The 71,911-nt window shown below is 43.2% G+C and overlaps 5 protein-coding genes across 9 annotated transcripts; 2 read left to right on the top strand and 3 right to left on the bottom strand.

Moving 5' to 3' along the window:
* Positions 1–3,993: 3,993 nt before the first annotated feature.
* On the top strand, positions 3,994–15,173 carry LOC311120662 (excitatory amino acid transporter 5-like; the record flags this gene model as incomplete). The annotated part of the gene is made up of 9 exons (XM_084195246.1): positions 3,994–4,128; positions 5,539–5,618; positions 5,887–6,102; positions 11,266–11,519; positions 11,671–11,770; positions 12,159–12,587; positions 12,733–12,867; positions 12,985–13,099; positions 15,012–15,173. The coding sequence occupies 9 exons, from the start codon at positions 3,994–3,996 to the stop codon at positions 15,171–15,173; spliced, it is 1,626 nt and encodes a 541-aa protein (XP_084051372.1).
* A 3,504-nt stretch (positions 15,174–18,677) lies between these two features.
* Positions 18,678–25,468, bottom strand: LOC311120677 (ELAV-like protein 1). 4 transcript variants are annotated; one of them, XM_084195251.1, is made up of 7 exons: positions 25,356–25,468; positions 24,265–24,474; positions 22,719–22,935; positions 21,894–21,997; positions 20,801–20,954; positions 20,484–20,709; positions 18,678–20,373 (listed from the first exon to the last, which is right to left on the bottom strand). In XM_084195251.1, the coding sequence occupies exons 2-7, from the start codon at positions 24,298–24,300 to the stop codon at positions 20,049–20,051; spliced, it is 1,062 nt and encodes a 353-aa protein (XP_084051377.1). In that variant the 5' UTR covers positions 24,301–24,474; positions 25,356–25,468; the 3' UTR covers positions 18,678–20,048. The 4 variants fall into 4 exon arrangements, with proteins under 4 accessions (XP_084051377.1, XP_084051379.1, XP_084051380.1 ...); XM_084195253.1 differs by having other exon boundaries at positions 22,752–22,935; positions 25,356–25,465; XM_084195254.1 differs by having other exon boundaries at positions 22,752–22,935; positions 24,265–24,324; positions 25,356–25,463.
* A 4,166-nt stretch (positions 25,469–29,634) lies between these two features.
* LOC311120680 (tetraspanin-3-like) lies at positions 29,635–32,359 on the bottom strand. Of its 2 annotated transcripts, XM_084195256.1 has the most exons (7): positions 32,199–32,359; positions 31,236–31,427; positions 31,043–31,117; positions 30,460–30,558; positions 30,233–30,385; positions 29,999–30,082; positions 29,635–29,802 (listed from the first exon to the last, which is right to left on the bottom strand). In XM_084195256.1, the coding sequence occupies exons 1-7, from the start codon at positions 32,259–32,261 to the stop codon at positions 29,719–29,721; spliced, it is 750 nt and encodes a 249-aa protein (XP_084051382.1). In that variant the 5' UTR covers positions 32,262–32,359; the 3' UTR covers positions 29,635–29,718. The 2 variants fall into 2 exon arrangements, with proteins under 2 accessions (XP_084051382.1, XP_084051383.1); XM_084195257.1 differs by lacking the exon at positions 30,233–30,385.
* Positions 32,360–36,160: 3,801 nt separating this feature from the next.
* Positions 36,161–58,297, bottom strand: LOC311120679 (phospholipase D1-like). The gene is made up of 26 exons (XM_084195255.1): positions 58,135–58,297; positions 50,133–50,345; positions 48,976–49,145; positions 48,754–48,896; positions 48,443–48,551; positions 48,249–48,314; positions 47,039–47,097; positions 46,830–46,922; positions 44,933–45,085; positions 44,686–44,835; positions 42,749–42,832; positions 42,079–42,160; positions 41,688–41,798; positions 41,424–41,615; positions 41,077–41,299; positions 40,817–40,945; positions 40,090–40,208; positions 39,892–40,005; positions 39,713–39,823; positions 38,978–39,066; positions 38,747–38,860; positions 38,616–38,665; positions 38,369–38,506; positions 37,925–38,078; positions 37,666–37,783; positions 36,161–37,550 (listed from the first exon to the last, which is right to left on the bottom strand). The coding sequence occupies exons 2-26, from the start codon at positions 50,311–50,313 to the stop codon at positions 37,326–37,328; spliced, it is 3,177 nt and encodes a 1,058-aa protein (XP_084051381.1). The 5' UTR covers positions 50,314–50,345; positions 58,135–58,297; the 3' UTR covers positions 36,161–37,325.
* A 4,869-nt stretch (positions 58,298–63,166) lies between these two features.
* LOC311120682 (growth hormone secretagogue receptor type 1-like) lies at positions 63,167–64,806 on the top strand (the record flags this gene model as incomplete). The annotated part of the gene is made up of 2 exons (XM_084195259.1): positions 63,167–64,016; positions 64,493–64,806. 2 exons carry the CDS (start codon positions 63,167–63,169, stop codon positions 64,804–64,806), a joined length of 1,164 nt encoding a protein of 387 aa, XP_084051385.1.
* Positions 64,807–71,911: the final 7,105 nt, after the last annotated feature.

Consider the following 71,911-nt stretch of genomic DNA (forward strand, 5'->3'; position numbering starts at 1 on the left):
TTCCAGCATGACAATGACCCAAAACACACGGCCAAGGCAACAAAGGAGTGGCTCAAGAAGAAGCACATTAAGGTCCTGGAGTGGCCTAGCCAGTCTCCAGACCTTAATCCCATAGAAAATCTGTGGAGGGAGCTGAAGGTTCGAGTTGCCAAACGTCAGCCTCGAAACCTTAATGACTTGGAGAAGATCTGCAAAGAGGAGTGGGACAAAATCCCTCCTGAGATGTGTGCAAACCTGGTGGCCAACTACAAGAAACGTCTGACCTCTGTGATTGCCAACAAGGGTTTTGCTACCAAGTACTAAGTCATGTTTTGCAGAGGGGTCAAATACTTATTCCCTCATTAAAATGCAAATCAATTTATAACATTTTTTACATGCGTTTTTCTGGATGTTTTTGTTGTTATTCTGTCTCTCACTGTTGAAATAAACATACCATTAAAATTATAGACTGATCATTTCTTTGTCAGTGGGCAAACGTACAAAATCAGCAGGGGATCTAATACTTTTTTCCCTCACTGTATGTATAGTCACTTTAATACCTACCTACATGCACATATTACCTCAATTACCTTGACTAACCGGTGCCCCCGCACATTGACTCGGTACCGGTACCCCCTGTATATAGCCTCGCTATTGTTATTTTACTGCTGCTCTTTAATTATTTGTTACTTTTATTTCTTATTTTTTTAGGTATTCTTTCTTAAAACTACATTGTTGGTTAAGACCTTGTAAGTAAGCATTTCACTGTAAGGTCAACACCTGTTGTATTCGGCGCATGTGACAAATACAATTTGATTTAATTTGATTTGAGCTACATTATGGGACACTCAGATAAGGCTTCACCACCTAAAGCATTTTTTATTGTCATGTGACCCTCTAGATGAGCAAAACAATGTCTCTGAATCAGGAAAATGTCCTGGTTCTAAACCACTGTCTGTAAAGGAAACACTAGGCAGTCATCAAGGTCCTTGGAGAGTTTGTGTTAACAGATGCCTAGGAACTTTTAAAGCTGCACCATCGAGAGCATCCTGACTGGTTGTATCACCGTCTGGTATGGCAACTGCACCGCCCTCGACCAGAAGGCCCTATAGAGGGTGGTGCGGATGCCCCAGCGCATCACTGGGGGTGACCTCAGCCATCCAGGACCTACATGGCAAGTTGTGTCTGAGAAAGGCCTGATAAATTGCAGAGACATGGACTGTTCTCCACGCTCCAGTCCGGCAGGCAGTACCAGTGCATCAAGGCTCAGACAAACTCCTAAACAGCTTCTTTCCCCTGGCCATAAATGTCTGACAACTACTTCTGCTCCCCCTCACACCTACGCTGCTTCTCAAATTATTATTAATTTAATTACTTTATTTATTACTACCAGTACTTTTTATTTATTTAACTAGACAAGTCAGTTAAGAACAAATTCTTATTTACAATGACGGCCTATCCCGGCCAAACCCAGACGACGCTTGGCCAATTGTGCGCCGCCCTATGGGACTCCCAACCACAGCCTGTAGTGACGCCTCAAGCACTGAGATGCAGTGCCTTAGACCGCTGCGCCACTCGGGAGCCCCGAGTACACTGCTATTAATTGATTATTGATTGCCATTACCATTACCATTTATTTATTTATCCTGCTACTGGTCAATATTACTCCTGTTCATTTGTATATATTACCACTAGTATATTACCATCAGTATTTATATATTCCTGCTCACTTTTCAGCTCTGTTTACATGTACATCCACCTATCACGCCTATACTGACACTTGCACACACACACACACACACACACACACACACACACACACACACACACACACACACACAGCTTCCTCTCTGTGGTACTGACACTGACCCTGTATATAGCTTCCTCTCTGTGGTACTGGTACTGACCCTGTATATAGCTTCCTCTCTGTGGTACTGGTACTGACCCTGTATATAGCTTCCTCTCTGTGGTACTGGTACTGACCCTGTATATAGCTTCCTCTCTGTGGTACTGGTACTGACCCTGTATATAGCTTCCTCTCTGTGGTACTGGTACTGACCCTGTATATAGCTTCCTCTCTGTGGTACTGGCACTGACCCTGTATATAGCTTCCTCTCTGTGGTACTGGTACTGACCCTGTATATAGCTTCCTCTCTGTGGTACTGAACACTGACCCTGTATATAGCTTCCTCTCTGTGGTACTGACACTGACCCTGTATATAGCTTCCTCTCTGTGGTACTGGTACTGACCCTGTATATACAGTAACTTCTTCTCTTATTTCTTATTTTTAATTAGTCTTATTACTATATTGATATTGAATACTACAATGTTGGGTAGCAAGTGTACCTGTGCATGTGACAAACTAACAAAAATGTATTTGCAAATACTGTAACTAATGGAACATTCTGAACCATATAAATGTCTCAATGTAATTAAATAAATGTAGAGATAGGAGTAAGATGGAAGTTCAAAAAGCAATACTCTGGTTAATTAACTGAGTCTCTGCTCTGTGCTGAGTCCTGATTTGAGCTCTATGAATACTCTATACCAGTCAGACTAGAGCCAGTGTATCAATGCAGTTTCCTCCTGAATGAAAACATGCTGCTTCCTGTTCAGTATGGTCTTTCTAGTAGTACCCTGTAGTACAGTAACTCAGTTCTCTGGGAAACTCATACTTAGCGTGCTAGCAGCCAGCAGCCAATCCCTTTAAGTCCTGACATGACTGCTGGGAGAAGCACATGTGGGCCCTGAATAGACCAACAGGGATAAATAATCACTAAGCTTAGGCAACAACACACAACAAAGGAACATCCTTCACCAATGGTAGGGGAAGGGGGGAGCAATTAAAAAGCCCCCACCAGTGGATGTAGACCTGTTGTTTTTTCCAGTGTAGGGTTAAAGATTCCTGTAGAGATCCAACTGAGGAGCCCAATAAGGATCAGTGTTTGGTTGCTTTTCTTGATTGGCAGTCTTGATTTAGCATGCAAAGTGTTCCAATGTGTTGTTTGATTGTTTTCTCTGTAGTGGATGTCACTTTAATCCTCAACAAACCATTCATAAGGCCTATATACCATTCATGTGGTCCTCTGTAGCTCAGCTGGTAGAGCATGGCACTTGTAATGCCAGGGTAGTGGGTTCGATCCCTGGGACCACCCATACACAAAATGAATGCACGCGTGACTGTAAGTTGCTTTGGATAAAAGTGTCTGCTAAGTGGCATATTATTATTACTATATACATGCTTGATTTTCATATTAACATACTTCACTGTTAATTAGTCTGTGTTGTCATTCAGGGCTTTGACAACTGTTATTTTGAGGCGGGGTCAACTTTTTAAATAATTATTGAAATTAACTGACTTAAGCAGTCGTAAGTCCTTAGTCTTTCTGAATAAAGGAAGTTCCTAGTCAGTCAGTGGTAACAAGCCATAATGGGTTATTATTGGGAGTGAGTGTCAGGGACCGGTACTGACCTAAAACCTGGTAATCACATGGGGATGTTGTGTGTGCCTGAGACTCTAGGAAGCATTACTTTCAAGGGCTTAATCTCCTGAAGGAGGTTTACAGAGACTTACCCTGTCCACCTCCTCTCTGACCAACCGTTTAGATCAGCTAGTGTGTGGCTGACTGACTCTCTGGCTGGACGCACCGATAGCTAGTCCTGCTGCAACGTCAGCTATCCTTTAGTTTCTGCAATGGCCAGGATCGTTCCTTAGTGATTTCACCACATGAATTACAGCAGGGATCCACCTAAAGCTTTTGGAGTTTTCTTGTGAACCATCAAGAGGAAGTAGAGACATATTTCAAGCCAGGACAGGGTATTGAACAGGGACCTAAAGGGAATCAGGTGGGACCCACCAGTGGCTCTCGACCCACCAGTTTGGGAATCATTTGTTGACTGGATGTAAGGCAGGACCTTGGGCCTGCAGTCCTATCTCTTCTCTCGTCTCTTTCTTTTAGCCCGTGGAGTAACTCGGCCTCAGGATGGAGTGCATAAAGCACATTATAAAGAGCATGGTCTCTGTGAAGGTGTGGGCGTACATCAAGGACTACTGTAAACGCAACGGGCTGCTGACGCTCTCGGTCATCGCCGTGGTTTCTGGCTGTGTGCTCGGCTTCTCCCTCCGCAGTTTAAACCTCTCCACGCAGGTACGGAGGCGCACACACACACACACACACACACACACACACACACACACACACACACACACACACACACACACACAGCTACTGAGCCATGCAACAAGGTTTTGGTTCCAGTGGGCCTAAGGTCTGTAGCACTCAGGCATCCTAGAGAGAGATGTGTTAACACAGAGGGCATTGGGTCTTAGACAGGGGGATAGTGTTAACACAGAGGGCTTTGGGTCTTAGACAGGGGGATAGTGTTAACACAGAAGGCTTTGGGTCTTAGACAGGGTGATAGTGTTGACACAGAGGGCTTTGGGTCTTAGACAGGGGGATAGTGTAAACACAGAGGGCTTTGAGTCCATTGGGTCACCTTTACAAATGTCTCTGGTGCAATGGGCTTTAAATCAGAAGTACAGTAAACCACTGAGGGGTTGGTTGAGAGGTCTTACACTGGGATAGTGCAGACAGAGACCAAAGAGAGAGTGACCAGCAAGATACTTTGACACCACATAAAACCCCGACTCACAAAGCTTTTACCATATTGTTGACATGGGAAACTACTCTGACTGCAGATCGATAACTGCTGTATTGAATTCAGAACAGATGCAATGCATCAATATCAACTGAACCATTACCTCCCAAGTGGCGCAGTGGTCTAAGGCACTGCATCGCAGTGCTAGCTGTGCCACTAGAGATCCTGGTTCGAATCCAGGCTCTGCTGTAGCCGGCCGCAACCAGGAGACCAATGGGGTGGCGCACAATTTGTCTAGGGGAGGGAATGGGTAGAGCATTGCGTTTGCAACGCCAGGGTTGTGCGTTCGATTCCCACAGGGGGCCAGTATGAAGATTTTAAAAAATGATATTTGCTTGATAACTGTAAGTTGCTCTGGATAAGAGCGTCTGCTAAATGATGTAAATGTAAATAACCTGCACATCCCAGTTATGCAGTACTGATACACTTAGCTACAGAGGGGTTGGACTGCTCTACCTGGGTCAAGAGTAGCCATGGTAATCCAACCCTTGACATCTACTATTTTAATAGTGGATTAATGGGTCAGCAGCTTCTAATTTTCTGAAGCACTGTTGTAATCTGCATCAGCGCTAACTTCAACCTGTCAACAAATACACAGCATCAAGCTTAGCCCAATGGGAAAGCATGTCACTTGAGAACGATTGATTGATTTAACTTTATTAGTCATGTAAAAACTTAACAAAATGGACAACAAAAATATACATTGTAAAACATACTAGGTACCTTGAAGTGGACTTGTCTAAGCTGACCTGGTACAATGGAACCAATGGTGTAGTCCCTGAAGTGCAAATGTTGCCCACCTCATGTAATTGTAAGCATTTTACCTACTGTACGTATTTGCCCCAGGTCTGCCATGTACAACATGTCCCCTGACCCAGAGTGTTGTCTCCCCTCTCCAGGCTAAGATCTACTTCTCATTCCCTGGAGAACTGCTGATGAGGATGTTGAAGATGCTGATCCTGCCTCTCATCACATCCAGGTAACACATCATCACTACTGTCTGTTCCCCATGTCCCTACTGCTCTTCTCTCTGGTCTACACCAGAACCCATGCTACTTCAATAGAACGCTCTATACATTCTAATGGAATGAGATGCTAACCAAATACTTTATGAATTCTAATGGAATACAACACTAAATGAATACTCTAGGAATTCTAATGAAATAGAACACTAAATGACTTCTCTAGGAGTTCTAATGAAAGAGAATGCTAACCGAATGCTCTATGAATCCTAACTCCCTGGCCAGTCTGATGTCGGGGCTGTCAGCCATGGACACTAAGGCCAGTGGACGGCTGGGGGTCCTTACCATCACCTACTACCTGTGGACCACCTTCATCGCCGTCATCGTTGGCATCATCCTGGTGCTGGTCATCCACCCTGGTACGGGCACAGAGAAGGACGGGCACAGAGGAGGGTCAGGGCCCGTCATGACTTCTGCTGACGCTCTGCTGGACCTCATCAGGTACATATACAGTGCACACAAGCAAGCATTCCTACGCACACACACACGGACGCACGCAAACACGCACGCACAGACAAACGCGCACGTATGCACATACACATGGTGAAGTATCTTGACGGCCATATTTGAATAGCATGGCCAACAGACACATTGCCTGTATCAGGAGTTGACTGTAGCAGATTCCCAAGTTTCCTGTCTTTAGTCAGTCTAAGATATTTAGCACCCACCTGTTCATCCTTAACATCTCTCATGGGACGAGATTAAAGATTTCCACAAGACTCAGACAAAAGATTCGGACTGCTCTGCTAATACAGACGTTTGAAATAATACAATATTTTCTATCTGTATCTTCCTGTCGCGGTCTGTGTGGATTAACCCATCAATAGACCAGTCAACCAGTAAACCAGTAAACTCAGTGAACTCCAGTTTACCTCAGCTAAGTATAAACCATAAAGGTTGTGTTGGGCCGGGATTCAACAAAAGGCGCGTTGTGTACAAGCGCATTGCATTATGGACAATGCGCCATGTAAAGGCAATGTTCCTGACGTTGGTGGAGATCGCATTCTTGGTAAACGCTGTGGATGTCGGCTCAAGTGTAAATTACCTTTAAAATTCAAGAGCAATGGGCTTAACCACAATGCGCCTTTGATTGAATCCCCAACCTGGATTCAGAGCATTTCGTATTATTTTGTACGTACATCCGGGACACTCCATTTAATATGATATGTTACGTTTCGTATGGTATGTATTAATTTGTGAACGTATGATATGTTAGGAATTCTAGCTAGGTGCCTAATTTTTGCTAGCTGGGTAACGATAGCTAGGCTAGGGGTTAGGGGTTAAGGTTAGGGTTAAGATTAGGAGCTAGGTTAAAGGGTTAAGGTTAGGGTTAGGGTTAGGGTTAGGAGAAGGGTTAGCCTAAAGGGTTAAGGTTAGGGGAACGGTTAGCTAAATAGGTTAAGATTAGGAGAAGGATTAGCTAACATGCTAAGTAGTTGCAAAGTAGCTAAAAAGTAGTAAGTAATAAAAAGTAGCTAATTAGCTAAAGTTGTCCGTGATGAGATTTGAACTCGCAAACTTTGAGTTGGTAGACGGTCGTGTAATACCCACCCATCCACCCATTTCAACCACCCTACTTTCGTTTTTGCCGTAAATAACCATCTGTCTTATGTAACCATACCAAACATAACATATCATACTAATTTGAGTGTCCCGGATTTACATTTACTATGTTACGTCTAGTCTATGAGACCAGGCTGGAATGTCGGCCTAGGACCAGAAGGAAGGTAAAAGCAGGTATGTCACAAATCTGTTTACAAGACAACATTCAGGGAGGTTCCTATGATTAGAACCATTTAGCAAAGACCCTGCTAGCTAAATAGCCTGCTAATACTGACTCTTCAAGGAATCCAATCTTTTCTTGTTTGTTTTCTCTTCTGGATCATTAGCAGTGTTGTGGTTCTGTGTGGATTTACTCACCATTTTAAACCAGTAAACTAGTACAGAACCAGTGAACTCCAGTCCACCCCAATCCACCTAGTACAGCTAAATACAGCTACCTGGAAGCGTGTATTAAGTAGGGGTCTTTAGGTTGTAAATAGCATTTAAAACAACAACACCAGTACAAGGTCATTTAGCTCACGTGGCTTGAGGAATTTGTACCTTTGGGACGATTCTATTGGTTATATTGTTCATAAGCACCTCTGAAACAAGTCAACACCCCAGCGGACCATGTTAGTAATAGGCCTCATTAGGGGAGAGTGGGGTAATTTGAGCCATTTTTACATTCAGTATCACTTAGTCTAGGGAAATACAGTATTATTTCTAACAAAGAGATATATTTCAGGATGTATCCCTGGAAAAACATAGCTTTTCCCAAAATAAGTGGTCTCTTGGCACAACTTACCCCAGGTACAGTGCATTCGGAAAGTATTCAGACCCCTTCCGTTTTTCCACATTTTGTTACGTTGCAACCTTATTCTAAAATGGATTAAATTATTTTTTTCCCTCATCAATCTACACACAATACCCCATAATGACAAAGCGAAAACAGGTTTTTAGAAATGTACATAAGTATTCTGACCATTTGCTATGTGACTCGAAATTGAGCTCAGGTGCATCCTGTTTCCATTGATCATCCTTGAGATGTTTCTACAACTTGATTGGAGTCCACCTGTGGTAAATTCATTTGATTGGACATAATTTGGAAAGGCACACACATGTCTATATAAGGTCTCACAGTTGACAGTGTATGTCAGAGCAAAAACCAACCCATGAGGTCAAAGGAATTGTCCGTAGAGCTCCGAGACAGGATTGTGTCGAGGCACAGATCTAGGTAAGGGTACCAAAACATTTCTGCAGCATTGAAGGTCCCAAGAACACAGTGGCCTTCATCATTCTTAAATGGAAGAAGTTTGGAACCACCAAGACTCTCCCTAGAGCTGGCCTCCCGGCCAAACTGAGCAATCGGGGGTGAAGGGCCTTGGTCAGGGAGGTGACCAAGAATCCGATGGTCACTCTGGTAGAGCTCCAGAGTTCCTCTGTGGAGATGGGAGAACCTTCCAGAATGACAACCATCTCAGCAGCACACCACCAATCAGGCCTTTATGGTAGAGTGGCCAAACGGCAGCAACTCCTCAGTAAAAGACACATGACAACCCGCTTGGAGTTTGCCAAAAGACACCTAAAGGACCTCTGGTCTGATGAAACCAAGATTGAACTCTTTGGCCTGAACGCCAAGCGTCACATCTGGAGGAAACCTGGCACCATCCCTACGGCGAAGCATGGTGGTGGCAGCATCATGCTGTGGGGATGTTTTTCAGCGGCAGGGACTGGGAGACTAGACAGGATCGAAGGAAAGATGAACGGAACAAAGTATAGCGATCCTTGATAAAAACGTACTCCAGAGCGCTCAGGACCTCAGACTGGGGTGAAGTTTCACCTGCCAACAGGACAACGACCATAAGCACACAGCCAAGACAACGCAGTGACGCTCCCCATCCAACCTGATGGAGCTTGAGAGGATCTGCAGAGAAAAATGGGAGAAACTCCCCAAATACAGGTGTGCCAAGCTTGTAGCGTCATACCCAAGAAGACTCGAGGCTGTAATCGCTGCCAAAGGTGCTTCAACAAAGTACTGAGTAAAGGATCTGAATACTTGAATAATGTGGTCCTCTGTAGCTCAATTGGTAAAGCATGGTGCTTGTGACGCCACGGTAGTGGGTTCGATCCCCGGGAACACCCATACGTAAAAATGTATGCACACATCACTGTAAATGTGATATTTCAGTTTTAAAAAAAATTGAAATGTGCAAAAAAAATCTAAACCTGTTTTTGCTTTGTTATTGTGTGTAGATTGATGAGGGGAAAAAAACAATTTTATCCATTTTAGAATAAAACTGTAACGTAGTAACATAACAAAATGTGGAAAACGTCAAGGGGTCTGAATACTTTCTGAATGCACTGTATGGGGTAAGTTGAGCCGTGGGTAAGTTAAGCTGCCTACAAATTTCTCTACTGAATGAAATATTACCACTACCTTTTTAAAACCATGTCTATCTTTATTTCCCAAAAACAATTGAACACAATCACTTTTTAGTATTTTAATCATTTTAAGCATATTTTAACATAGACCAGGCCCTGTTGTTCAATCATATCCCAGCAATAATGCCTTGCATTACACCTGGGACGACAACACTTCAATTTGCTCAACTTGCCATGGTTCAACCATTGGCTCGACATACCCCAAGGCAAACATTTTGACTATATTAGCCCACACAGCTACAAGGATGCACTTTCATGCTAGGTTTAGGACCTCATATTGAAGCTTCTAGAGACCCCAACTGATGTATAGAACAATCTTTAAATTATCTACTTTGGTTTAGATACAAGCATCATGAAACCTCTAACACAATAAATTGATTTGATTTGGTTATAATCTGTTTTTTGGACCTAACTTGCTTACCACTTTTTCCATGTGGTTTCTTCCATCACAGACTCCATAAAATGATGACCTCTTCCTAAATATTTGGTCAAATTATTAATTTTGAAACAAGGGTGGCTCATTTTACCCCTTTGGCAGAATTTACTCCAGTGACAGCTAAGTCTCTATCTTCTCAGAACACACCGTGTCCTAAATGCTTTACCCAGAACACACTGCAGGGCCGCCGAGGACCGGCAGTGGCTTAGGCCCTCCGTGTGAAGAATCCTCCAAAGCCCAGAGGATTATGGGTATTTTTAGTGAAAGCTGTGTACGGGCGGGCGGATGTAGGCTGTTTGACTGTCAGTGGTGCTTTAGATCATTTGTCACACGTCTGATAGGCTTACTGGCCCTGTGGCAGTGGCTGTAACATTATCCTTTATGAATACACCAGGACTCCTAATGATGAGGACTCTTAACCACCAACACAGGCAACCAGCCTGGTGATATTACCACATTGTGACATAATTCTTACAACTTTATTATTTCGACATGGCTTTTGTTATGAGGAAGACTGCAGAACAGCTGAAACATACTCACGGTGCAGGAGAATATGAGACCAACTATGAAGAGAAGTCTTTTGGTCAACAACGACCCTAGTCAGAGCAACGACTTTGGCTTTTGGGAAATTGAACCTTTTGGTTACCTTGTGTCTATCTACAGGTTTTGTGGTTTGGTTGACAGCTTAAAGGGATACTTCTGGATTTTGGCAATGATGCCCTTTATCTACTTCCCTAGAGTCAGATGAACTTGTGGATACCATTTTTATGTCTATGTGTGCAGTATGAAGGAAATTAGAGGTTGTTTCACAAGCCAATGCTAACTAGCGTTAGCGCAATGACTGGAAGTCTATGGGTATATGCCAGCATGCTCTCTGTCCAGGGTCTTGTTAAGTCTTTCTGAGACAGAGGACCTCTTGGCTTCTGGCCTGACCAGGAGAAATTGACCCTACTCAGGATAAGACTGAGACGATGACAGAAAGCAGATACCCCAACCTTCTGACATCTTACATACTCATAGAGATTTCGCCCAAAAAATCGGAACAAATCAGATCTGACAATATGACATGACACATCATATAAACTGTTTTATTATCACCCCATTACTCAGGGAATAACTCCAATCATACATCCAATAATGTTGTAGATTTATGGTTAACATGTTATTCTACCTCTCTTTGACAGGAACATGATTCCCTCCAATCTGATAGAGGCAACTTTTCAACAGTACCGTACAGACCTGGTGCCCATTGTGGCCTCCAGTGTGGTAGAGTCCCAGGCTAACTACGTCTACGTGATGCCCGACCACAACAACCCTCAGCTGGGCCACCCTGTCTTCCTGGAGATCACCCCAGCTCCAGACATCAAGTACAAGATTGTCCCTGGCCACAGCTCTGGCATGAACGTACTAGGGATTGTCATATTCTCTGCTACTATGGGTGAGACACACACACACACACACACACACACACACACACACATAGTATGCATGAATGAACACACACAAATGACACACTGGATACACAAGTACACACACACACACCCTTCCAATCACCCCTGTTTCTGACCCTGTGTGTTTTCTCTGTGCAGGCCTGCTCCTGGGGAAGATGGGAGAGAGAGGTGCTCCACTGGTCAATGTGTGTCAGTGTGTCAACGAGTGTGTTATGAAGATCATCACTGCTGCCATGTGGTGAGTTGGTGAGACACACACAGCAAAGTCACTTGTCTGAACTCTCCTTCACATGTAAATGTCTGGTAATCCTGATCTGGCTAGATTGAGATTCATTTAGATTTAGATTAGAAGTGGACCTCACCAACACACACACACATCTTCCCCCCTCCTCTCTTCCCCTAGACCTTAGTCATTAGCTCAGTATAAGTCTGCATTTCAGGAGTGGCAGGTTATCAAGGTGAGCCAGGTCGACCCAAAGCTGCTTTAGTTCTTAGAAAGCCCAAAACACAGGGGGCATGACAACGCCTAGTGGACAGAGACATGATCACAACAAGGGCCCAGTCCGCACATTGCTTGCTCGCCTAATTTATTTTCAGGTATTTATCATTTATTTATCTATTTCCAGGTATTTCCCATTCGGGATTGTGTTCCTGGTAGCGGGGAAGATCCTGGACATGCATGACCCCGCCCACCTGGGAGAGAAGCTGGGGATGTACTTCATCACAGTGTTAGCCGGCCTGTTTGTCCACGGACTCATCCTGCTGCCGCTCTTCTACTTTATAATCACACGCAAAAACCCCTTCACCTACATCAGAGGCCTGCTACAGGCTCTGGTCATCGCCCTGGCAACCTCCTCCAGTTCCGCCACCCTGCCCATCACCATGAAGTGTCTGTTGGAGAACTGTGGAGTGGACAGACAGATTGCCAGGTTTGTCCTTCCAGTGGGAGCCACCATCAACATGGACGGGACAGCCCTCTACGAGGCCGTGGCAGCCATTTTTATCGCGCAGGTCAACGAGTACGAACTAGACTTTGGTCAGCTGGTCACCATCAGGTGAGGACTGTCTACACAAGCACTCACTCTGTCTCTCACATACGCATACACACCCTTAGTTACTTTCTGTCACTGCAACCACACACACACACACACACACACACACACACACACACACACTCTGACCCTGCTCTTGTCTCTTCAGTATCACAGCAACAGCAGCCAGTATCGGGGCTGCTGGGATTCCGCAGGCAGGTCTGGTTACCATGGTGATCGTCTTGACCTCCGTGGGGCTGCCGCCCGCTGACATCACACTGATCGTGGCCATTGACTGGGTCCTGTAAGTGTCTGACCGTGAGAGTGTTTGTGGACTGAGTCCTGTGAGCATCTGACAGAAACGCACTATAGATACTTTAAACAGTAAATATAAGTTCCCTCTGTTGGTTGTGTCTGGCAGGGATCGTTTCCGTACCATGATCAATGTGTTGGGAGACGCCCTGGCTGCAGGCATCATGTGTCACCTCTGTAAGAAGGACTTTGAGAGGAGGGAGTCAACCTCTAACTCCGGCCGGGTAACAACGATATACCACCTTTACACTGACCCCCGCCCTAACCCCTCTACAATACAACTATATACCGCCTTTACACTGACCCCCGCCCTAACCCCTCTACAATACAACTATATACCGCCTTTACACTGACCCCCGCCCTAACCCCTCTACAATACAACTATATACCACCTTTACACTGACCCCCGCCCTAACCCCTCTACAATACAACTATATACCACCTTTACACTGACCCCCGCCCTAACCCCTCTACAATACAACTATATACCACCTTTACACTGACCCCCGCCCTAACCCCTCTACAATACAACTATATACCGCCTTTACACTGACCCCCGCCCTAACCCCTCTACAATACAACTATATACCACCTTTACTCTGACCCCAGCCCTAACCCCTCTACAATACAACTATATACCACCTTTACACTGACCCCAGCCCTAACCCCTCTACAATACAACTATATACCACCTTTACACTGAACCAAGCCCTAACCCCTCTACAATACAACTATATACCACCTTTACACTGACCCCAGCCCTAACCCCTCTACAATACAACTATATACCACCTTTACACTGACCCCCGCCCTAACCCCTCTACAATACAACTATATACCACCTTTACACTGACCCCAGCCCTAACCCCTCTACAATACAACTATATACCACCTTTACACTGACCCCCGCCCTAACCCCTCTACAATACAACTATATACCACCTTTACTCTGACCCCAGCCCTAACCCCTCTACAATACAACTATATACCACCTTTACACTGACCCCGGCCCTAACCCCTCTACAATACAACTATATACCACCTTTACACTGACCCCCGCCCTAACCCCTCTACAATACAACTATATACCGCCTTTACACTGACCCCCGCCCTAACCCCTCTACAATACAACTATATACCACCTTTACACTGACCCCCGCCCTAACCCCTCTACAATACAACTATATACCACCTTTACACTGACCCCCGCCCTAACCTCTCTACAATACAACTATATACCACCTTTACACTGACCCCAGCCCTAACCCCTCTACAATACAACTATATACCACCTTTACACTGACCCCCGCCCTAACCCCTCTACAATACAACTATATACCACCTTTACACTGACCCCCGCCCTAACCCCTCTACAATACAACTATATACCACCTTTACACTGACCCAAGCCCTAACCCCTCTACAATACAACTATATACCGCCTTTACATTGACCCCCGCCCTAACCCCTCTACAATACAACTATATACCACCTTTACACTGACCCCAGCCCTAACCCCTCTACAATACAACTATATACCACCTTTACACTGACCCCAGCCCTAATCCCTCTACAATACAACTATATACCACCTTTACACTGACCCCCGCCCTAACCCCTCTACAATACAACTATATACCACCTTTATACTGACCCCAGCCCTAACCCCTCTACAATACAACTATATACCACCTTTACACTGACCCCAGCCCTAATCTCTCTACAATACAACTATATACCACCTTTACACTGACCCAAGCCCTAACCCCTCTACAATACAACTATATACCGCCTTTACATTGACCCCCGCCCTAACCCCTCTACAATACAACTATATACCACCTTTACACTGACCCCAGCCCTAACCCCTCTACAATACAACTATATACCACCTTTACACTGACCCCAGCCCTAATCCCTCTACAATACAACTATATACCGCCTTTACACTGACCCCAGCCCTAACCCCTCTACAATACAACTATATACCGCCTTTACACTGACCCCAGCCCTAACCCCTCTACAATACAACTATATAATACCAGGTTTTCGTGTGTTTGAATCTGCTCTTTGGCTAACTGTGTGCTCTCTCTCTGTGTGTGTTATGTGTGTGTTTTGTGTATGTGTTTTGTGCAGAGGGACACACTGATCTCCTTCGGTGGCCAGAGTGTCCAGAGTTGTGCCCTGTCCGAGGCTCCTCTCATGGACTATGCCCATCGCTGTGACTATGTCTACGAGGTGGAAGGTGACTGTGTCACAGAGAGATCTGGCCCTACCTACAACCTGTGTCAGGTTTAGGAGAAACCTGTTCCCTGTTACAACCTGTGACCTGTGTTACAAAGAAACCGGTCCCCGGCTGCAACCTATATCTCAGAGAAACCGGTCCTCTTCTACATGCAGTGTCACAGACAAATCCGTCCCCTGCAACAACCTGCGTCACAGACAAACCTGGTGTTTGGTCTGAGACACTTTCACTAGACAGACAGCAGGGAGCACTGCCCGCCTTCAACACAGAGACCATTCTATTTATAGTAATATACATACAGTTGACTCCTGATATCAATGGCTATGGACTGGGGAATTACAATGGGACTGTGAAACAACCCTGCACTGAAACATAGTTTGCACTTTTCTAATGTGCATTTATCCAATGTTGTCTAGTGGATCAGTTGGTTGGAGCAGGATGTTCTCACACCACAAATGGTTTTGGGGTTGATTCCCACATGTGCAGTAAGTCGCTTTGGTTAGTGTCTGGTAAATGTTCAACTTTTTACTGTCTGATGATCACACCTGTGCCATGATGAGGAAGCAGGTTTTCCTAATCATTTTGTGACTGGATTTCTAGGCTACTGTAACCTACCAGGGACTTATATGTCCACCAAGGTGCATGTTATGTCAGTCAGTTTTCCATCTTTAGTTAAATTCCGCTCAGGACGCCATTTTGGTGTCGCAGTGTACTGCAGCACAGCGCACTTTTTAGGCAACCAGATGGCATTATGGACACCATTTTGGTTTTATGTACTAGTGACTGTAAAGATAGATGACAAGCACTTTCAGAGGTTTTTTAAACCTTGTTTGGTGTCAGAATGGTTGTGGATACCTTCATGAAGTTACGATATTCTAGGGCAAGGGTATTCAACTCTTACCCTATGGTCCGGAGCCAGCTGGTTTTCTGTTCTACCTGATAATTAATTGCACACACCAGTCCCTGATTAGAGGGGAACAATGAAAAAATGCAGTGGAACTGGCTTCCAGGTCCAGATTTGAGTTTGAGGGTTCTAGAGATATATAACAGTAGTTTAACACACAACTGTGAGTGTGAATATTGATTATTTAGTAATAGTTTAAAAAAAGATGGTTTAAACTTAAATGTTGTCAGTTTAAAGGAGTTGCCTTAAAATGTTCTCAATAACCGCTCACCGTTGCTGAGAATGTTGCAACCATGAAAGTGTTGAAATTGATGACTTTATACTGAAAATCAGTTTTAATATACAGTCAGTGACTAGGGGTAAACCCTCTCATCTCTACCTCTGTCAACTGAATTATAACAAATACAGAATGGATAACTGATATTTCAATGTCTTATTGGTAGATTTACAGTAGATTTCACTGCAATCTACATCTTTGAACACCTAGGATCTTGAAGAAACTCCTCAAAATGTTTTTTATACAAATGAAAATTATTTGTGTACATGCAAGATAGTTGTCTTGTACATTGTTATTTTCTAATAAAATTTGAAGTGTAATGATTTGAGCATAACTTTTTAACCCACCCTCTCTCACAGTACACACATTAAGCCAAAAAGATAATCCTGCTCAGCTTTATAAAGCTTTCAGATATTTTATTCAAGGTAATTGTGTGTTAGACAGGTTCTGAACAGCCTTCATTCAAAACCAAACAGAGGAAATCAAAATGAATCCATTAAAAAAGTCAAAAGGAACACTCCAACACGAAAAATTTACAAACATGTAAAACTACATACAACACATCAAATAAATTACATATTTGTGCCTCCACTGCTGTTGCCACATTCTCCCATCTCTCCCACATAAATTAAGGCTAAAAATAGAGGTTAATCATAATCATGTAGTTATTCCAGTAAACCCACTAGCATTTCAACATACTAGCACTCTGAGAAGCTAGTAAATCAAGGACTGTTTAGTACAACTCAATAGAAAATTAATATCAAAAGGATGAGAACAAAATAAGTGAACCACTCCCTCTAGTGCTGTTTCTGGTTCAGAATAACCACTCCCTTTAGTGCCGTTTCTGGGTCAGAATAATTCTCTAGTCCTGTTTCTGGTTCAGAATAACCACTCCCTCTAGTGCTGTTTCTGGTTCAGAATAACCACTCCCTCTAGTGCTGTTTCTGGTTCAGAATAACCCCTCCCTCTAGTGCCATTTCTGGTTCAAAATAACCACTCCCTCTAGTGCTGTTTCTGGTTCAGAATAACCACTCTCTCTTGTCCCGTTTCTGGTTCAGAATAACCACTCCCTCTAGTCCCGTTTCTAGTTCAGATTAACCACTCTCTTGCGCCGTTTATGGTTCAGAATAACCAATTCCTCTAGTACCGTTTCTGGTCCAGAATTTTAAAAAATACCTTCCACATATTGCACTCTGTTCAGGACTGCTCCATGAGAACAAACATCTAGATATTTCGATTTTCTTCTCCTTAAAATCACATTTTCAATAGTGACTAGCCTGAGGCCTAGAGAGGATATTCCTGTGACAGGAGCGGGTGGAAACTAGTAAGGCTTTGCAGATCAGATAGATAGAAGACAGATCACAATACATTTAGAAGAGATAATTAAAAAGTCTGGTTTCTAAGCTGTTTCCAGAACACAGATGAAACCTACCCCTGGACATAAGATCATGCTCAATGGAGAATCTCTAGTGAAAGTCCAGGAGACAAGCCCCTAATTTTCTAAAACAAGTGTCACCCATTATGGTATAGGTTAGGATTGTGTGAGGGTAAACTAATCCTAGATCTGCAGCAGCAGGAAACTATCTAGCGCCAGTTCTCTGATCCTGTGTTGTGGTCAGTTATTTTATCTCCAAACAGACTACAGTACTACACTCTCAAACCTACATAGAATAAAGGCCTTTGTGATGAAAAGTGCACAAACAAGTTATGTTAACAAAAACAGATGTAGGAATATTCTCGATGTCAAACCAACCGCCAGTCTTCTTCCCGATCAGAGTCAGAGTTCTCTGATTTTCAGTCTAAAAACGTCACTTAAGTACAACTGGGTTTAGCATATTTTATTTTTTTCAAGCTTTTAGGTTATTGCACATTTCTAAAATGGCAGACGGTTTCTCAGGATGACTGTGTTTGTTGGCTGCAAGGCAGACGTGATCAAAGGGTCATAAGTGACTCAAACTGCCTCCTGCAGTACCTGTATTAGAACAGACTATTCCTCATCAGTAACTCGTAGTTCCTATTAACATGAAACAAGACCATTTCAGTACCTTAACTGTAGGACTCCCATCTTTGAAACCCTGAAAGCCCTCTGCCTCATGTTTCACACAACCATTTGAATGAAAATAAGGCCAACGTCTGAGGTGTTTTACACTGGAGACTGCATCCTCCTGCCCTTCAGACTATCTTAGAGAGTCTAGCTAACCCTTAAGTTGACCATTCAAACATCCTGTAATATCGCCATGGGAGTGGGGTGTGTAGCGTCATACTGTAGTATCATCATATTAGCAGTCTGGTGTCTGTAGCTTCCCTCAGCTTCCACAATCCTAACAGAAAACCCCAAACCAAAGCTGAAGAAATAAAAGAAACAAACCAAAAACATTGAGTCAAACCTAAATAAAATTTAATGATTGCATATTCAAAGTAAAACAATCAAAACAAAGGACGAAAAACAAAACCAAAGCAACAAAAATATATACCAACAAAAATAAATCACAAAGGCCATCAATTCTTATTTAGCCCCGAGATGAGCGTTACAAAAAACGCTCTTCAACTCTCCGATCAGTAATCTACGCTTCGACAAAAATGTTTTGTTAGTTTCTCTCAGAAAGAAAATTCAAGAAAAACATCAAAGATATTAAAGAGAAAACCTTTTTTTTATACAAAAACAGCAAACTGGATGAGAGAGAGAGCAGTGTTGCGCCTCTGTGTTAGATTCAGCCTTAGTACCGGTTGTTCAGATGTCCAAACTATTACTGGTGGGGGAAAATAAGTCATAACGGTAAGCATCTGCCCACTCACTGTATAAATCAGGGTCCGTATTCACAAAGCCTCTCAGGGGACTGAATGCTGATCTAGGAGCAGCTCCTTCCTGTCCATATAAATCGTACTTATTAATGATCGATAAGACCAAACTGATCCTAGATCAGCATGTGAATATGGGCCCTGGGGCAGTTAGATCATATCCTTCCATTTCTTTGGTCCTTCTTAAAACACTTTCCTACTTTAAAATCTCCAGACCTTTTTACATGGCCTCTCAGAGAAACAACTTTTAAAAGACCCCCAAAACGGGACACACACGCTGCTATGTAAATGGTACCATCCAGTACCTAACTTACTGTGTATAAAACGGATTCTGCAAGGTGAACGAAGACCAATGTATGGTTTACGTCAAAACGGCTGACTATCGCTCTGACATTATATAATGAGGATTTAAAAAGTGCTTTTCTTTTAGAATGGTTGGAGACAGTGGATGGGTTGACAGGGTGTGCGGGTGGTAACTTAAGGCATCTATTTCTACACTGGAACCAGCTTCTAAGACACAGCATGCTTTCTTCTACAGTGGATCCTAGATGTATGAATGTAGTGCATCCTTCTCCAAGTCCCTACCGTGGTTCTACCACTCATATGGCACATAGTGACAATAGTTTAGTCTCACAGAAAAACAATCTACTCTTAAATTGTGAAATTGGTCACCATATCAGGATAGAGGCCCCACAAACATTTAGAACTACATTTGGAGCATCCCAAAGCATGAGTAAAAAAAACAAGAGAAATATCAAACTCAGCCTAGACTCTCTGTTAGACTAGTACAAAGATGCAGAGTGAGAATGGGCTTAGTGAGATAACGCTATAAAAACAAGTTTGTTTTGTCAAACTGAGGCAATTTACACCTCTACCCTCCATATTAGAAGCCTGGCGTGAGGTTTCTCGCCTCCCTCTCCCTCTATCCACCCCACTCTCTCTCTCTCTCTACTTGTGGCCTTTGCTGGTCTTGAACGACACCTGTAGGATCTTGTCCCCGAGGCGGTAACCGTTGAGGCTGCCGATCGCCATGGCGGCCTCCTCGTAGTTCGTCATGGTAACAAAGCCGAAGCCTTTGCACTTGTTGGTGTTGAAGTCGCGGATGACCTTGACGTTGGTGACGGCTCCGAAGGGGCCAAACATCTGCCACAGGATGCCCTCGTCAGCGTCCTGGCCCAGGTTGTAGATGAAGATGCACCAGCCAGAGGTGGCATTCCCTGGCACGCTCACCCCAGACATACCGCTCATATGGTCCACAGACATTGGAGAAAACCTGGGGGAAGACAGAGGGGGCTAGGGTTACCACTCTGTCTCTCTTCACTGATGTTGTCCACACTCATTTTAGAGAACCTGAGAGGGGACAAAGATTCCAGTGTGTGTTACCTGAATCTCTGAGCCTGGTGGTGAACTGGCCCTCCAAAGCGTCGTCCCTGGTTGTGGTAGAGCTGAGATATGAGCTGAGTGTTCTTGGCCTGGTTGGGGCTGGCAGCAAACTTCACTGTGATTGGCTCAGCGGATCCGGGGGGCTTCTGTCCGTTCAGGTCTTTGATGGCGTCCTCTGCCTCCGCTCGCTTGTCAAACCGAATGAACGCCACCCCACGAGACAGGCCTGGGAGAATAAATAAACAGGATAGGTTCAGCTGAGAGACAGACGAACACACTGAGGCCTGGTTCTAAAGTGTGTGTGTGTGTGTTCCTACCCGAGGCCTGGTCAACCAGCACACGGGAGTTGATGATGCGTCCGTAGCGAGCAAACATGTCCTCCACGTCTTTCTGGGTCATGGTCTTGGGCAGGCCACTTATGTACAGGTTGGCATCTTTAATGGTGTCAGAGCTCGGCCGCGCATACGAGACCTAACACCAGAGGGCAGCACAGAGCACATTAAACACCACTGACAATACCCGCAGTAGTACCCACTTATTACATACAACCCTGAATTATATCTTGCCAGAAATGAGAAATTACTTTCAAATAAAAAGTAGATGTTGGAAGGTTGTTTGAATTGAATTATGTTTGTGTATTATTATGCAATCCTGGTAAATTCATGTTTTGTAGTTGTCCTAGCTGTTCTATGGTTTGCTTTTGATAGAGCCTTCATGAGTAATATCTCCAAAACCAGAACATGAAATAGTGATAAGGTGCATTGAATGACCACTGTGGCTTTTACGTAGAAAAAACCATTCCCTGAGTGAGCTGTGATGGGCAATATAGAAGTAGTACCTCCCGAGTGTTCAAAATTAAGTAAACAACAATTATAGTAACAAAAATCAACGTAGGGAAAAACATGCTCAGGAGTGAAAAGAAATGTCATACCAAACCAAATAAAAAGTTCTAAACTTAAATGAACTTAAAAAATTCAAACTGAAGTAGTGGTGCTGAATAAATAAATAAAAATAAAGTTTAGTCTTCAATAAAGTTGAAAATACGGTTACATTTCTCTACTCCATCCGTCAGAAGCGGGGCCAGTGGGCTATCAGATGTTGTCTTGTCCTGTCTAATATAGACCCATAGTAACGCCGATTCCCAAATCCAACCCTTGGCACTACATGCCCATCTGAAACGACTGGGTTGGTATTAGCGAAAATGTCAAAGAGCCTATCAAAAGAGCAAAGAAAGGCTAACATAAGACCATATTGCTAACACCCACGCAATCCTTTCAGATCCATAGCAGGGCCTAGGAGGAAGTGTCTAGGGGTGGATTTGACGTGCCGCCTCAGTAGAGAAGGGCTAGTTTAATGACATGACATGGTTGGGTTGACACAGAACTGTAGGAACACCTTATTGCACGTTACCTTGATAGTTTTAGACTGTAGCCTTAGTCCATTCAGAGTATTGATAGCTCTTTCTGCATCGCTAGGGGTAAGATAGTTAACAAATCCGTACCCTAAACTGTGGCCTAGAGAAAAAAAAAGGAAAACAATAAAAGAAAATAAAAAAACGTTGTATAGTTTCAAAAAAATCGGCACACTGGTCAAATAAATGATTAAACAAAACAAATCTACACAATGCATGCTAGTCGTAAAACACGTGACAAAGAAATAGGCTTCGACCAAACTGGACTGTTTTCCTGGAATAAGGAAAGCCGAGCCCCTCACGGACAGACAGAGAGCATGGGTAAATATCTACACCAACAGCTTTATACAAAATACAACAACTATTTGGAAAACCTCAAAATGTCAAGTTTAGGAGGACAAATGTTCAAATTGCAGCGAGACATAGTCCTAGGCCTAAACAGAACATATTACATAAAGCTATTTGCATAGATACTACAAACATCTCACCACAAAGTTACTAGTGAGAATGTCAAAGCTGTGTCTCATCAGCAGTTCTCATACACCTACAAGAGGCAGACAGGGCAGGATACCAGTTAGTCTACACACTGACTGGCTGGCTAGGACAAACATTCTTATGGAGGTGTCCTTCGTAATATTTCAACACTTATGGGGGTCCCCACGGTTTGTTAAGGGTGTGTCTAGCACCCTGGGGTACACCTGAGTCATGTTCAGTAGGACGCAACATAGCAAAATGTTCACTGAACACACCCCTGTAAATGTGAGCCCTACACGCAGCAGACCAACTCCTCCATTCATTCTACTCCAAGGTCAGAGGTCACACACCTGTAGTGCATTGTGGGACAAGGTGTTCCGTACCTGCCACTTTGTCCCGTATGAGCTTGGCAGACTCCACCTCGCCAATGCTGCTGAAGAGGCTGCGTAGCTCATCCTGACTCATGCTCTGGGGAAGGTAGTTGACTATCAGGTTAGTCTTGGCATCCGTCACCTCATCTCCTCCTCCCATGTGATCCTCGTAGCCGTTGGACATGTCATACACCTCCTGGGGAAGGGGACACAGTTAAGGAAGAGAAAAACAGGCATTCGGAAGTAGGCCAGCATGGCTGAAACGTCAATGGTATGCAGACCAATCAGAAAAGGAACACAATAACATAACATTTTTACATGCAACATTGTAAACATTGCATCCTAATCTACAGAGCCTGATTATGTTTATTATTATTATTATCATCAACTTATTGGCTGGCAGCAGTGACTGTAGCACCTCTTACCCACAAGTTAATCACCTGCAGTACTTTCACAGCCAGACCCAACTCTCAGCTACTCTCTACATACTCGTCTGACCACGCATTATACCAAGACAACCCCCTGACACTGCTCTGGGATTAGAGGTTGAGACCACAAACGTCACAGAACATTGAGATTATTATGTTGTGTAGAATGGAGAAACTCCCCGTCAGCCCCTCCACATTTCATTTCTGCAGCGTTCTAAACACTTCATCCCACTGACCAAGCCTTGTTGCTGTGGTCTGACAGAGGTCTAAACAAGGGGTAACCAACCATTCCTCCTGGAGAGCTACTGGGTGTGCAGGCTTTTGCTCAAGCCCTGCTCTGAGGCTTTGATTAGTAGAATCAGCCATCATGGGTGTTAGAACAAGCCTTGTGGGCAAATGCCTGCTTACCCAGCAGGGGTCACGCTAACGCAAAATTCTGTGTTTTTCACGCAGAAAATAAAAAAACATAAGAATATCTTACCGCGTTTTGTAAAAGCAAATCTAAAATGCTTATTGTAATTTCTGCTTCCGTTGCACTTCAATGTAAAACTCATAGTAGGACATAGTAGGATTTTTTTATGGTCTGCGTTTTGAAAATGCAGATTTCTGAACCCTGTCCAGTGGGAAGAGGGTTAGCTAGCAGCTACCACTGTTCTGAACATTGCATCCCCTTGACCAGGCCTCCGTGCTGTGTTCTGACAGAGCTCCATTCATTTAGATGGGCTATCTGATTGGGTATTCCTGTGGGGTAAGACGGTTAGCCACCCAGCAGGCCTTTGGATGAATGAAACTCCTGTATTTCACTAGTAAACATGATGACCAATACCGATGGTCTGACTATGAGGATCATTTCAATGTCTTTTTCTCTGTTTCAGAACACTAATAAATATTTATACCAGTATGTTAATAAGCGTAGGTACTCAAACACTTCCTCTTATGATGCTTGTGTATAGAGTGATATTGAAAGCCCAGTGTTGTTTATCAATACATTCGAAAACCATGGGCCAACGCATAACATATTAATACACTCCGATTAAATAGCTAGCTAGCAATTACTTTAGGACTGATCTTCCTCTAATGGGAAAAGTCATACTCACTTTTAGGTACCTGATGTGGCCTCTTCGAACAGCCATGAAGACCCCTCACTGCTCCCAAAGCTGGAGGAGGTATCACAAACAAAATAATGTATTTGGGGCAAACAAAAAAATAATAGGGGTGAGGAGGGGGCAGGGTTTGTTTTCAAACAAAATGAATAATGAGTTTAACAAAAACGAAACGGTAAATTGAGCCTCCCCCTTCTGACGCACCTGTGAAGAAGAGCAGAGCATTATTTTGTTAGCCCCCGAGTAGCTAGCTATCTTACGACCACTAAGCTATTACGACTGTTGCATGTTTAACTAGCAACCAGCGTTTCAGTTGACTGGAACATTCAAACCAGTACTGTATACAGTAGCTAGCTAGCAAGTTAGCGAACTAACTTATTAACCAAATTTAGCTATCTGTACTGTAGCTAGATTTGGCCTGTTTGTTGTAGCTAACGTTACGCCTCATCGAACACTACTGTAGACAAACAATAGTTAAACTTAAAACCATAACGTTAGTTACTAGTTTGTGTGAGCTAGCCAGTATCTAGCGAGCTATATAACGTTAAATACCTAGTGGCTAGTTATCTAGCACTTTGGTGTAAACACTTTGGTTGCTTACTAGCTGGCTAGTTACGATCTTTACCGCGCAGTAATACTAGTTAGTAGCAGCTAGTTTTCTAACTGCAAAAGGAAGAAAAAAAACATTTGCTGACGCATATTAAATGGACTTGGCCCTGGGGAAACGTTTGTTATCCAGCTAACTTGCCGCTAAATAGCGAACACATTGTTACAGGAAATAGTTACCTAACGTTAGCTAACTAGGCCACATGCCCACCGTTCCCTTATTTTCGCGAGCTTGTGTTGAATGCTGTCCCTCTCTCGCACCTAAAACCCCGACACCCTGTTCAGGGCCTTGCTAGCTACAGTTAGCCACCTAGCTAGATTAGCCAAATTGGCTAAAATGTGCTCAAATTTCATTCTATCTGTGGTTAGCTAGCAGACACTGGTGGGCCTCCAAAACCGCATGGGTGGCATTCGACTTTGTTGTAGCAGAGCGAAATGGTAAATAAACAACTGGATTACTACGAATATAGCTAACTTACCAGCTTTTCGTTGTTGGTGCTTTCGCTGTTCTTGTCAGAAGCCTTTCGTTCCGTTTTTTTTTTTGCTAGCTAACGATAGCTGACAGCTCCTTCTCGCAGGCACCAAAACCAAGGGAGGACCGCTGACGAAAACAGTTCCACGCCCACCTCTGCAGATTATTTGTTACTGCCCTTGCCAATTACAGATGTGGTTACATAGCTGGGTGATTCTGCAACTACGGGCACTTTATGTCCTCGGGTCAATTTTGGGGATTTTATTTAAAAATATATTTGCATTCTTTATTTGTTATGTTCACAGTACAATCACCCCAGATTGTTTTAACACCTCTCTATCAAGTATTTTAGCCACTTTTCAGATGTATTTTATACCTCAATTTCACTGTTTTGCCCTTGTCCCTGACCGACTTTTGAGCTTCTACTATGTTTTTCTATGCGAAAACATGATATAATCTGTAATTATAATGTTATCTACTAGAGAAAGAGTCAATTAAATAAAATCTATATAAATATTTATTGTGAGTATGCCCTTTCTATTGTTTTTTGTACAAAATATACGTGTGCTTTGGTAGTGGTGTCATTTCCACCTCTGAGGGCAAATTCCTCATTAATAAAGTTTTTTCAAGATAATGTTAATTTAGTTACCATGGAAACTTGTTGTGACGTTGAAGCGCATGGCTGCAGTGGACAGTTGTTCCAGATGTGATGTCCAGAAGTTGAAGAAAAATCTAGGTAAATATAGCTTGTGTAGAGAATATTTTTATTGTCAGTCATTTCCAAACAGGCTATAATTTCTTTAATTTGTGCTAGAACTTAGTAGTTAGTGTAAACTATATGCTAGCTGTAATACTAGCCAAAGCATGCTAAGCAGTCTGCCATTTTTCTCCAAAAACTGTAGAAGTGTCATTTCCATCACAGTCATTTCCATCACAAACTTAACTGTAGTGGAATTGATAGAACGTGGTGGAAATTACAAAAATTCGTTATGTTATTAGTTTTTACTTTAGGCTTATTTAATCATGTTTTAAATTAATTTAATCTAGAAAATGCTCCAAGGTGTGCACAAGTTGAAAACTGAAATAGTATTTTTCTTTGTTTTTAGAAGATGCCACAGAAAACAGCACAGATGTCATAGACATCGAAAAAAAAATTTAATGATCCTATACGATACCAGGAACATCTGCAAAAAGACAGGGAGAGATACTGGAAGAAAAAAAAGAAGGGAGAAGTGAAATCTATCTCTGAGCTTACAAAGCGAGAACAAAGACGCAAGAGAAGGCAATGGAAATGCAACCGACAGAATAGAAGACAGACTTTAAAGAGAACAGTTGCAATGGAGACCTACCTATCAGGCATCACACCACCTCAGTCACCAGATTACTTGCAGCCAGAACATGAGGCCAACATACCTGCCCCTAATTTACCTGCCCCTGATGCATGCCCTGATACCCCTTCCTCATTGTCTGCAACAGGAATGAGAAGTCGAATACTTGCTGGAAGGAAAAAGCTTGGAAGAGGTCGCTCAAAAACATACAGAGATCTTTGCATGACAAGTGTCAAACTTGATAAAGCTTTATGGAAAACTGAGAAATACAAAAAAAGGTATGAACTGTTGAAGAAAATGGAGAGACAAGATTCCCAAAGACAAAATAGCAAATGAAGGGAACTCCGAAGAACTTAAGAAGGATTGTATTATTTTCAAAATGCCATCATTGCAGAGTTAAAGCAAAAGTATCAATACATGCGCAGTGCCAAGGACAAACAAGGGGCTTCAAAAATGCTCAGAGGCAACTTCCTGAGAAAGTATGTCCTGGTCAAAGACGCAAACTGAGAATTTGGATGTTCAGCAAAAGCAATGAGGGCAAATGAAAACAGGCCAACAAGTCTTCAATACTCCAGGAAAAAGCAATGTAACATAATTAGCACAGCCACAGATAAGAAAATTACTAAATTCTATGAACATGATGACAACAGTAGAACAACAGGGAAAAAGGACATACTAACGAGGAACATGAAAAAAAAAAACAGAAGCGCTTCTTGAATGGCACAATTCAGAACCTTTATCAGAAGTTTTAAGAGGGAATATTCAGAGATTAAAATGTCCTACTATGAATTCTGCAAAATACGTCAGTTTGGGATGTCAAGCCAACAGTCCAGGATTGGGACACATGCCTCTGCAAAACTCACGCAAACATCCAGTTCATGGCGGACAAACTACAGGATCACCAAGTGATCAGCTGCAGCAACATTGAGAACCTTATTGAGTATTTGTGCTGTGAGGACCTAAAGAAAGAGTGCATGTACAGAGAGTGCTCCCTTTGCTAAGCAAAAGAGCTTCAACATCTGACTTTGATGCTGGTGAGCAGACATGGTGGAGAGATAGAGAAGAAAAACGGAGAGTGAAACATGGAGAAGTTCACTGTACATTTGACAGTAAAAGAAAAGGTGTGTGGCACACTGCAGATTCTACTGGAGGACTTCTCCGAAGGATTGAAAGAGAAGTTGGAGAAACACATGTATAACATTCGACACCAATACTCCAAACTGAGAGAATTGAAAGAGAATCTGCATAAAGAGGAGATCATCGTGCATATTGACTTTGCAGAGAACTACCTGTGTAAATACACCAGTGAAATCCAGGCAGTTCACTTTGGTGATTCTCACAAGAAGGTGACCCTCCACACCTGTGTTGGATATACCACAAATGATAATGATACAGTTTCACTTTGCTCACTGAACTCTTCTATGCGGATGACCCCTTTGCTATCTGGGCCCATCTCTCAAAAACACTGGCCTACTTCCTTGAGCTCTACACATCGGCTACTTTTGGAATCTTACTTTGTCTTATATTAATTAAATGTTTAAAAATGGTTGTTGTTCAAAATGTTTGCAATAAAATATTGTTTTCATATTTGTTCTGTTTTTTACATAGATGTCATTTCCACCACAACCATATTTTTTAGGTAAATTAGTATATTATGTATAATTTACATTGATTGATTTGTTTTAGATAGGGAAATCATATGGTTGTTATCATAATCTCAAAAAAAGGTTGGGTGGAAATATCTTATTATTCATGATAAATAAATGTTTTCAGCTGTCACAAAGGCAAGTTTATACGTTCAGGCGTCGTGTTGAATTGTTGTGGTCCTCTGTAGCTCAGCTGGTAGAGCACGGCGCTTGTAACGCCAAGGTAGTGGGTTCGATCCCCGGGACCACCCATACACAAAAATGTATGCACGCATGACTGTAAGTCGCTTTGGATAAAAGCGTCTGCTAAATGGCATATTATTATTATTATTATTTAATATTAGGAAAACCTTAAAAATCCTTTAAAATAAGATTAAATACAAGTTAATATAAAAATGTATAAGAAATGTGTTATAAATTAATTGTATGATATTTCATTTTCAATTAAAATGGATGTTTAATGACGTGATGGAAATGACATTTGTCTATGGCTATCTGAGAAAAATGACAAAAATATATACATTCCTGAACAGTACGATCGCAGCCAATATCAGATATTGTTTCTAGACAAATCAAAGACAATTATAATACTGTTAAAATGGTGTTTCAATAAGTTTTAATTTCTGAAAGCTTGCAGGGCCAAAGTGCAGAATCACCCAGCTACATACCGGAAAATTACAATCAAACGATAGCCACACAACACAGCACAGTATCAACCAGTTAATTACTCAAAAGCCATGCAGGGTAGTGTAAAAGTATCTTTAATATGTAGTCTGCAGGATATGTGACATATTGACAATGTATTTTGATGGGAGTGGATTTTTTAACAAGCACGTATCTACATCAGTGAACAAAAACAAACAAATGAACCAAAACATTGTGGCCATTACATATTCCAGTTGATCCTTAAGAAACAAAGGAAGTGTGTGCAGAAGTAAAGTTCATACATGTAGGACACTTTCCAACACTTTAGGAGAGCCTATTCATTCCTCCCTTCACTGATGTGTATACATTGGATTAGTGAAAGCAAGATGATCACTCTTTTAAGCAGTTTCACCAACTAAATACGCCAATTACCACACCTGTGATGGTACCCTAGAGGCTCTGGAGCTGCCCAGAAAACTATAACCAAAGGCACACACACACACACACACACACCACTAGAGAGCAGTCTTTTCAAACAGCTCTTACACTAAAAGGGCATTATCAGCATTTTCACAATATTATTCCAACCTCATAGTGTGGAAATACATATAGAAAACACTGGAAAATCCTGTTTTTGACTGCACTGGGCCTTTAAGGTCCACAGCATCATGAACTTTACTAAGTTCCAGGTCATAGTATTTCTAAAGTAGATTCTCGGTCCAGAACACTTTCTGCCACTCTGGTTCAGGCTTCAGTCCCACTCCCTGTCCAGTATTCCATACTCCAACAGAGGCTGGTCCATCATCAACTGAGCCACACTCACAAACCCTACAGTCTGTGTGTGTGAGAAAGAGAGTGAGACAGAGAGAGTGTGAGAGAGAGAGAGAGAGACAAGTATGGTTACACCAGGTACTACCTGATCTTGTCCAATAAGAAACACTCATTTTTATTTTCTGTTGTAAAATGTTTTGCTACACGACCCTTTTCATGTTGTTCCACTATACCCCACAGTGCCCTCTAGTGGTTCCCACCTCCACTAGTGCCACTGCCAGAGATGACCAGATGATGAGACGCAGAACAAAAAGCAAGGCCTCCTCCAGCTTCACCTGGCAGCCCTGAGAGAGAGGACACACACACAACTGAGTAAGGGGAGTGCCATCTCTCTGGAATGAAATGCTGCCCAGGTGTGTATGTACATACATACCTTTGGATCACCACAGTGGGCCAGGGCTGGTGTATGTGTGTGTGTGTGTGTGTGTGTGTACCTTTTGATATAGTAGCCCGGGCAGCTCCAGGGTACCATTACAGATGTGGTAGGTGGAGATACAGCAGCTGTGAGGTACACTGCCCCGCCCACTGTGGTTAAACCAGGGCGTGGCCAACCAGTCACGGTAGTCATAGATACCACAGCACTGCAACTGGAGAGGATTCACATCACAGATAGTCATTAGATCAGTTCAGATCATGATCACACACACACACACACACACACCTCTTTCTGTGTGGCGTCCACAGCATTGGATCCTGGGTCCTGACTGCTTCCTGTGTATCTTCGAAAGACACTCCTGAAGGGAGCCAGCTCTAAGTCCACCTGAACACAGGTCAGTCACATCATGTTATTTATCATAACTATAACATACATTGAGAGTACAAAACATTAAGGACACCTTCCTAATTTTGAGTTGCACCCCCCCACTTTTGCCCTCAGAACAGCCTCAATTCATCGGGGCATGGACTCTACGAGGTGTCGAAAGCATTCCACAGGGATGCTGGCCCATGTTGACTCCAATGATTCCCACAGTTATGTCAAGTTGGCTGGATGTCCTTTGGGTGTTGGACCATTCTTGATACACACGGGAAACTGTTGAGTGTGAAAAACCCAGCAGCATTGCAGTTCTTGACACAAACCGGTGTGCCTGGCACTTACTACCATACCCTGTTCAAAGGCACTTTCACCTGGTCAGTCTATGTCATGGAAAGAGAAGGTGTCCTTAATGTTTTTTACACTCAGTGTAGAATGTCAAATATGGGGATGTGTGCTCTTTTGGTAGTTTTGTAAAGCCATATCTAAGTACCTTTCCTGCGTTGACATAGGCTAGAGCAGCAGCAGTTGCCTCCAGGCAGAAAACCATGACCAGCAGATAGACAAACTGAAACGGCCAAGCACCATGACAACAGATAAGGTGATAAGCTCCATCCAAAACTGTAGAAAATACATACATTTTATTCTATTCAGACACACAAACACAGACTCTCTCTCTCTCTCACCACGGCCTGTAGCCAGGCTGACTTTCTGAGGGACACCCAGATGCCCAGTCCTCCGCTGGCCAATAGCAAGGTAGCGCTGGCCAGAGCTAGGCATGCTGGGAGGATGATGTATGTGTGGGCGAAGAACAGGCCATTGTGTCTGTAGATCAACAACAAGTACATACCACTCAGACCTACCATCAGACCTGCCAGCTAGAGAGGGAGGGAGAGATAGGGAGGGAGGGATAGGTAGGGAAAGATAGGGAGGAAGGGATAGGGAGGGAGAGATAGAGAGGGAGAGATAGATAGATAGAGAGGGAGAGATAGATAGAGAGGGAGAGGGAGAGAGAGAGATAGAGAGGGAGGGAGGGAACGAGAAAAAGAGAGGGAGACAGAGAGACAGTGTGTTTATCATATCATTCAGTAGCCAACAATTCTTGTGAGGGTGCAGTGCAGAAATAACTAATTCAGCAAAAAAAAACGTATTTGAAGAAACGTTAATCTTTCATAAACATTTTGTGTGCGCGTGTAAAATAATTAAATCCCACTCTAGGTCTGAGGCTTTCTTAGTTCTCACTGAATCTAATTACACACACGAGATGCCATCTTTTCAGTTAGTCATGTGGATTCAACAGCATCTAGGCAATTAATCAGTAAACATGCAGCAAGAATGAATAGAAGACAGAGAAAAGGAGTGGTGGAAACACTTCCTATAACATATTCTAAGCTGTTTGCTGTATAATGCAAAGCAAATTCTGTCTTTTAATGATATACATTACAGTCTTTCAATGGACAAAATTAACAATACATATCAAAAGTGCATAGAAATATGCAATAGGCTGAAGTCAAATAATTATTGCAATATGTATAATGATTTGCCATTCCTTAACATATGTTAGCTTAAACAGTTTTACAGGACATACAATGCAGAAGCACATTATGGTCAGCGGTGTATCTGATTTGCTTAGTGCTGTAAGATCTTACCCATAGAAGTTGGCAAGTTATCTGAATAACTATTTTAAAAGCTCGTCGTCTTGTTTCACCCATTTTATGTTAATGAGCAGTGTTCTGTGTAGTTTGAGGAAGTTATATATTTACTTAGTCACTGAGTTTACTCCATACAGCACAGACATTCCACCACAGAATAATGTCAAGTTGTAATATCAAGAAACAATACAAGGTGGAAAAATTAAGTTAACCAATTCCAAATCAAAAGTGTGCACGCAAAACTTGCCGTCTTTCGTTTTTCTCCAACCGCATCAAATTATTCAGGCATTTCTCAAGAGAGAGAGAATCAGAAGCATGACAGTGACGAGGAAGTACAGCGGGGAAGGAGTTTAAATTAACCCCATAGATCTCAATTGGTGCCTGAGCAGAGCTGGTGTATACTTAAGTGATAATGCCCGAGAAGCCGGTGTTTGTTGGATATATTGGCACGGGTGTTAGGCCCGAGACAAAGACAAACCGTGCCAATATATCCAACAAACACCGAGAACATACATATTCAAATAATGATTGACATATTTTCATTAAAAACGTTATTTGTATTAATTTATTGTAATATTTCATCCTTCCACAAGATATAGACCCAACACAAATCTAAGGTTGCTAGAGACGCGACCCAGTCGTTGGTTCTAAATCAGGGGTGTCAAACGTCCGGCCCGCGGGCCGGATCAGGCCCGCAAACGGGTTTAATCCGGCCCGCGAGATGATTTTGAAAAAAAACAAAAAAACAACAACTTTTTTGTAAAGTATAAAAATGCGCTGCAATTTTTCAATAAAACATACTGCTGTTCCAATTGCGTCCACTGGATGGCGCAATAGCAATTGTGTTAAGCTACCTCATCCCTATATTGTTATTTATTTTGCTCATTTGTACCCCAGTATCTCTATTTGCACATCATCTCTTGCACATCTATCATTCCAGTGTTAATACTAATTGTAATTATTTTGCACTATAGCCTATTTTATTGCCTTACCTCCATAACTTGCTAAATTTGCACACACTGTATATTATATGTATTTCTGTTGTATTTTTGACTTTGTTTTGTTTTACCCCATATGTAACTCTGTGTTGTTGTTTTTATCGCACTGCTTTGCTTTATCTTGGCCAGGTCGCAGTTGTAAATGAGAACTTGTTCTCAACTGGTTTACCTGGTTAAATAAAGGTGAAATAAAAATAAATAAAAGCAAGCAAACTGTTTATACCGGGGCAGAGCAAGTAGGTCAAGCACGTGCAGCCAATGAGCTACTTTGTTTTGCCCGCGATATTTATTACGGCTTCTACTTTTAACATTATGTGCTTTGGCACCCTCATTGCCCCAATATGTCTCTGTCAAAAAAGAGAAAAGTGGACGCAGAGTGCAGAGTGTTCCAAGAAAAATGGTCATCCTATTTATTCACGGAATTGAATGGGAAAGCTGTATGTTTGGTGTGTTCAGAGCATGTTGCAGTGCTGAAAGAATATAACCTTCGTCGCCACTATGTGAGTCTTCATGCCGACAAATATGACAACTTTCAAGGACAGCGGAGATGAGAGAAGGTGAATGAACTGTTGGCGGGTCTGAAGAAACAGCAGTCTGTGTTTACTCACAGCCGAGACATCAGTGACGCTGCAGTGAAAGCTAGCTACCTCATTGCTAATGAAATCGCAGTGGCTTCAAAACCATTTAGTGAGGGTGAATTTGTAAAAACATGCATGATGAAGGCAGCGGAGATTGTGTGCCCTGAAAAGCGGCAGGCTTTTGCAAATATCAGCCTGACAAGAAACACAGTTGCAGACAGGATTTCCGATCTTTCAGTGGATTTGGACAGCCAGTTGAAGCAAAAAGTAAAGTCATTTATTGCGTTTTCGGTTGCAATTGATGAAAGCACGGACATTACAGATGTTGCACAACTGGCCATTTTCATCCGCGGAGTTGATGACACATTGACCGTCACCGAGGAGTTCGTGGAGTTGGTGCCGATGACAGATACAACGACAGCAGCTGATATTTTTACCGCACTCGTCGGCGCGCTGGACAGGGTCGGAGTGGACTGGTCCCGCGCTGTCAGCCTGGCTACAGATGGTGCGCCCTCAATGATCGGGAAAAAAGCAGGCGTTGTGACAAAGTTCAGAGAGAAAGTGCAATCTGCAAATGGAGGACGTGATTTTTTGACTTTTCACTGTATTTTGCACCAGGAGGCTTTGTGTTGCAAGTCATTAAAGATGGATAACGTCATGAAGGTGGTCATCCAAACTGTTAATTTCATCCGATCCAGAAGCTGCCAGTTTGACAGCCTTCTCAGAGAGAAAGACCACATCTATGGCCTGCCATACCACACTGAGGTAAGATGGTTAAGCCGAGGTGCTGTGCTGAGGCGTTTCTTTGATTTATGAGAAGAAATTGAACAGTTCATGGAAGAAAAGGGCAAACCAGTGTTAGAATTTCATTCCGCAGAATGGATGCAGGACCTTGCATTTATGGTGGATGTTACAGAGCACCTGAATAACTTGAACAAACAGCTGCAAGGGCGCAACAAAGTTGTCACGCAGTATTATGACAGCATACGTTCTTTCAAGTTGAAGCTGTCATTGTGGGAGACGCAACTTGCCGGTGGTGATGCAGCTCACTTCCCCTGTCTGAAAAATGTGTGCGCGACCCAACATGTGGCAGACATGAAGCGGTTCAAAGATAAAATAACGGGACTGTTACGGGAGTTTGAGCAACGCTTTCAGATTTATGTTTATATGTTTTTATGTTGATGTGCTATTGTTTTTAATTGTTTTTATTTTATTTGTATATTTAACCTATTCTTGACTCTGTGGTTCTTGCACTTGTTTGGGGAACAGGATTTCATTATTTTTATCTACATTTCTGCCTGAGAAATGACACCCTGATATAGTTCTGTGATCTGTGATATACTTCTGTGAATCACTGAGACATTGTGTGTTTGTGTGTTCTTTGTCCTCAGAACTTTCAAATAACTTGAGGTGTTTTATGATTAATAGTGATGTTGTGCTTTTGGACACTGTCCTCAGGCTCCAGCTTTATGTTTATATGTTTTTATGTTGATGTGCTATTGTTTTTAATTGATTTTATTTTATTTGTATATTTAACCTATTCTTGACTCTGTGGTTCTTGCACTTGTTTGGGGAACAGGATTTCATTATTTTTATCTACATTTCTGCCTGAGAAATGACACCCTGATATAGTTCTGTGATCTGTGAAACAGTTCTGTTAATCACTGAGGCATTGTGTGTTTGTGTGTTCTTTTTCTTTAGAATTGTTTTATGATTAATAGTGATGTTGTGCTTGTACTATTTTGGACACACTGTCCTCAGGCTCCAGCTTTATGTTGTATGTTGATCGTATTAAAACAAAGAAAACTATCTGAAGTTGTTGTTTTTAAGTTATATATACCATGATTTTTCCGGTCCGGCCCACTTGGGAATAGATTTTCCTCCATGTGGCCCCTGAGCTAAAATGAGTTTGACACCCCTGTTCTAAATGTTCCATTGCCATACTGGCTGGCAACGTTCTTATCCCTTGCTTGCTATCTAGCCTACTACGGCTAATTTACAGTTATGTCAAAAAATTCAGCCAGAATAACAGCCAGCAAAGTAGCGGCATTTGCATTTGTTTAAGCTGTTTTCTAGTGAAATGTATTTGGTACATCCATAACAATGAGCTAATGAGGCGCGATTTCGCCTGGCTGAGAATGTGCTCACTAGTCAGGACACTGTTGTTCAGAGGAGCTAGCAAACAACCCAGCTACAATAACACAACCACTTCAAACTGAAGCTGGAAAGACTGCACATGAGCTGCGTTTCGTTTTACCTTTTTTCAATGGATTTAAAAAATATATATATTCATACAAATTATCCCAGCTGATTCATGATTTCGACTGGCTGAGAAACGCTGCCTGCCTTTCGAATTTGAATATTGAAACAGTTGCAAATGTCGGAGAGTCAGACAGCAAGGTTTATACAAATCTCCACTGTTGAAAACTAAATATAAGTCTAAAAGAAATGTGAGATAATGTCTAGATTCTTTATATAGTGGAGATCAAGTTTATAAAGTGCCTGACTGGGTTGATGAGACAGTGGGTTGCGCAGTCAGATGGAACAGTGTAAATAGGCATTTTAACGTCATAGATTTAGCTGGTGGTAACTTGTGGAATAGACAACAGCTGGAATGTTGTTTTAACCAATCAGCATTCAGGATTAGACCCACCTGTTGAATAAAGCTATATGGTACATCACTGCTCCTCCTCTCACATCAATCAATCAATCAGTCATATGTTTTCAGTATGCAAGTGCAGACAGACAAGACAGAAATAGATGGGTGTGTGGCACCCTCTGTTGGGTGGGGTGGGCTGACATTGGTGAGCGCATCCCATCAGTTATGTGCTCATCCCAGTCATCAGATTGTCTCATCCTTGCTGTAGGCCTATGCTGACATGAACAATTCCACATTTAGATTGTAAACATTTACATGTCTTATTCTCAAAGACAACCTCCATTCTAGAAAAAAAAAACATAACTTCAGGCACTACAGCGAAAGACAGTATGTCAGCTTAGGTAGTGCTACGACCATACGAACATACATAACAAATGGAGCCAGTGACAGGCATAGGAGAATGTCCAGGGTCGCGTTCAGAAGGCACAAAACAGGAGAAAACATTTAGAAATGAAGGAGGATCTACTTGAACTAAGGTGCTCATTTTCTTCACCCATTTTCAGGTGAAACATTCTGAACCTATACATTTGCAGATATAAATATATTAATGTGGAGCTAACCAGGTCCCTATCCTACATGATGAGAGGTGATGATCTGTTCTACACAATATATTTTTATCTGAATATCCTGTAGCGTTGTGTCCTCCTGAATGGATATGAGAACCCTGCACTTCCTCATTAGTCTGCGTAGCAAGCAGTCTCATTGGCTGAGTTGTGGATGTGACGGGCCAATCAGCATCCTGGTCCTCTATGTTTGTGGTTTGAGTTGTCAGCTACCAGCTGGAGGTCCAGAGTTCAACTTCAGTCTTCAGATCCACAGTTCAATGCAGTGGTCTGTGTGTGTGTGTATGTGAGTGTGTGTGAATTCTCCTGTGTGTGTATCTAGTCCTCTAGGTCCAGATCTCAGTAGGCACCATGCCCTCTTTGGTCCCAACAGAAGGCATTAGGTTCTGTTCTGAGAGGAAGTCCAGAGGGAATTGAACCAGGAACCCTCTGGTCCTCCTTAGCTCCTCCTGGGCTTTACCTGGGTCAGACTGGGCCAGGCCTGGGTTCGTCTGGTAACTCTCTAACTCAGACATGTTACGAACCAGGGAGGACGGCAGGCACCGGAACACCTGGAGAGAGAGGAGGGAGGGAGGGAGAACAAGAGAGAAAGAGAGAGTAAAGTGAGTTAAATGTCACATTCACAAAGGAGGTTGCGCACACACACACACACACATACACACACACCTTCTCATAGATGGTTGCGTTGCGTCCAGCGGTTGTCATCCAGACATCCTTATAGAAGCGGTCAGAGACAGGGTCAGACACATCAATGGTCGTGTCCGTATGAGCGCCAAGGATAGTCCTGACAAGAGAGAACACACACACACAATGAGATGATATGTGTATTGTCTTAGTGATCAGATAAGGACCAAAAGAACAGTTATACACACCCAAACCACCCAAGGCATAGCTGTAGTGTGTGTGTGTGTGTGTGTGTGTGTACCTGAAACACTCTAGACGTAGCGCCAGTGCGTAACGTCCAGCCTGGTACTCCTGTCCGTCCATCACCGCGGTAACGGTCTCAGAGTCCTCAATGATCACCGCCACCTCGCTGTCACGCTTCCCCAACATGCTGCGGTCGTTGATGTTGGCCGAACCTAACACACACACACACACACACAGTGAAAACGCATCAGATTGCAGCCAACACCAATGAGATGAACACAGAGGCTGCAGTTCACTCATTCACCAGCAGAGGGATCAAGGGTAAAAACTGAGGCTCCGTCTAACTCTAAACATCACTTTGTGAAAGCTGCCAATTCTTAGTCGTGCTTGTTATATGAACATGAAACATGTTGAATACTTTTTGTTTCTCACTCCCTGAAATCACTTCATGAAAACATACTCACACAAGACTCCCTTGTCCCCACCCCCAACACACACACACCTATGATGACGGTGTTGTCATCTGTGATGAGCATCTTGCTGTGGACGTAGATGAGCTCTGTGACCAGGCGTCCCTCCAGTTCAGCGTGGGTCCTCAGACCACAGAACGAGATGTAGTTCATCCACTGGAGCTCATCCACTGAAACACACACACGGTTAGTTCTCAGACCACAGAACCATATGGAGTTCATCTACTGGAGGTGTGTGTGTGTGTCATGATTTGTATGTGAGAATATTATTATCCTTACTTTCTTTCTTCAGCTGGGAGATGATGGAGTATTCACCTCTGATCATGGTCCTAAAGAGGATAGGAGAGCTCAGTTAATAATGAAAACAGTGCATGTGTGTGGGTGTGTGCGCACGTGTGTGTGTGTGTCACCTGTAGTTGAAGTGCATGACGGCCTGGAGGGCGTTTCCTCCCCCTGTTGTGATGTCACCTTCAAACCCAGGAAGTAGTGGAGTCACCACGTACACACGGAACTTCTTGCCCTCCCTACAGAAAGATACAAACACATGAAATACTGCACCTCACACACCTTCACCTTACACACCAACACCAGCACACACACACTAAAACACACACACACCTTGCACACCAACACACACATACTTGTGAGCTCTGAGGATCCTCTCGATGAGCGCTTCTCCGATCTTGTTATGGACCATCTTGTTGTCAGCACAACTGATGAAAAACTGGTTCTAATGAGAGAGAGAGAGAGAGAGAGAGAGAGAGAGAGAGAGAGAGAGGAGAGAGAGAAGAGAGAGAAGAGAGAGAGATAGGGATAGATAGAGAGAGAGAGAGAGAGATAGAGAGAAGAAAGGGAGAGATAGAGAGAAGAGAGAGAGATAGAGAGAAGTATATATATATATATATATATATACTGTATATATATTTTCTGTTGTATTTCTGACTTTATGTTTTTTTTTACCCCATATGTAACTCTGTGTTGTTTTTATTGCACTACTTTGCTTTATCTTGGCCAGGTCGCAGTTGTAAATGAGAACCTGTTCTCAACTGGCTTACCTGGTTAAATAAAGGTGAAATAAAATAAAAAAATAAAAAAAGAAAGGGAGAGATAGAGAGAAGAGAGAGAGAGATAGAAGAGAGAGAGAAAGACAGGAGAGAGAGAGCGAAAGGAGAGAGAGAGGTGAAGAGTGGTAAAGCAGAAGACGGTAGGGCCACTCACTGGTATTGTTATGTAGTGATTTGTTGTGTATGTAGTGTTATGTCGCGCTATAAGGTGTGTACGTACCTTTACGTAGTTGAGGTGCTATGGATTGCTAGTACTAAGGAGTGTATGTAGTGCTATGCAGTGTTATGTAGTGGTATGTACAGTGTTTGTACCTCTATGTAGATGAAGTGCTTGCTCCTGGCGATGGTCTGGAGGTAGGCGTTGTGGATGGACTCCTCATGGTACTTAATACCTGCTGACCAGTCTGCTGCTGACCGCAACACCTGGACAGGACAACACAGGTTAGTGTGTCACTAGTGTGTGTGTGTGTGTGTGTGTGTGTGTGTCTTACCTGTACTCTAGTGGGAACACAGTCGGGCACCTGGTACCTCAGCTCGCTGGCACTGCTGTGAGACTTGGGCAGGAGGTACGGGTAGGAGAGAGAATGATACTTAGGCTTCATTATCTACAGAGAGAAAGAAGGGATAGAGAGATGTGGAAAAGGAGCTCTCAATTCAATGAGGCACTTGAAGTCGGGTGTGTGTCTGACCTTACAGAAGTTCCAGCGCTGTATGAAGTGTCTGGCCACGTCCCTGGCAGCCTTCCCATGGACCACAGAGGAGATGTCATGCCACGGCATCCTGGGAGTGGTGTACCTGTCAATGAAGTCTGGAGAGAGAAGGAGAGAGAGAGGAAAACTACTGTCAAATTTAGTGTGTGCACTAGCGTGTGTGAGTGCATGTTTGTGTGTGGTGGGGAGGGGTTGCTTGTGTGTGTCACTGATCTGATCCCTCTCTCTCTCTGTCTGTCTTTCTCTGTTACATTCTCTCTCTCATGTGTGTTTAGACAAACTCCTAAACAGCTTCTTTCCCCTGGCCATAAATGTCTAACTACTACTGCTCCCCCTCACACCTACACTCAAATGATTATTGATTCGATTTATTACTACCAGTACTTTTTATTTATTTAACTAGGCAAGTCAGTTAAGAACAAATTCTTATTTACAATGACGGCCTACACCGGCCAAACCCGGACGACGCTGGGCCAATTGTGCGCCGCCCTATGGCACTCCCAATCACGGCCGGTTGTGATACAGCCTGGAATCGAACCAGGGGATCTGTAGTGACGCCTCAAGCACTGAGATGCAGTGCCTTAGACCACTGCACCACTCAGGTCAGACACACACACACCCGACTCAAGTGCCTCATTGAATTGAGAGCTCCTTTTCCACATCTCTCTATCCCTTCTTTCTCTCTGTGTGTGTGTGTGAGTCCTACCGTCAAAGGGTTTCTCCAGCTGTATCCAGTCCTTGTAGACAAAGTTGCAATAGTCTTTTCCGTGCCAGAACCTGGTGTCACCCTTCAGCTCTCCTACACCTGTCTGGAGGCTTCGCACTGAACCACTGCCTACAAACACACACACACACACACACACACACACACACACACGAAAGAGAGAACATAACAGAGAAAGAAAGAGAGAGGGGTCAGATCAGTGACACACACACACACACACACACACTCACACACAAACGTACCAGCGCTGTCCAGGGAGCTGATGCTGTCTGCATGCTGCAGAGAGTGTTTGTGGAGGTGTTTGACCAGGGAGAAGTGCATCTTCCTGGTTCGACCAATCCCCTTCAGCCGTGGAAGCTCCACCCCTGGGTTGCCAGGCAGTGATTGGTTGCCTCCGTTGCTATTGGCGGCACCATCGGTAGAGGACACTCCCCTACTGGAGGGATGGTGGGTGGAGCTCTGAGGCTGAAGGTGAGAGAGGTCAGAGGTTAGAGGTCAGGATAAAGGTTAGGGTCACCTATTTTTGTGGTTTTATGTACATTCAAAAGGTTTTTACTGTTCCAAGTTTGTGTCTGTGTGTGCGTCTGACCTGCTCCATCTCCAGGGCAACAGAGCGTGTCACACTCCCCACGTCTGTCAGGCGATGCTCTCGGTCATCCCAGCGACCGTACGCCAGGTCAATCCCGCCAACGAAGGCCACTGATTGGTCGATGACGATGATCTTCTCGTGATGCGCCCACAGGTACACAGACGACGACACATGGTCCGGGTGGCGCATCACCTGAAGGAAAAACACACACACATTTAATACACACACAGACACACAGACACAGACACACAGACACAGTCCTACCTTGATGTTGGGGTGCAGGTGTATTAATGTTCTCTTGCTGTATTCACTGTTGATGCCCAGAGCTAGCTCCACCTCCTTATACAGCATCACAAAAATGTGAACCCCCTGTTGCTGTTGGGAGAGAGAGAGAGAGAGAGAGAGAGAGAGAGAGAGAGAGAGAGAGAGAGAGAGAGAGAGAGAGAGAGAGAGAGAGAGAGAGAGAGAGAGAGAGAGAGAGAGAGAGAGAGAGAGAGAGAGAGAGAGAGAGAGAGAGAGAGAGAGAGAGACGGAGAGAGTGAGAGAGGGTGTATGGGCCAATTCCAACGTTCCTATTATATTAGCTAACATGTGAGTGATACTGCAGTATCAATGGTTATATAAATGTCATCTGGAATAACAAGTGTAAACTCACTGCTTTGCGTTTGAGGATGCAGTCCAGTCTCCATTTGTTTCCCTCCACAACTGGCCTCTTCAGGAAGATCTCTGGACTCAACCTACACACACGCACACATACACACACACACGCACACACCAAAACCTATTAGTGACATGTGGTAAGCTGTTCAAGCAGTTTGATGAGCGAACTACTTTGCATTGTACAGTGTCTGTTGGACTTCATCAATTTTTAACCAAAATGTTTGACAAGAAGTCGACGTACAGCACATCAGTTACTAGTGTAGTGAGAGGTGAGCCAGGTGAGCAACATGAGTCTTGTAAGGTTCCAGAAACTCCTTAGGCCCCTCTGCCAACAGGTGTTAGAAACAGAATGCAGCTAGCATTACATTACACTGCTACAGATTTATACAAAGTCACTTATCAGGAGTCGACTGTAAGAATACTGTACAGGTTTTTGATCTGGGACTGGTAAACTACACTAGACATAAACAGACTGTATTTACAGTCTGCCTGGGTGATGACTTGTAGCTGTGTTATGTTGCTGTGTTTATTCACACATTAACTGCTGACAGCAGTGTCTATTTCCATACACACTCACACACAAACACACACACACATACACACACACACACACACACATACACACACACACATACATACACATAAACACACATACACGCACATACCACCAGTCAGTGATGAAGATCTCTTCTTTAGCCTCTTCCAGAGCATCGGCCACGTCCTCCATGTAGGTCTTCCCATTCACATACCTACACACACATACACACACACACACACACACACATACACACACACACACACACACACACACACACACACACACACACACACACACACACACACACACACACACACACACACACACACACACACAAACTCATTGGTCAACACCCTCTCCTAGTTCCTCATTTATCATAACAGAACATTTTAGATGCAGATGTCACTTGACAGTTCCAGTCAACCAAACCCACATGATGTTGACAGACAGACAGGCATAGAGAAAAGCTCACAGACACACACACTTCACTTTCGATCTAACTACTAAACTTAACATTGACAATACTTACATCTAACTACTAAACTTAACATTGACTAAACTTACATCTAACTACTAAACTTAACTTTGACAACATTTTCCATCTAACTACTACACTAAACATTGACAACATTTTCCAACTACTAAACTTAACATTGACTAAACTTACATCTAACTACTAAACTTAACATTGACTAAACTTACATCTAACTACTAAACTTAACATTGACTAAACTTACATCTAACTACTAAACTTTACATGAGTTTTAAAACATTTTTTTGGTTGATTCTAGACCTATCCGCTGCCTTTGATAATGTGAACCATCAGATCCTCCTCTCCACCCTCTCCGAGTTGGGCATCTCCGGCGCTGCTCACTCTTGGATTGCGTCCTACCTGACAGGTCGCTCCTACCGTGGCGAGAATCTGTCTCCGCACCACGTGCTCTCACCAGGGCTCAGTTCTAGGCCCCTTCCTATTCTCTCTATACACCAAGTTACTTGGCTCTGTCATATCCTCACATGGTCTCTCCTATCATTGCTACGCAGACGACACAATTAATTTTCTCCTTTTCCCCTTCTGATAACCAGGTGGCGAATCGCATCTCTGCATGTCTGGCAGACATATCAGTGTGGATGTCGGATCACCACCTCAAGCTGAACCTCAGCAAGACGGAGCTGCTCTTCCTCCCGGGGAAGGACTGCCCGCTCCATGATCTTGCCATCACGGTTGACAACTCCATTGTGTCCTCCTCCCAGAGTGCAAAGAACCTTGGCGTGACCCTGGACAACACCCTGTCGTTCTCAGCTAACATCAAAGTGGTGACCCGATCCTGCAGGTTCATGCTCTACAACATTCGCAGAGTACAACCCTACCTCACACAGAAAGCAGCACAGGTCCTAATCCAGGCACTTGTCATCTCCCATCTGGATTACTGCAACTCGCTGTTGGCTGGGCTCCCTGTCTGTGCCATTAAACCCCTACAACTTATCCAGAACGCTGCAGCCCGTCTGGTGTTCAACCTCCCCAAGTTTTCTCATGTCACCCCGCTCCTCCGCACACTCCACTGGCTTCCAGTTGAGGCTCGCATCTACTACAAGACCATGGTGCTTGCCTACGGAGCTGTGAGGGGAACGGCACCTCCTTACCTTCAGGCTCTGATCAGACCCTACACCCAAACGAGGGCACTACGTTCATCCACCTCTGGCCTGCTAGCTCCCCTACCTCTACGGAAGCACAGTTCCCGCTCAGCCCAGTCAAAGCTATTCGCTGCTCTGGCACCCCAATGGTGGAACAAGCTCCCCCACGACCCCAGAACAGCAGAGTCACTGACCACCTTCCGGAGACACTTGAAACCCTACCTCTTTAAGGAATACCTGGAATAGTATAAAGTAATCCTTCTCCCCCCCCCCAAAAAAAAAATAGAAAAAAAAGAAAAAAAGAAAAGTGGTTGTCCCACTGGCTATCATAAGTTGAATGCACCAATTTGTAAGTCGCTCTGGATACGAGCGTCTGCTAAATGATGTAAATGTAAATGTAAATTGTTGTTTCCCAGTTTCCATAGTTACCATTTGGCAGGGATGTTCTGCTCCTCCTGAGCAAAGGAACCAAATCGATGGTCTCGTAGAAACGCCCTCCCGTGTTTACGGACAAAGTCTTCTATCGCCTGGCCCCACCACCGAGCATGTCTGTAGCTGTTCAACTTCAGTACAAGGCACCTACACGCACGCACGAACACGCACACACAAAAACAATTACCTCCTTCATCTCCTGGCCCCACCTCCTAGCATGTCTGTACACACACACATACCACACCTGGAGAGGCTGTCGATGCGTACTCCATGTTTGGTCTCTGTGTCTTTGGAGTCCATTTTGATGCTGAACTCTTTGTCCAACAGGAGAACAAAGGATACAGCTCCTGAGTCTGGCTTCATGTAGAAGAGGAACGAATCCTTCACCACCAACCAGCTACACACACATACACACACACACACACACACACACACATACACACAGGGAGAGATACATCAGTGTGTGTGCATGCATGTTTGTGTTTGCATTGTGTGTCTCTATTAGCTTGGCACATCTAGCCACTTGGTTGGATGGGTTCCGCTGGTGTACAGCAATCATTAAGTCATACCACAGATTCTCAATTGGATTGAGGTCTGGGCTTTGACTAGGCCATTCCAAGACATTTAAATGTTTCCCCTTAAACCACTCGAGTGTTGCTTTAGCAGTATGCTTAGGGTCATTGTCCTGCTGGAAGGTGAACCTCCGTCCCAGTCTCACATTTCTAGAAGACTGAAACAGGTTTCCCTCAAGAATTTCCCTGTATTTAGCGCCATCCATCATTTCTTCAATTCTGACCAGTTTCCCAGTCCCTGTTGATAAAAAAACATCCCCACAGCATGATGAGTCTCCCGAGTGGCGCAGTGGTCTAAGGCACTGCATCGCAGTGCTAGCTGTGCCACTAGAGATCCTGGTTTGAATCCAGGCTCTGCTGTAGCCGGCCGCAACCGGGAGACCAATGGGGCGGCGCACAATTTGCCCAGGGGAGGGAATGGCTGGCAGGGAGGTAGCTCAGTTGGTAGAGCATGGCGTTTGCAACGCCAGGGTTGTGGGTTCGATTCCCACGGGGGGCCAGTATGAAAAAAAAAATGTATGCACTAACTGTAAGTCGCTCTGGATAAGAGCGTCTGCTAAATGATAAAAATGTAATGATGCTGCCACCACCATGCTTCACTGTGGGGATGGTGTTCTCGAGGTGTTGGGTTTGCGCCAGACATAGCGTTTTCCTTGATGGCCAAAAAGCTCAATTTTAGTCTCATCTGACCAGAGTACATTCTTCCATATGTTTGGGGAGTCTCCCACATGCCTTTTGGCGAACACCAAATGTGTTTGCTTATTTTTGTCTTTAAACAATGGCTTTTTTCTGGCCACTCTTCCGTAAAGCCCAGCTCTGTGGAGTGTACGGCTTAAAGTGGTCCTATGGACAGATACTCCAATCTCCGCTGTGAAGCTTTGCAGCTCCTTCAGGGTTATCTTTGGTCTCTTTGTTGCCTCTCTGATTAATGCCCTCCTTGCCTGGTCCGTGAGTTTTGGTGGGCGGCCCTCTCTTGGCAGGTTTGTTGTGGTGCCATATTCTTTCAATTTTTTTATAATGGATTTAATGGTGCTCCGTGGGATGTTCAAAGTTTCGGGTATTTTTTTATAACCCAACCCTGATCTGTACATCTCCACAACTTTGTCCCTGACCTGTTTGGAGAGCTCCTTGGTCTTCATGGTGCCGCTTGCTTGGTGGTGCCCCTTGCTTAGTGGTGTTGCAGACTCTGGGGCCTTTAAGATCAGGTGTATATATACTGAGATCATGTGACAGATCATGTGACACTTAGATTGCACATAGGTGGACATTATTTAACTAATTATGTGACTTCTGAAGGTAATTGGTTGCACCAGATCTTATTTAGGGACTTCATATCAAAGGGGGTGACTACATATGCACGCACCACTTTTCCGTTATTTATTTTTGCGAATTTTTTGAAACAAGTTATTTTTTTCATTTCACTTCACCAATTTGGACTATTTTGTGTATGTCCATTACATGAAATCCAAATAAAAATCTATTTAAATTACAGGTTGTAATGCAACAAAATAGGAAAAACGCCAAGGAGGATGAATACTTTTGCAAGGCACTGTATGTGTGAGTACTAACCGTTTAGACCAGCGGTAGCAGACTTCACTGTGACCACAGCAGTTCAAGCCTGGGATACGATGACCTCCAGAACGCTTATGTATCATCCCCTCCCTGAAACACGTTTAAATAATCCATACACAAAATATAACGAATATATTTTCAATAACAATGGGCATGATGCCACAGTCATAAAGACAGCATCTGTAAATAAATCTGATGTTCCTCACAGTCCTTTAGGTCCCAGGTCATGGATGAAGGACATCTGGCTGACGTCTATGAACTCCATCTGAGAGAGAGAAACACTATTAATGGGTATTAGATAAAGAGAGAAGCAGTAGTCGTAGTAGTTCCAGTTCCGGTCGCCTATAGTATAGTCTAGTCTAGTTTAGTAGTACCATAGAGATCCTATTATATTACTAGAGGGGCTATGTCATAAACCCTCAAAGTTCCATAATGGGGCCTAAATGGCAGCCATCTTGTTCAGGGAGAAACCCCCAAAAAATGGCAGCCATCTTGTTCAGGGAGAAATCCAAAACCAGTTTAACTGGAATGAATGTCAGTAGAGGCATAGGTGATGCATTCCCTGCTTTTACTTATGCAGGAAAATAAAAGTAAGTCATGTGATATATCAGAAATTATAAACTGGGTGGTTCGAGCCCTGAATGCTGATTGGCTGAAAGCTGTGGTATATCAGACCGTATACCATGGGTATGACAAAACAGCTCTAATTACGTTGGTAACCAGTTTATAATAGCAATAAGTCACCTCGGGGGTTTGTGATATATGGCCAATATACCACGGCTAAGGGCTGTGTCCTAGCACTCCGCGTTGCGTCGTATGTACATAAGAACAGCCCTTAGCCGTGGTATATTGGCCATATACCACACCCCCTCGGGCCTTATTGCTTAATTGTGTAATGGAATTATAGTCAACCTAAAATATTGTAATATAATTATAAATACAGTTTATACAGGTTATATACACATTTTCTGTATAAATAGCCTCTAAATATATGTAAACAGACCATACATGTCTCAGATTTAGTTTTCTTGGAAAGCTGAGAGTGCTGTTATATGATACAATAGCAGTACTTGTTGCATTTACAACTTGTCTAAGTCCTATCATCAACTGATTTGAGCCAGTGTATGGCTGTGGATTGACTGCATTGTTTGAATGGAATGTTGGCATATTGGTAGTTAATTTGAAAAATTAATGGAATCATTCCTCTAAAACTGTCTGGCTAGCTAACACATACAGTGCAGATAAATTCTTCAAATTCGCTATTTGACACAATATATTATCACAGCACTGGCAAAACATGGTTGACCAACTCCCTGACCACCCATACGTAAAAATGTATGCACGTATGACTGTAAGTCGCTTTGGATAAAAGCGTCTGCTGAATGGCATATTATATTATTATATTATAGTACTCACAGTGTGGTAGTATTTCCTGTATATGGCCATCCTTAGCAGCTTGTTCAGATAATCTTCCAGTTGTTTCTGTACAGGGAACAGAATACATCCAGTATTACTACAGTATAGATGTACTATACAGTACAATGTTTATGCATATATATACTGTATTCTTCTATAAAGTTAATATGACAAACACACTCAAACACACCTACCCTCCTGCTGTAGACCTGTTCGTCTTGTGCCAACTCATCTCTGCAACGCGGCAGCTCAGGCATCTGTCTGGCTTCACTCTTCTTCATTGTCCTCCTCCTCGTTGTGTGGCTGAGAGCGAGAGAAAGAGAGAGAGAGGTGAAGTGGTCAAGTAAAAGATGGTAGGGTCACTCTCTGGTATTGGGGAGAAATAAAATGTACATATCTACTGCACCATGGAAAATCCAAATATTTATATGATCAAAATTCTTAGTATATAATTGAGTATTTGATCACTTTACAATTTGATGTGTGTGTCTGTGTGTGAGTGTACCTTCGGGAGGGTAGCGGTACCCTTATGAACATCTTGTATCGGACCAGTTCTCTGTGGAGTTCCATGAAGTGTTTCTCCTTTCTCTTGACCACCCAGCTGAACTCTCCATGTCTCAGCTCAATCTTAAACACCACAGGCTGACTCTACACAGACAGAGATAGAGTGTGAGTGTGTGTGTATGTGTGTGTGTGTGTGAGCGTGTATGTGTGTGTGTGTGTGTACCTTGTTGACGCTCCTCTGTGCCGTGATGTTGAACCTGTCCTGAGCTGTATTGAACCTCTCCACCTCCAGGATCTTAGCAGTGATGGGAACAGTAGGGAGATAGACTCTGGCTTCAGACTCCTTAAAACCCACTGTGTGATACACAGCACTGAACCCTATATGACTGTCCCCTGGAGAGGTAGAGAAAAAGCCAATACATCTCTCATCATATCATTCATATTCATATCAAGAGCTCTCACATTCACGCACACACACACACACGCACACGCACACACACACACACACACACACACACACACACACACACACACACACACACACACACACACACACACACACTCACACTCACACTCACACTCACACTCACACTCACATTCCCACAAACACACACACACACACACACACACACACACACACACACTGTCTTGTACAGCTAACCTTGTTGGGACACACAATTCAGTCCCATTCAAAATCCTATTTTCCCTTACCCTAACCCTAACCCTAAACCTAACCCTAACCCATACTCTTGCCCTTACCCTAATGTCACGCCCTGACTCTGGGGACTTGTATTTGTTGAGTCAGGGTGTGTATTTTCTGTGTTGTGTTTGGCTATGTTGATTTTCTATGTGTAGTATCTAGATCGTGTAGATCTATGTTGGCCGGTGTGGTTCCCAATCAGAGGCAGCTGTAGCTCGTTGTCTCTGATTGGGGACCATACTTAGGTAGCCTATTGGCACTAGTGGGTTGTGGGATCTTGTTCCGTGTGAGGTATGTTTTGTGTTTCATTTGTTGTTTTGTCGTGTTGTTTATTAAGTTTAAATAAACATGTACGCATATAACGCTGCGCCTTGGTCCGTCTCGTTTATGAACGAGCGTGACACCTAACCTTAACCCTAACCCTAAACCTAACCCTAGCTCCTAACCCTATCCCTAAAACGAACCCTAGCTCCTAACCCTAACCCTTAACGTAATTCTAACCCTAATCCTAACCCTAACCTTAACACTAAACCCCCTAGAAATAGCATTTGACCTCGTGGGGACTAACAAAATGTCCCCAGTTGGTCAAATCTTTGTTTGTTTACTATTTGACTTCTGGTCCCCACAAGAATAGTTAAACACGTCCACACACATACACACACACATACACACACACACACCTATTGTGTTAGGGTCATTGTCAGTCTCCTCTCCATCTCCCATGTCCAACTCTCTGGTGTCCAAACTCTCAACTACGCCCGACATCTTCCTGCTGATGTCACTGGGTTCCACAGTGATGTCAGAGGGGTCAGAGGTCATCAAGGTAAGGCTGCTGGTGGTGGGGGGGTCTTTACCCAGCATGCCTAGCTCTCAACCCTCAGAACAGGGCACACCTGGATGAAGAGAGGAGGAGAAGAGAGTCCTTTAACCGTTGAATAGTCATAACGTTGTCTGCTTTGTAGAGAAGTTGTTTCTGTCTAAGAGAAAGAGACAGGTGTATGTTGCTCTGCATGTCTTATCACTCTCTATTACAGTACAGACCATCCCTGCAGCAGTGTGTGTGGGTGTGTGGACGTGTACGTGCTTGCCTGCGTGTGAACTTGAATTTGAGGGGAAGGATGTCAGGGATGTGTGTCTCCACACACACACACAACTCCCACACACACACACAGCCCAGAATATAACCAAAGGTTTCCCACTAACAGTAGAGGGCCATTGGTTAGAGATGCTGCTACGTCATTGGCTGACTGGCCGGCCCTGCAGAGAGCTACAGGAAGTCAGTGGAACTGTCTTCCAAAATAGTATAGTATAGTATGTGTGTGTGTGTGTGTGTGTGTGTGTGTGTGTGTGTGTGTGTGTGTGTGTATAATGGGTAGGACAGGAACCAGTACTATCATTAATGTCTTACTGGAAACTATAATGCCAGTCATTAGAGCTCTGCTTGTACCCTACAGTAAGACTCCCATCACACAGAGTAGACTTAGTCTCACTGCCAGAGCCAGAGAGAAATAATCATCTTAACAGGCACTGGGCCTTTCCAAACACACCACATTAAAGACAGAACCCAAGTATGCGTGTGTGTCGTTAGTGCAACGCCAAGCCAGACAGACAGACAGACAGGCGGGGCTCCATGGCAACAAGAGTGATGTGATGTCATCTCTGGTCAGAAGTCTAGAAAGTTATCTGAGGCAAGTCAAGGCAGGCGTGCATACACACTAACACACACACATTTGACTGTAAAACGCAGTTGGCTTATGACAGTGTCTGGCTCTTAGTGTGTGGAAGCATGTTGAGTCTTGTTCTGTGTGTGTGTTGCGATCTCATGATGACGTCTGTGTGTGTCTGTGAGTTCTGACTGGCCTCAGAAAACCTTCAGATAATCTTCTAAATTAATGTGTTGTATTTAGTGAGTTTTTGTCCTATGTGTATTTGTATTTATTAGGGATCCCCATTAGTTCCTGCCATTGCAGCAGCTACTCTTCCTGGGGTCCAAACACATTAAGGCACTTACATCACACATAAAACAAAATATAAAACAGTACATTATTTAACATTTTTACACCACTACATATCTACAATACAAAATAAACAGATCATTAGCGTATTAAGCACGTTCAGAATGATAACAGACACTGTGTGTGAAGCTGTGTGTGTGTGATTTATGTCAGTGTGGTATCTCCCACCCCGGTGTCTAGAGAGAGAGACAGAGAGAGAGAGAGGAAGAGAGAGTGGGCATAATAGAGAAGAAGAGAGAGAGAGAGAGAGAGGGAGAGAGAGAGAGAGAGAGAGAGAGAGAGAGAGAGAGATATTGAGAGAGAGAGAGAGAGAGAGAGAGAGAGAGAGAGAGAGAGAGAGAGAGAGAGAGAGAGAGAGAGCGGGCATGACAGAGAGAGGGAGAGAGAGAGAGAGAGGAAGGGAGAGAGAAAGAGAGGGAGGGAGGAAGAGAGAGAGAGAGAGGGAGGGAGGAAGAGAGAGGGATGACAGATGGATTGTTGCTTTTATCTCGCTTCTCTGTTCTGATGGAACATTGTCTACTTCCTGTTTCCTGTCCAGGGATGTCATGATGATGGATTTTGGCCAATAGGAGAGAAACTATAAATACCAGCTACTGTATGGTGCCAATCATTCTTCTTCCTTATATTTCTATTATTATTTTTAGAACTTGTTTCCCACCCATTAAAGTCACATCCACATCCAACAATTTTCCCAGGGACCGGATACTAACATGTCTTGGGATCTGAATGGATAACACTAAGTTATCATCAGGACAGTTAACATCCCATTGACCTATGGTATCTACACATGCACACAGACACACACACACACACACACGCACGCACACACCATAAAGATAAGTGAGAAGAGATTTGTCGACAAAACATGTCATTTACAGTCAATGTGGTGCCAACCTCCGCCTAGCACAGATGACAGAGAGAAACAGAGTGAGAAAGTGGTCTGTGACACCTCTGTCTCTGCCCACACTAAAGCTGTTTATTATCTATTCATTTAAACACTAGAGAAAGAGAGGGGAGAGAGAGAGAGAGAGAGAAAGAAAGAGAGGGAGGGAGGGAGGAGAGAGAGAGAGAGAGAGAGAGAGAGAGAGAGAGAGAGAGAGAGAGAGAGAGAGAGAGAGAGAGAGAGAGAGAGAGAGAGAGAGAGAGAGAGAGAGAGAGAGAGAGAGAGAGAGAGAGAGAGAGAGAGAGAGAGAGAGAGCAATATGATATCGCTATCAGTTACCATGTGGAACATTCAGGGCCTAAACTCATCAACCTTTGGACTGAAGAGTTTAGCACTGAAGTTCAAAATAAATCTTAAAGATGTTGACGTCATCATTCTGCAGGAGACATGGTGTAAGGCAGATATTGTCACTCACTGTCCCACAGGCCACAGAGAGGTAATTGTGCAGTCACAGAAACATAGCTCTGTCAATAGAGGCAGAGACTCTGGAGGATTGATCATTTGGTACAAATCCGAACTACAAACTCTAATTGAAAAAATAACTTGTGCTGACAGAAAAATATGTGTTCCTTTGCACAATATATATCCCCCCCTCAGAATCCCCATATTACTCTGAGGAGATATTCCCCAGCCGTGAGGAAGAGACGTGCCATTTACAGGCCCAGGAAATTTGCTCATCTGTGGGGACACAAATGTGCGCACAGGAACACTACCTGATCTAACGACCACATGAGGAGACAGCTTTATTACAGGCCATACTGTTTCTAACTGTCTTAATCTCCCCCATAGAAACAACAGTGACAGCACCATCAACAAAAACGGAAGGGATCTGTTGCAGCTCTGTCGAAGCCTGGGTTTGTACTTTGTCAATGGTAGGTTACCGGGGGACTCTGGGGAGATTCACCTATTGCTCACCTCTTGGCCACAGCACAGTAGACTATATGATTACAGACATTGACCCTTTCTCTCTCAGCTCATTCACCGTCAAGCCACTAACACCTCTTTCTGATCACAGCCAAAATAACAGACATGGAAACAACCACACATTCACAGCCCAGTAAGCTGTACAACATCAGAAATTCATACACATGGGCCCAAAACAGCACAGAAGAACACCAGAAAGCAACAAGTAACCAAAATATCCAAACACTCATTTCACTCACAGTAAAGAAGGCATCAATCTAGCAGTAAAAAACATCAACTATATATTCAGGCAAACAGCAAAAGAAGCACAACTGAAATGTATAAAAAAACAAAAAATACCACAGACAAATGGTTTGATGCAGATTGTAAAATTAGGAAAGAACTTAGAACACACTCAAACCAAAAGCACAGAGACCCAAATAATGGTGAATTACGCCTTCATTACTGTTAGACTTTAAAACTCTATAAACGTACACTCAAAACCAAAAAAGCACAGTACAACAGCAAGCAGCTGACACTAATTGAGGAGTCCATAAACACAAACAACTTCTGGCAAAATTGGAAAAAACTAAAAGAATCTAAACAAGAGGAATTAGCGATACAAAATGGTGACATATGGACAACCCTTTTTAAAACACTCTACAACACAGTTCAAATTGACACAAACGCAGAACAATGCCAAATTCATGAGAAGTTGAATGGATGAGAAAAATCTATAAAGGACAATCAAAATCCATTGGACTCCCCAATTACTGACCAGGAGTTCTATAAGAAACTTCAGGCCCTAAAATTTCAAAAAGCATGCAGACCTGATGGCATCCTAAATGAGATGCTCAAATTCACTAGTGCAAAATGTCAATTGGCTATATTAAAACTGTTTAATTTGATCCTGAGTGTAGGTTATTTCCCTGACATCTGGAATCAAGGACTCATAACCCCAATCTTTAAGAATGGAGACAATTTTGACCCTAACAATTACAGAGGCATTGGTGTGAACAGTAACCTGGGGAAGGTTTTCTGTAGTATTATACATGTAAGAGTTCTAAACTTCCTTAATAAGCACAGTGTCTTGATTAAAAGCCAAATTGGATTTATACCAAAACATCGCACGACCGATCATATTTACACCCTACACACCCTGATAGATAAACATGTCCACCAAAATCTCCACAATTCAGAAGTTAAATGCCTGCTCTTCGCAGATGACCTATGCCTGCTTTCACCCACAGCACATGGCCTACAGCAGAGCCTGGACCTGCTAGAGCAGTACTGCCTGACCTGGGACTTGGCAGTAAACCCCAAAAAAACGAAAATAATGATTTTCCAGAGAAGATCCAGATCTCAGGGAATTAGACCAAAGTTCTCAATTGGTACAAAATATATAGAGTACTGCACACACTACAATTACTTAGGTTTAAAAATAAGCTCAACTGGACACCTTAATGTTGCAGTGAATGAACTGAGAGAGAAAGCAAGCAGGGCATTCTACGCCATTAAAAAACAAATTAAAATGGAAATACCTATTAAAATTTTGCACAAAATAATTGAATGTATCATTGAACCAATTGCACTTTATGGCAGTGAGGTTTGGGGTCCACTTGCAAAACAAGATTTCACCAAATGGGACAAACACCCCATTGAAACCCTGCATGCAGAGTTCTGTACGATTCTCCTACATGTCCAGAGGAAAACTACAAACAATGCATGGAAGTGATGCAGACAATTACATTGATGGAAGTTACAATCTATCTGCAATATTAAAGCTGATCTACCCCCTACATTTTTGTTAATTTTTATTGATTTAAACAATGGATGCAGGGCAGAATTAGGCCAATATCCACTAATAATAAAAACTCAAAAAATTGAAATTAAGTTCTGGAAAAATCTAAAATACAGTGACCCCCTCTCATATCATTACCAAGCACTTCAATGCCAAGAGCTGAGCAAAGAAAATAGTCCCCTCATCAAGCTGGTCCTGGGGCTGAGTTCACAAACCTGTTCTACTAACACACTGAAGCCTCAGGACCAGAACATCCAATCAATCAGAATAAACCAAATTACAACACAGTCAAAACAAAACTACATTGCTTATTGGGAAACACAAGCACAGGCACAAAGTAAAATGCAGTGCTATCTGGCCCTAAATCGACAGTACACCGTGGCTAACTATTTGACCATGGTTACTGATCAAAACCTTAGAAAAACCTTGACAAAGTACAGGCTCAGTGAGCACAGCCTTGCCATTGAGAAGGGTAGACACAGGAAAACCTGGCTCCCTGTAGAGGAAAGGCTGTGCAACCACTGCACCACAGCAGAACCTGAGACAGAGCTGCATTTCCTGACAAAATGTCAAAAATATAAAACAATTAGAAAGTGTCATTTCCCCAAATTTGAAACCTTTTTTCAAGGTTTCAAAGACCTCTCTGGTGAGAATAGGCTACCCGTCCTGTTGGGGGAGGACGCAGAGATCTGTGGGACAGTGTCTGACAGACCAACCAACCTGCACATGTCCTCTATATTGTTATTGTTCAATGGTTATTTTGACCCTTGGTTATTGTTGTTACTGTTGTCCTGTTGACAATATTGATTATTATTAATTTAATTATGTTAATAGTATAAATATCCAAAGTAAGCTTTGGCAATATGTACATTGTTACGTCATGCCAATAAAGCAAATTGAATTGAATTGAATTGAACTGAGAGAGAGAGAGAGAGAGAGAGAGAGAGAGAGAGAGAGAGAGAGAGAGAGAGAGAGAGAGAGAGAGAGAGAGAGAGAGAGAGAGAGAGAGACGAGAGAGAGAGAGAGAGAGAGAGAGCGAGAGAGAGAGAGTAATCGTCATCATCACCAGCTGAGCTGAGTCCTGCTGGCTGTAACACAAGGCTTCATTGTACTTCTTTGAATCACACACATACGCACACACACACACACACACACTCACACACACACACAGTCTTGTACAGCTAACCTTGTGGGGACACACAATTCAGTCCCATTCAAAATCTTATTTTCCCTAACCCCTAACCCTAAACCTAACCCTAACCCAAAACCTAACCTTAACCCTAACCCTAACCCTAGCTCCTAACCCTAACCCTAAAACTAACCCTAGCTCCTAACCCTAACCCTTAATGTAATTCTAACCCTAAGACTAATTCTAACCTTAACCCTAAACCCCCTAGATATAGCATTTGACCTCGTGGGAACTAACAAAATGTCCCCATTTGGTCAAATCTTTGTTTGTTTATTATTCTTGTGGGGACTTCTGGTCCACACATGCACACACACACACACACACACACACACACACACACACACTCTATTCTACTGTCCAAGTGGCTCTCCAGCAGGTGGTTTGAGTTTACATGTTGGCTTGATCTCTCTGAGCTGAGACCACCTGTGTGTGTGTGTGTGGGTGCGTGTGTGTGGGGACCTGAAATCGCCAAAATGTCCCCACAAGGAGAGTAAAGAAAGCAAAATGCTCCCTCGTGGGGACATTTCCAGAGTGGCGCAGTGGTCTAAGGCACTGCATCGCAGTGCTAGCTGTGCCACTAGAGATCCTGGTTCGAATCCAGGCTCTGCTGTAGCCGGCCGCAACCGGGAGACCAATGGGGCGGCGCACAATCGGCCCAGCGTCGTCCAGGGTAGGGGAGGGAATGGCCGGCAGGGAGGTAGCTCAGTTGGTAGAGCATGGCGTTTGCAACGCCAGGGTTGTGGGTTCGATTCCCACGGGGGGCCAGTATGAAAATAAAAAAGAATAATGTATGCACTAACTGTAAGTCGCTCTGGATAAGAGCGTCTGCTAAATGACGTAAATGTAAATGTAATTTCCCATGACGACAATGACTATTTTAATCTTATGGGTTAGGTTTAGGATTACACTTAGGGTTAGAATTAAGGATAGGGTTAGAGTTAGGGGTTAGGGTTAGGTTTAGGGTTAGGGGTTAGGGAAAATAGGATTTTGAATGTGTGTGTGTGTGTGTGTGTGTGTGTGTGTGTGTGTGTGTGTGTGTGTGTGTGTGCGTGCGTGTGGGAGTGAGCGCATGCACCGTTTCACAATTTTATCCAAATGTTGACCGTGACTGTTACAATTTTCCTATTTGGATGAATGACTGATCACATATAATGACTGATCAAATATAATGACTGATCAAACTAGACAGAGAGCTAGTCAGTACAGTCAGACTAGACCTAGTCATCCAGCCAGAGGTTTGAAACTCCCACACCATAGTTAATATGTATTCAGGAACAGGGTGTGTAGAGCAGAGCGAGAGAGAGAGAGGTCATGGAACTCAGCTATGATTGTTTTGTTAGGAGAGGAGCCCAACATAACTGTGTACTGTCTTATATCACCTATAACAACAAAGAGACTTGGTGTAGTCTTTGGAACGTTGAATCTTTTCTACAAATGTGGCAAATAACAAAGTTGCCATTAAAGACAGCACTGGCACTGGTGAGGAGAAAATAAGAGGGAGGAAAGGCGAGAAAGAGAGCGAGAGAGAGAGAGAGAGCAGTAGGGAGAGGAGAAGGGGATATGAACGAGGGAGGGAGTGAGTTGAAGGAAATGGAGAGGGAGGAAAAAGACAGAGGGAGAGAACAGTAACTGTTCAGCTAGCGAGGTAGTCAGTCAGACATTTCAAAAGCAGCAACAAGCTTTCACACCATGGTGGAAGAGAGAGAGCCAAGGTACACACACATACACACACACACACACACACACACACACACACACACATACACACTACTTCTACATGGGAACAAATATAGAACAGGGTGACCGAGAGAGAGAAAGAAAAACTACTGACCTGCTCCTGTGGACTTGATGTCCTCATTTTGACTTGTCCCTCTTCTAGACTACTGAGTAGACTAAACACACACACATATGCACACACTACAAACACACACACAGTCTACACACCCTATACACACTCAGTGTACCGTTCCTCTTGTATAACAGAGAACGAATGTAGTGTGGAAACAACTCCTCGAAGCCAATTCCTCAAGAGAGGAGGAGCTACCGAACTCTAGACCAATCAGCTGTGTCGAAACAGTCTTACCCTCCCCCTGGGTTCTCTCATTGGGGGAATCTGCTGGAATCTGAGCTGAGTTGGAGGGCTTTGGGCAAGGGGAGGGATTAGAGGAGAGAGAAAAAATTATAAGACTGACAGCCTACAGGGAGGAGGTCAGAGACCTGGCATTGTGGTGCCAGTACAACAACCTCTCCCTCAACGTCAGCAAGACAAAGGAGCTGATTGTGGTCTACAGGAAACGGAGGGCCGAGCATGCCCCCATCCACATTGATGGGGCTGTAGTGGAGCAGGTCGTGAGCTTCAAGTTCCTCTGTGTCCACATCACTAAGGAATTATCATGGTCCACACACACCAACACAGTTGTGACGAGGGCACGACAACGCCTCTTCCCCCTCAGGAGGTTGAAAAGATTTGGCATGGGCCCTCAGATCCTCAAAAAGTTATACAGCTGCGTCATTGAGAGCTCATCACCCATCTAACACCATCTTTACCGTGAAGCATGGTGGTGGCAGCATCATGCTATGGGGATGCTTTTCATCAGCAGGGACTGGGATACTGGTAAGGATAGAATGGAGTCAAATACAGACAAATCCTTAATTAGAACCTGCTTCAGAGTGCCTTCGACTGGGGGGCGAAGATTTACGTTCCAACATGACAATGACCCCAAGCATGTAGCCAAAGCATCGCTGGAATGGCTTCAGAACAAGAAAGTGAATGTCCTTGAGTGGCCCAGCCAAAGCCCTGACTTGAATCACATTGAAAATCTGTGGAAAGACTGTTCACCACCGCTCCCCATCTAATTGAACAGAGCTTGAGAAAATCTGCAAGGTAGAACGGGAGAAAATCCCCAAATCCAGATGTGCAAAGCTGATACAGACATACCCAAGAGGATTCAAAGCTGTAATCGCCATCAAAGGTGCTTCTACAAAGTATTGACTCAGGGGTGTGAATACTTATGTAAATTAGATATTTCTGTATTTTATTTTCAACAAATTTGCTACAATTTCTAAAAACATGTTTTCACTTTGTCATTATGGGATATTGTGTGTAGATGGGTGAGATTTAGATTTCTTTCATCCATTTTGAATTCAGGCTGTAACAAAACAACATGTGGACTAAATCAAGGGGTATGAATACTTTCTGAAGGCACTGTATATACACTACCGTTCAAAAGTTTGGGGTCACTTTGAAATGTCCTTGTTTTCGAAAGAAAAGCAATTTTTTTGTCCATTAAAATAACATCAAATTGATCAGAAATACAGTGTAGACATTGTTAAGGTTGTAAATGGCTATTGTAGCTGGAAATGGCTGATTTTTAATGGAATATCTACATAGGCGTACAGAGGCCCATTATCAGCAACCATCAGTCCTGTGTTCCAATGGCCCGTTGTGTTTGCTAATCCAAGTTTATCATTTAAAAAAGATATATATCTCAGACTGCCCATCTTAATATTTATTTTTATTGACCAGTCTGAGATATGGCTTTTTCTTTGCAACTCTGCCTAGAAGGTCAGCCTCCTGGAGTCGCCTCTTCACCGTTGACGTTGAGACTGGTGTTTTGCGGGTACTATTTAATGAAGCTGCCAGTTGAGGACCTGTGAGGCGTCTGTTTCTCAAACTAGAAACTCTAATGTATTTGTCCTCTTGCTCAGTTGTGCACCGGGGCCTCCCACTCCTCTTTCTATTCTGGTTAGAGCCAGTTTACGCTGTTCTGTGAAGGGAGTAGGACACAGCGTTGTACGAGATCTTCAGTTTCTTGGCAATTTCTCACATGGAATAGCCTTCATTTCTCAGAACAAGAATAGACAGACGAGTTTCAGAAGAAAGTTATTTGTTTCTGGACATTTTGAGCCTGTAATCGAACCCACAATTGCTGATGCTCCAGATACACAACTAGTCTCAAGAAGTCCAGTTTTATTGCTTCTTTAATCAGCACAACAGTTTTCAGCTGTGCTAACATAATAGCAAAAGGGTTTTCTAATGATCAATTAGCCTTTTAAAATGATAAACTTGGATTAGCAAACACAACGGGCCATTGGAACACAGGACTGATGGTTGCTGATAATGGGCCTCTGTACGCCTATGTAGATATTCCATTAAAGATCTACGGATTCTAGCTACAATAGCCATTTATAACATTAACAATGTCTACACTGTATTTCTGATCAATTTGATGTTATTTTAATGGACAAAAAAATTGCTTTTCTTTCAAAATCAACAACATTTCTAAGTGACCCCAAACTTTTGAACGGTAGTGTATATATATATTTTTATGACTCCAGCCATTATCACTGTGGCTGCTGTAGCTTCATTCACCTCAGTCGATAAGGGACATACATAACATTCTATCTAGGACAAACGCATGCCATATAGCAATTTGCTGCTACACACTAGCTCAGCATCGGGATTAAAAACTCTAGTTTAGTTTCCTGTCAAGTCAAACAGCAGTTACCTAGCCATTTTCCACCTCTGCACTGCTTTAGTCAACTCAACTGAGAGAGAAGTTCTGCTGTTCAGTGTTCACTGCAGCTGCGCTCGCCATAGGCCTAAAGCCAGCCAGCCAATCACAGCCTTCGCCCACTCCAAGGCGTCCGCGTGGCCCTAAAGCAAGCATCTGAACTGCCAGAACAAATGCACCCTTTTCTCTACAATCAGAGCCAGATTGACAGCGCTCCGACCCAATGAGAATTGGGGGGACTAAGGGTGGCCAATGATATTTCAGGGGTGTCTAGTGCCCCCCCCCCCCGCCCCCCAATTACCACCCCTGCACACACATACACACACAGACACACACACCTCCTATCCACCCTACAAGTGAATCCCTCCCTCCATCTTGTGATTGAATGTGCACATTGCTCTCCTCACTATATACACAGACTGTATCGCGAGTGCATACGTGTGTGTGTGTGTGTGTGTGTGTGTGTGTGTGTGTGTGTGTGTGTGTGTGTGTGTGTACATACGTATGTGTGTGTTATGACTGAGACTTTGACCTGGACGCAACACCACACCCTTTGAGAATGATGATAGGGGAAGACACACATTACATTTTTCATTTTCACATTTTAGTAATTTTGCAGACGCTCTTATCCAGAGCGACATTCAATCAGTGCATTCAGCTAAAGTAGTAAAGTAGTAAAACCCCATATCACGATCATTGCTAGTCTTTGTTGGTTAATGTAGCTACTAGAGACAGTGAAGTGGAAAAGCAATTGACAGAGGTGAGACACACACACATACACCCCCTCACACACACGGAGACTGAGTACCTGTTGCAGGAAAAGTTGATGGCTCTGACTGTTGCTCTGAGTGATCAGACCTCCTGGACTTCCTTCTGTCATCTGAGGTGTCTTCTCTCTCTCTATTGCTCTATATCTCGACCACTTCCTCGCTCTCTCTCTTTCTGTGTGTGTTTGTGTGTGTGTGTGTGTGTGTGTTTGTGTGTGTGTGTGTTTGTGTGTGTGTGTGTGTGTGTGTGTGTGTGTGTGTGTGTGTGTGTGTGTGTGTGTGTGTGTGTGTGTATGGTCATAAATGTCCTGGTGTAGGTAAACAACACAGAGCAAAGGGCAGAGAAAAAATCTCCCCAAGAACCTCCATCATAGATCCTCATCTGGCCATACTGTTGGCCACACACACAAACACACAAACACACAGGAACACACACACAAACACACGCACACACACACACACACACACACACACACACACACACACACACACAGACACATGTCGGCTTTGCTTTTACCATTAGGTGGCGTGCTAGGTCTAAGCTAGGGCTACCAGTAGGACCCCCTCCCTCTCTCTCCCTCCCTCCCTCTCTCTCTAGCTCTTTCTGCTCCATTCAGTGATGCTAAAAAGGACTAGAGCACGTGCATGTGTGTGACGTGTGAATGTGCCATATTTATAAACGTAGTTTTTTCTCTTTAGAGAGTTCTCATCAAATCACAGAGGAGGACATCGATCCACTGATCTTACCTGGAGGCTCCAGAGAGAGAGAGAGAGAGAGAGAGAGAGAAAGAGAGAGAGAGAGAGAGAGAGAGAGAGAGAGAAATGTGGACTGCGTTTCTGAAACCTCTTCAGAATATTCATTGTCACAGACTCATAGTTGATGTTGTTTTGATGTTTTTGTTGTTTACCCATTTCTCTTGGCTGAGTTTGTCGGAGGAGCTTTCCAGTGTCACATCACCAAACCCTGACTCTGTGACTCACCTTCAGTCTAGGTTACCGTGTTTTCATCTGACGCATAAGAGCGCATGAAGGGGACAGAGCAAGAGAGGGACTCTTTTTGGAGGATGTTGTTTTAAAAGGTCGTTTTTTCTCTCTCATCATTTATCCGATTAAAAAAAGATATCTATGTGATTTAGACCAATTTATAGGCCTATCAATACCTGAGGAAAAGGAATATCTGATCCTATTCATATTTGTTTAATACTTTTGTACGATGCGCTCAAAGGATGCTCGAGTATTATTTTCTTTCTTCAGACATTTATTGTAGCTTGTGATATTTTGTGATTTAATAACATTCAACGGCTATACTTTATTTCTTACAAGTCAAATAATCGTGTAAATGGAAGACAAGATGGGAAGGTGTGTTTTATTGCTCCAGTGCAAGACTGTTCTAAAATAGAGGACTCTGAGCTTAACTGCTATTGGTAAAACCATAACATCCTTTACGCATCACATGCGCGCACACACACACACACACACACACACACACACACTCAGAGCAACAGAGGACATGGGGAGACAAGAGCAGCGCGCCAGCCGCCCCAAGGAGAACCTCCAGCCGCGTGAATGACCCGCTGGCAGCATGCGCTCCTGGCCCAACCGAACTGACTGCCTCTCTCCCATTAACTGCAGCTGGGAGGAGAACTACTGGAACTACTACTTTAACGGGAGCTACCGGGGTCCTGTGCCCCCCGAAAACCTCTTCCCCATCCCCGTTCTAATGGGAATCACCATCACCTGTGCTCTCCTGTTCCTGGCGGGAGTGACCGGGAATGTAATGACTATACTGGTCGTGTCTAAGTACAGAGACATGAGAACAACCACTAACCTCTACTTATGTAGCATGGCTGTCTCAGACTTGTTGATATTCCTCTGTATGCCCCCTGATGTGTATCGGTTATGGAAGTACAGGCCATGGAGATTTGGAGATACATTCTGTAAACTGTTTCAGTTCGTTAGTGAGTGCTGTACTTATTCAACAATTTTGAATATAACCGCTCTGTCAGTGGAGAGGTACCTGGCCATCTGCTTCCCACTTCGCGCCAAACGCCTGGTCACCAAGCGACGCGTCCGCGCGCTCATCCTATTTCTCTGGCTGGTGTCACTGCTGAGCGCGGGACCTGTCTTCGTTCTGGTGGGAGTGGAGCACGAGACTCGCCCAGCGGTGGGAAACTCTGTGACTGCTGGTGGGGCAGAAGGAGAGACAGAGATAGACACTCGCGAGTGTAAACCCACCCAGTACGCGGTTGAGTCTGGGCTTCTTGCCGCCATGGCGTTGGTTAGCTCTGTGTTTTTCTTCCTGCCGGTGTTTTGTTTGACTGTGGTGTACAGTTTGATTGGACGGAGGTTGTGGAAGAGACGGAGAGAGAACAATATTGGAGCCAACGTGGCACACAGGGACAAGAGCAACAGACAGACCGTCAAGATGTTAGGTAGGGTACAATACATGTTGCTCATATTCAAAACTATGTTTTAAGCACGGCATGATTGAGGTATGGATGTCTATAATATGTTTTTAAAGGCTCAGATTGCAGATTGAAAAACTATCTTGGTTCTGATACGCATTAAATCAATCAAACACTGTAATAAGATAAGGATAATGCCGATAATGTAGATATAGGCTTTGTATAAGTTTTACAGTCAGCACAGTAACCTAATAACCATGATAACAGCCAGTCGTGTAAAGCTTTACCAAGGTTATTTAATTAGGCTTAACTATAATTTCCCCCTCATACCCCTCTCTCCTATTTCTCTCTCTGAAAAAAACCTGATTACTGATGTTTGCATTTAACGTTTTATGGTTGGAATTAATTTGATTTATTCCCCCTCTATTATTATTAGCCTAAAAGGAGAAATCCAATGTTAAGAACATTTATTATCTGTCTCCCCTCTCCCTCTCTCTCTCCAGCTGTAGTGGTCTTTGCCTTCGTCCTGTGCTGGCTGCCTTTCCACTTGCATCGTTACCTTATGTCCCATTCCTCCGAGGGCTCCTCTCCTCTCTGGTCTCTCTTCACCCAGTACTGCTCCCTTGTTTCCACAGTCCTCTTCTATCTCTCGGCTGCCATCAACCCTGTCCTCTATAACACAATGTCTAGGAAGTACCGGTCAGCTGCTGCCCAACTGTTTGGTCTACAGGAGACTCAACCACCCAGAGGGAGAACGGCAAGCACTGTCAAAGGAGAGAGTTCACCTGCCTGGACAGAGTCCACTGTTAGCCTGTGACTGTAGCCAATTTGGAGGATGAATGGGCACTAGATATACTATACCTATCTGATTTTGATATGTAGATGTTGTTATCAAGCTCTTATTGTGTGTTTCTCATCAGTGACCACTGCTTTCCCTGGTTGATCCAACTCAAACAGGCTCCATTATGGACCATCAAGGATTAATTGGTCCTTATCCAAGTGAGCACCAGTTTACGCATAAAGTCCATGGACGTTGATTATTGATTGAAATTTGGTCTGTCGGCCCAGGACTTGCGTTGAACATATGAATTATATTAGCCTCAAGGACTCTGAACAAGACTGTTGCTTTGATGTCACAACCCGCCCGGCAAAGACAGACAAAGGCGTTTGAGAAGATGTTTTATAAAATATTTATAAGCCATTTCTGTCACCCAAAATGAAGCACACCATTAGCAACAAAAACTATTAAACAGCTTTTGAAACGGACACATATGCATTTTCTACAAATCACACATGTAACACGCACACACAAACCAAAACAGTTATTACGCTTGCCTTAATATGTGAACTGTATTCTGGATGACAAAGTAAAGCACTGTAGACCATGATGCACTTCTCTGTACCCTGAGAGAGAGGGACAGAAGTGCTGTGTGTGTGTTTGTGTATGTTGAGTGACTGGGTGTGTTGGAGGAGGTGTGTGTGTGTGTGTGTTTATGGTAAGTGACTGTGTGTGTTGGTGTGTGTGTCTGTGTGTGTAGCTATAGGTAACAGTGTTTTGCTATGATAGCATGTGCAGTAGGCTAATTATACCGCCGGCCTTACTCTTTAAACAGCAGCTTAGTAACTGTTCAATCTGATTGGTTTTAGTCTTGGCTTATCCTATAAGTTCTTACATAGGAAGGGTTAGCTAAAATGCTAAGTAATTGCAAAGTACCTAAAAAGTAGTAAGTAGTTGAAAAGCTGCTAAAATGCTAAAGTTGGCCTTGAACTCTCAACCTTTGGGTTACTAGACATCTGCATTATACACCTACCCATCCACCATTTCATTTTTTTTCTTAAGTAACCATCTGTCTTATGTAACCAAATGAAACATATTATACTAATTTGAGTGTCCTAGATTTACTTTTACAATGTTATGTCTCGTCTATGAGACCAGGCTGGAAATGGACATAAAGACTACAAGTAAGGACTACAGAATCAATCTGCAAATATGAACTACAAACATCTTCTGGAAAAAGACTTCAAATGTGGAAATGTAACTAAAGACATGGTGCTTCAGCCCAAATGAATGTGACGCTTAACTATACTATATACTTGTAAAAGTAAATCTAGGACGGACAGATGGTTACTTAAGACAAAAACGAAATGGGTGGATGCGTAGGTGTATAATGCGGATGTCTAGTAACCCAAAGGTTGAGAGTTCAAATCTCATCAAGGCCAACTTTAGCTAACTAGCAACTTTTCAAGTACTTACTACTTTTTAGGTACTTTGCAATTACTCAGCATTTTAGCTAACCCTTCCTATGTAAGAACTTTTATATATATGTGGTCCTCTGTAGCTCAATTGGTAGAGCATGGCGCTTGTAACGCCAGGGTAGTGGGTTTGATCCCTGGGACCATCCATATGTAAAAATGTATGCACACATGACTGTAAGTCGCTTTGGATAAAAGCGTCTGCTAAATGGCATATTATATTATATATATATATATGCCCCCTGTAGCTCAGTTGGTAGAGCATGGCACTTGCAACACCAGGATTGTGGGTTAGATTCCCACGGGGGGCCAGTATGAAAAAAAATTAAAATGTATGCACTAACTGGAAGTCGCTCTGGATAAGAGCGTCTGCTAAATGACAAAAACAAAAAAAACGATGTATCCATGTCTGTACCACTATAATAATCTGTACTATGCCTGTACAAACTATAATGGAAGAAAACACTGTATGTATTTTCATATTGATCCATATCATCAGGTTGCCAACTTGGTCTGAACTCATTCCAGGAGATAAAAATTATTCAACATTGTTGACGTGTCATTGTTTTTATTTCAGACATAAGCTTTTTAATTCTGTCATGACTGAGAAGTACACACACAGGTAGCCTACAAACACACATATTTCGTCCTCTCACCTCTCGCCTATCTTCTCCTCTCTTTTTTCACCTCCTCTGCTTTCCTCTCGTCTCAATCCCTTTAAGTCAGGCAGCCTCAAGGGTTGTCACTAGTTACCTCAGCCACAAAGTCATAATTATGGCTACACCCTGCGTAGTTCTACAATTACTCTTCTTAAAATCGGATTTTAACCATAACTCTAACCTTTACCACACTACTAACCTTATGCCTAACCCTAACCTTCATTTAAGAACGAAAAGTTAATTATTGTTTTCGTGAATTATTAAGACTATGACCAATTTTGACATTGTGCCAACAAGTGACAACCTTTTTTACATTTTAGTCATTTAGTAGATGCTCTTATCCAGAGCAACTTACAGTTAGTGAGTGCATAATTTTTTTTCTTCTTCATACTGGCCCCTCGTGGGAATCGAACCCACAACCCTGGCGTTTCAAGCACCATGCTCTACCAACTGAGCTACACGGGGCCCCATCTTCAAGCTTTGTTCAAAGGACTCTTCTGTCACATCTGAGGCTATCTGAGTTGCCTGATCAAAAAGTCCTATAAGACAGTGAGGACAGGAGGAGAGAGGGAAAGAAAGAGGTCTGAGAGAGAACCGCGGGATGGAAAGAGGAAGAAGGAAAGTGAGAAAGACATTTATGGTGGTACATAGAATATGAGGAGTGGAGAAATTAATGAATGAGGTAAGGATGAGTCAGAGAGATGGGAACTTGGAAGTGTGAGAGCACTTGAGAAAAGATTGATTCAGAAATTATAGATATAGAAAGAGTGAATGAGTTACTCCGCATCCCTTGTGAGATGCAGTGTGTCTCAGAGACGGGAGGGATAAATGTTTTTTCTGTGATTTAATCCCTCCTGTTATCCAGTGAGATGCTATCGAGGCCGCTCGGGAGTAAATCACAAGCTATTGCTGGCCAAAGGCGCATGCACACACACACACACTCCCACACACTCAAACAAACACACACTGAGACACGGAGGGGAGCGAGAGAGGGAGAGACAGAGAGAGCGAGAACGTGAGAGAGGAAGGTTGAGAGAGAAGAGAAATGTAAAGAGAGATAGCAAGACAAAGAGAGTGAGAGAGGATCGATGGCAATGTTCCTGCACAAATCAGTGATTGTCGAAGTGGCTGCATGTGCTTTTGTGTATCTCTCCTCTCCATTGCTCTCTTCTCCAGAGACACACACACACACACACACACACACACACACACATACACACACACACACACACACACACACAGTTCAGCCAGGGTTATAGTGGCCATTAAATAGGAGATTCACCCTAAAACTGAATGTGAAGGTTGCATTTTTTCACAGCGTCGGCTGGATTATAGACGTGATTTATGTCTGGCTGCACCTCAAATGATACCTTATTCCCTATATAGTGCACTACAGTGACCAGAGCCAAAGGACACTATTCCATATGGATTCCTGTCTAGTCAACTCTTTATTGGTTAATTTATTATGATCCAGCATACAACCTTTTTTATTAGGAGAGAAATGATGTTGGAGATAGCACATTGTTTGTTGTTTCCTATAAAGAGTGTATATCTGATACGTCTATCTACAGATAAACCAAATCTCGGGTACATTTCCTCTAGCTCTCAGTCAGATATTATCTCACATCGACGATACGTGATATGAATTCAAATGTGCCTTTGAGCTAAACTACTCCAGGTGTGACGTACTGTGGCTGACCAGGTGTGCCAACCTCTCAGTGTGTGTCCCTGATGGGGAATGGACACATTTGTGGTTTCCTGTGAACAATGGACAATAATGTTCTTCTCTTATTCCTTATTCAGACAGTGTTGTAACCACGGTGATAAATACCAGTCCCCTGTTGAGTCTGACTGCCTGACTATCTCATCATCAGACACTTTCCTCCATGCACACACGCACGCAAGCACGCACCCACAACACACACACACACACACACACACACACACACACACACACATACATTGAGAGGCACAAGGTCAGTCCCAGTGCTGGGCCTCTGGAGCAATTCTGCTGCCTTGCAAAGGGAACAACTGCAAGAAATGGCACTTGGGATCTGACCAGCAGCCCTGCGGTTGCTAATTCACTTTTTAATTGCCCGGGATTTGAACCAGCAAACCTAGTCCGCCTCTCTAACCTTTATATATAGACTACCTACCACCACAAAGCATATCACATAACCAATGTTTGAATAGGAAATCAAACAATGACACACAAAACGAGAGATTTCAGTCAAGGTCAGAAAAATTTAAACATTTATTGGGCATAAATATATTATATAACACAGGCTACCGATACAGTTAGGTCTTACATACAGAGGGTAGTATTTGCAAAATCTATACATTAAAATTGATATGGCAGTTTATTTAATATAATGCATATGAAATAGTCTAACATTTACAATACAAAGTAGTAGAAATGTATGATTTTATTTTTTCTTTCAAATCGTAGCCCATGACAACATTGGAATGTTTGTTTTGATAAGTGTGAGGTACAAATATGTTGTTGTTTTGTTTTTGTTTCAGACAAAAAAAAAGGTTTAATACATACGAGTTTTCATACCTTAATCTGGGACTGTTACCCATTCAATCTCCAATCTCTCATATTCAAAATACGTATTTTCCGTTACAATTTGTAAAAAAAAAAAATCTGACAAAAAAAAGTAACCAATCAGAAGGCACAGATTTTGGGTTGCTGGGCAGAAGTATCTGTTTAGTTCAGGACCAACTTGATGAGCAGGACCAGAAGGGTCTAAAGATTTGCCTTAATACAAATCTTACAGGGTGTACCCTGCTCACACAGACAAGTAGCCACTGGGCCAAGCCCCGGAAAAACACCAGCCAAAAGCTTGAGAGAATATTAGCCAAAAACCTTTAGGGAACATTGGGTCAACATTGGACATTTTCTTGGTGATATCACAGGCCTAACATTATCCTAACCGTAGCCTATAACATTAGGCATTAGTAGGGAGTTGGGACAGGAGTATTTCGTGACCATGTGTCCTAACCATCCTGGTCAATTCACATGGACAGGGAAAACTCCTGTCCCTAGGCATCAGGAATGACTTGTCTGTATGAGGCTTGGGGGAGATTTAACACAACATCAGGAATGATTTTGCTGTAAAAGGCTTGGGGGAGATTTAACACAACATCAGGAATGATTTGGCTGTAAAAGGCTTGGGGGAGATTTAACACAACATTAGGGAGTAAAGGACATATCAACAGACTTCTTTCTAACTGACACAGGTCAACAGGAATGACGGACACAACATGACAAAGTCACACCAGATGACATAGTAACGCTGTATGACATAGCAACACCAAATGACCCAACCATGCCAAACCACTCAGTCACAACAATGGCGTAGTCAAAACGCCAGATAACATAGTAATGCCAATGTAACAGAGTGCCCGGTGGGCAGGTGTGTGTCTGGAATCAAAGAACAAGAAGCTGTCTGATCAAAAGCATCATGGTTCTCACAGGATAGATAGGGATCCTGTGGGCTAACGGTCTACCGCTTTAAAAGTGCTTCATATAATCTCTGTTAGTTGTACTTGCCTCATTTTAGCATCAATACTATATCTCTATACGTATAATAACTCTGCACTGACTATCAATTCTAAGCAAAATACTGGATACAAATCACTAAGGCTCTTTATACGACGACAAGCTTGGAAAAGTATTCATCATCATAATCATCCTCATCGGTCTGACTGAAATCGTGATTTGATTGTTTTAGTCTTTTTACCTTTTCAGTGTGAAATCAACGTGTTAAAACTCAGTAAAGGGGCAATATATTTAACAATGGCACATTTAATACATTTAGCTTTACAAAAAAAATAAACATAAAAATAAAAATAAAAAGAATAAAGATATGAAAAAAGCGTAAATCACAGATCAAGTTATGTCTTTCCTTTTTGAGAGAATAATAATATAACAGTAATAATTCTGTGTCGTCACAGAGGGAACGTCAAGGAACCCTTTAGTACGTAGATAACATTGAAAGTAACGTGTGTGTGTGCACGTGTCACACACACACACAAAGTAAAATGGCATGACACAAGCCTCGACTTTGGCAGAAATAGACCAAACAGATATGATATCAAATACGTCTTAATCTATAACATTAGGCAGTATAAACGCCAAATTAAGCCAACTATTGTTCTGACTCCCCTAGACACCACGCAATTTCACACTGAGGCGGCACTGTACATCGTCCCAAGACTGTGTTAGCCCCTGGAACTAAAGCCTAGGGCATTAGCCCTGGGGAGCTAACCCCAGTCTTCCAAGTCTTGTCATATTGTCTGAATAATGGCAACTCTTACAGAATACCGGCTGAAACGGTACAATTAAAGTGAGTACCGCCACCTTCTGCCTTCCTCTTCAAGCACTGGTTACAGTAACTGTAAAGAGTACCTTCATACCTTATTTAACCATCAGTGTACCTTCATACACTCTCAGAAAAAAAGGTGCTACCTAGAGCATTAAAGGGTTATTTGACTGTCCCCATTGGAGGGTTCTGCATGGAACCCAAAAGGGTTCTACATGGAACCCAAAAGGGTTCTACCTGGAACCCAAAAGGGTTCTACCTGGAACCCAAAAGGGTTATCCTATGGGGACAGCCAAAAAACCCTTTTTTCTAAGAGTGTACCTTATTTAACCATCAGTGCCCACCCAGAGTTGTATGGTACGCCATGCCTCTGCTTAAATCCTAATACAGACACCGACATAACATTAATATCAGAAAAGGTAACGTTTCTGAAGAAACTTTGTGTGTTTGCTCCAGCTGTCTAAAATCTTTACCAATATAACCTGGCTAACGGTTTGCTACATCTCTTAATGCATACAGAAAACCACACAGGCTGGTCATAACCGTCAAACCATGACATCCAAAACAATTATAAAGCTATTATTATTGGTGTTATGATGTGATGATCATGTGGTTATGGATAAGAGACAGTTCTGTGTGTGAGAGAGGAGATGACAAGGGTAGACATTTGGTTAACATGTAA

Source organism: Coregonus lavaretus, assembly GCF_964263955.1.
Source record: "Coregonus lavaretus genome assembly, contig: HAP1_SCAFFOLD_579, whole genome shotgun sequence".
NCBI classification, from domain to species: domain Eukaryota; kingdom Metazoa; phylum Chordata; class Actinopteri; order Salmoniformes; family Salmonidae; genus Coregonus; species Coregonus lavaretus.

Bases quoted from the DNA above. Each gene is read 5' to 3' on its own strand.
- LOC311120677 (XM_084195251.1), bottom strand. From the start codon at position 24,300: ATGGCTGTTCGAAGAGGCCACATCAGGTACCTAAAA. The intron at 22,936-24,264 runs GTGAGTATGACT...CCCCTTCCCCAG, and splicing joins GCCACATCAGGTACCTAAAA to GAGGTGTATGACATGTCCAA. The intron at 20,710-20,800 runs GTAGGAACACAC...TTATTCTCCCAG, and splicing joins GCTGGTTGACCAGGCCTCGG to GCCTGTCTCGTGGGGTGGCG.
- LOC311120680 (XM_084195256.1), bottom strand. From the start codon at position 32,261: ATGGGTGAAACAAGACGACGAGCTTTTAAAATAGTTATTCAGATAACT. The intron at 30,559-31,042 runs GTACTTAGATAT...ACCTGTGTTCAG, and splicing joins CCTATGTCAACGCAGGAAAG to GTGGACTTAGAGCTGGCTCC. The intron at 30,386-30,459 runs GTGTGTGTGTGT...AATCCTCTCCAG, and splicing joins TGGACGCCACACAGAAAGAG to TTGCAGTGCTGTGGTATCTA.
- LOC311120679 (XM_084195255.1), bottom strand. From the start codon at position 50,313: ATGCTGGGTAAAGACCCCCCCACCACCAGCAGCCTTACCTTGATGACC. The intron at 41,616-41,687 runs GTAGGACTGTGT...TTTTTCCTTCAG, and splicing joins ACCTGCACCCCAACATCAAG to GTGATGCGCCACCCGGACCA. The intron at 38,861-38,977 runs GTATGTGTGTGT...ATCTTTCTGTAG, and splicing joins AGGATCCTCAGAGCTCACAA to GGAGGGCAAGAAGTTCCGTG.